Source organism: Natrix helvetica (assembly GCF_964273705.1).
Source record: "Natrix helvetica genome assembly, chromosome: 5".
Taxonomy (NCBI): Eukaryota; Metazoa; Chordata; class Lepidosauria; order Squamata; family Natricidae; genus Natrix; species Natrix helvetica.
This window is the reverse complement of record NC_138551.1, coordinates 84516364-84588452: the sequence shown is the minus strand read 5'-3', so window position 1 is coordinate 84588452 and position 72089 is coordinate 84516364. Positions and strand designations below refer to the sequence as shown.

Below are 72089 nucleotides of genomic sequence, written 5' to 3'. Positions count from 1 at the left end.
ACCATAAAGAAATTAAATCTGCTGATATTTATGGTGATTGGTTTGTGTCTGGAAATGAAAAGAGTGGAATACTGAAAGAGGAATAAATGGAGGGGAAATCTACCCCAGATGGCAGGACACAGAAGAAGAAAAAAAACAAAAGAATTTATGGATTTAAAGAGAGAATTTTTATTAGCAACATCATTGATAACATTACTGACAATTAAAGATAAGCTGATTAAGGAAACAGAAGAAGGGCATCGAAATTACATGAGATATTTTATAACAATGAGTTGCTAAGCGGAGTCCATACAAATTTGATTAAGGAGATGAGTAGAGGACTGCTACCCCTTTTGGACCGGGATGCCCTGCGCACAGTCACTCACGCGCTGGTGATGTCCCGCCTGGACTACTGCAATGCTCTCTACATGGGGCTCCCCTTGAGGTGCGCCCGGAGATTGCAGTTGGTCCAGAATGCAGCAGCGCGGGCAATTATGGGGAGAACGAGGTTCTCCCATATAACACCTCTCCTGTGCGAGCTGCACTGGCTTCCTGTGGCCTACCAGGTGCGCTTCAAGGTGTTAGTTACCATCTTTAAAGCGCTCCATGGCACAGGGCCTAGTTACCTGCGGGATCGCGTTCTGCCCCACACATCCCTGTGACCTATTCGCTCGCACAGAGAGGGACTTCTCCGGGTGCCGTCCTCCAGAGTGTGTCAGAGGGCGGCGCCCAGGAGTAGGGCCTTCTCTGTGATGGGCCCTACCCTTTGGAATGACCTCCCCCCAGATATTAGGACAACAACTGACCTCCGCTCCTTCCGCACGAAACTTAAGACCCACCTGTTCCGACTAGCCGGCCTGGCTTAATTTAGAGCTTCTCCACCTCTTGGGCATTTTTAATCTTAATTTTTAACTTTAATTATCATTGGGGTTTTTAATTGTTTTAAATTATTGTAATTTATTTATTTATTGTTCCACCTCCTCCATATTGTATTGTATTGTTGTGACCGCTGCTGATGTACGTCGCCCCGAGTCTCTTGGGGGAGAGGGGGCGACTAAGAAGTCAAAATAATAAATAAATAAATAAAATAAATAAAAATGGCAGAAGACATGAGACTGTTTTGCTACTGGAAAGATACAGGTTGATAGATGGAAGTGTAGAATTTAAAACTGGTTAAACTTAGTGAAATGTAGTGACAATAGATATAGTCAAATAAATAATTGATAATGATAATAATGTATACATGTGTAGTGTTAGGATAAGTAATAATGGGATATGAATATTGAATGGTACCCATGAAAGGAAGATTAGAAATCTTTTTGATTATATATAAAGGTTAATAAAAAAGAACTAAGTTAGATTCAGTTAAGTCTTGATTATTAGGGGGGAAAATGTTATGATACAGGATATAGTCAAATAAAGGAGGATAATGCTAACAACGTATATATATATATTCCTTTCATAAGGAAACTGGATGTAAATTGTAAACAGTGATTTGGAAAGGAGGATTAGAAAATTTTGTTACTAAATATTATATAATTATAAAATTATATATATATTATATAATATAATAATATATAAATGTTTACCTAGAATAGGACATAAGGATTCAGTGTTATTGGAGGATTTTAGAAATAGTAAATGAAATGCCAGTATGTGGTTATGTATTAAATCTTGGTATATTTTATGATGAAGGACGTTTAAACGATTATAGTCAAATAAAAATGGAGGTATGATGATGGTAACATGTATAAATATCTGAGTTAAAATACTTGAGTTAATATGAATTATGGTTGATGACTGTGGAAGAGAGGCACGAAAGCCTTTTGTAACCAACTGATACACTTTCTACAGTATGTAAAGAAGGAAGATTCTTTGTGTTGTTTGTTTTGAAAATTAAAAATAAAAACAATTATTTAAAAAAAAGAAAAGGCAGGATATTATATTTCCCTGGATAAGAAATGGAGAAACATGTTTTTAGGCAGGAAACAGACTCACTCTTAATAGCCCCCACCTTTGTCAATGGGCCATTCAAAGGCCTGAGTCTGTCTATTCTACATAACAAAGTTTTTCCCCTTCAGCTCCAGGGTAATGGGATTAAGGCATGATAGTATTAGCCCTTTACCCATCTCACCACAGGGCACCTGGGAAGAAGCAAGAGAGTTGTCTCTGCATGGTCCCATGGGAGTCTGACAACCAGTCAGAATACAAGATCAAGATCAAAGGCCAGAGAGGGCATAAAACCAGGGATGTTCAGCATCTCTGTCTCTTTTTCTTCTTCACCCAACATCTGAAAGCATGTGATCCCCCTTTTCTGTTCAGGACCTCAAGCCATGTGATCCTGTTCATCATTAAGCCATCTTTCAAGCAGCCTCCATGTTTCCAGTGTCTTTTTCCCCACTTGGAACTGAACCCAGAAGGACATTTCTTCCAACACCGGTGTATTTTTTTTCTTTGTCCAGCTAGCATCTGCATACAGTATTGAATTTCCTTTAGCTAGGCTCTGGCCTGAGAGAGCTCTGGAAAATCTTGCCACATCCCAGTCCAGCTGTGTTACAGTGTAGAAATTTTATAGACATAACATTTCTGTGACTATACTCTCATGAATGGACAATACCAAATAATCTTGATTAATTGGCATATTCAGAACACCCACCTGAAAACAGATGTGCTTAATCAGTGAAGAAATGTACACAATACAAATTCAAAAGGAGGAGGGGGGAGAAAGTGAAGTGAGTATGAGTAGTAAATAGAAATGAAAGAAAAAAGGCAAAAGAAAAAGAAAGATATAAGGAAGTGGCCTCCAATCTTTACAGCAATTTATAAGTGCACTTATAAGTGCACTTATATTTTGTCCTCTCTCTAAGGTTACTCTTGAAGGTTCACTTCTTTTCATATTAAAAGTAATGGAATAGCAAGATATGGAAGGGACCTTGGAGGTCTTCTAGTCCAACCCCTTGCTGGGATAGGAGACTCTATATAGGGATGTCTTACCTTGGGGAACTTTTAAGATGTGTGGACTTCAACTCATAGAATTCTCCAGCCAACCCTCACCCCAAGCAGAGTGGTAAGATTACCCAGGTTATGGCAAGGGACACTTTCTTTCCTCTGACCCAGCTGGCTGCAATATGCAGTTGGATCGGGCTGCCCTTGGAGACTGGTGCTCTGCTTTATCAAAGGATGGAAGGAGCCCAGCAGTGGTGGGTTCCGGGCAGTACGCCCCGGTACGGGCGTAACGGTGTCTGCTGGGAGCAGCAGGCACCATTCGGGTATGGTGCTTCGGAGGTCCCACCCGCCCGCGTTCATTAGCTGTATTTGACCCAACCGGGCCATTTGTACATGTGCATGCAACGTACGCCACCTGCACAACACTCTGCCGAGTAGCTGGAGCATCGCAGGCGGTGGGAGCGAGCATGCATGTGGTGGATGCCCAACCCCGTTGCAGCGTACCGGTTGCGATGGGATCCAGAACCCACCACTGGAGCCCAGATAGCCCAGAGACATTCCAGCCAGGCTCCAGACATCAGTCAAGTGGCCAGCTGACTCCCACTCCCCCACCAATGGATCCCTTTAGGGAGGAGCTAGGTCAAAGAGGACAGGGGAGACATAAGTGACTCCGAACTCAGCAGTCACCAGGAGGCTGGGAGTTCTGGTCTCACCTTAGTCATGAAAGCTGGCTGGGTGACTCTGGGCCAATTCTACTCCTTGCAATCATCAAATGGTAAATCACAAGTTCGACAGGTTTTTTTTTTTCTGTTTTCAGCAAAGATCCCATAAAATTTTTCCAGTCACTAACAAATAATGTCTTTTCCATAACTAAACAAGTCACACAGTTTTTCCAAGAGAAGACGAAGAGGGTTTCCTGGATTGGAATTCACGTGACTTAAGAATGGGTCCCTCAAAAATCCCCTTCAGGAAATGGGTTCTCCATTAAACAAGACAAATGTTGGATTTAGACACACTGGACACACTTCCAAAAATCAATACTCCATTTCCGACACTGCTAGAGCCACCAACTCGCATCTCTTTATTATGATGGTGCCTGAAATTCACTAGGTGCTACTTGAATGACAGCTCATCTGTCTGAGAACCAGTGAACTGGTCTACTGACTTTTCAACTCTTTTCTCCCTTCCCTGTATTTCTCCCACCTTGTTGTATTTGTGTTATTTTTATATTGTGAGCTGCCCAGAGTCATCCTGGAACTGGGTAACACTGAAGTAATAACCTTTAAAAAAATCACGTACAGAATTTATTTCTTCACCTCTTAAATCTATGTTTTTCCTCCCCTAGCGTTTTTCCTACAAGGGTGCTTTTTTAAAATCAAGTGTGGATTCATTGATTGCAACAGAAATTGATCAACCAACTTGTCATCTAAGCTTGATTTCGTAGACTGGAGAGTGATTGGTCAGCCTCCCAGCTGGCTTTCCCGCCTAAGGCAGGATTAGAACTCACAAATATCCTGGTTTCTATTTTTATTATTTTTACAAATAACTCCAGGCGGCAAACTTATCCAATGTTTCTTCCTCCCTTACTACAATTGCGCTGAATCAAGTATTTGAAAGATTTGAAAGAGTGAAGAGAATTGGAAATATTCCAGTGTTTTGAGACTTGGTGGTGCGGTGGGATTTTTGGGGTGTCTATGAATTTTAAATTAATATATTCTAAAACTACTTTGTTAGGAAATTTCAGGTATAATTTATACATTCATTCATTCATTCATTCATTCATTCATACACACACACACACACACACACACACACTGTTTAAGTTTAATGTTGCACAAAATGGACCAGAATTCTCAGCTTCGTCACCCTGTAATGATTTCTGTTTTATGCTGTAAAATTGTTGGGGCAGGTCAATTTTGAAATATAAGTTGCAGGGCAATAAAGTACTAGCATAATGATGGCTAACCTTTTCCGGACCGAGTGCCCAAAGCACGTGCGAACCCACAAAATGCAATGTGCACTCTTCCCCCACGCATGTATCCTGCCCCCCATGCATGCCTCCTCACAGGCCCCTTGCCCCCCATGCACACGCAAGGGGGGCCCCACCTGTGCCTTGCCCCCACCTGCATACGTGACAGAGACCCAACAATCAGCTGGCCGGTGGGAGGTGCACGCGTATTCGTAGTGGAACTGAACTGGGACAACGGCTCGCATGCCCACACAGAGGGCGCTGCGTGCCACTCATGTGTGCCATAGGTTTGCCATCATGGTACTAGCACATCTATTCATTCAAATTCCACGAAATCCTATTTATTCCAATGCTGGTGTTTCCTACTAGTTAGGATTCTCTTTTGCAAATAGATCAAGAAAACTGAGTTGTGAATCAAGTTGTGATCCTGTTGGCAACCTTTCTCTGAAAAGTCTTGTCCATGAAACAGAATCTCCTTTCTTGTGTGCCAAGAACCAAAAGGAAAATGTGGTAAGCAGCTAAAGGCAATACTCCTATTTTTCTTGCATACTTCTCCCTCCCTTGGTTAGGGTTAAGATTAGGTTTACGGTTATACCACTTCCTGCAGTCAGTGAAACCATGCAAGGCTAACTATCTTTGGAAGCCGGAAGGAGGCATTATTATATAAACCTGCACAACTTATGTTTAAAGACATCAAATGCCAGTTGGATCCTATAAATGAAATATGAATGAAAAAGGTCATGGCACAATACATCAAGCAAGGTTCTTCCCAGTATGTTTCTTTATTTATAACCTCTTTTTAAAAGATTAAAATATGATGAAAAAAGAATGCAGTAAGAAAAAGGAACATCATGTGTAAGCCCACATGACTGCCATTCATGTTTTATCATTCACAGCAAGTCATGCTTTGCCTCTTAAAGCAATGGAGAAGGACTAGTCTTAACTGAATAATCAGTTCTTGAGAATAATCTCCTTAAGTTGAGAAGGAGGACAATCACCATAAAGGTAATCCTTGACCACAACTGAGCCTAAAAACTTCCATTGCTAAGCAAGACGGTTGTTAATTTTGCCCCATTTTACCACCTTTCTTGCCAACGTTGTTAAGTGAATCACTGCAGTTGTTAATAACATGGTCGTTAAATGAACCGGGCTTCCCCATTGACTTTGCTTGTCAGGTCGCAAAAGGAATCACATGACCACGGGGCACGGCAACCATACGGCAACTGCCAGTTGCCAAAGGTCCAAAATTTGGATTACATGAGCATGGGGATGCTACAACGGTACTGAGAAGCACTCATAATCAGGGGTGAAATCCAGCAGGTTCTGACAGGTTCTGGAGAACCAGTAGCAGAAATTTTAAGTAGTTCGGAGAACCGGTAAATGCCACCTGTGGCCCCAGAGTGGGGTAGGAATGGAGATTTTGCAGTATCCTTCCCCTGCCATGTCCACCAAGCCACGCCCACAGAACTGGTAGTAAGAAAAAATTGAATTTCACCACTGGCCCCTTTTTTCAGTGCTGCTGTAACTTCAAAGGGTCGCTAAATGAACAGCTAAACGAACCACAACCCTTTGAGGACTACCTGTATAGGATATAAAGCTTAGAAATTGGATTTTCACAATAGGCTTAAAACTCCCCCCCCCCCCAGCCCCAATAATTGGGAACAATCTAAAAAACAGTCAGCTGTTGTTCCTCAATAAAAGGCTTTCTTTTTTAAAAAAAGAAAAAAGAAAAATCAGTCTTAAGCTTCACTGACTTAGATATTTAACATGAATTAAGTGGCTATTTTCTGGATTTTTAAACAGTTTTTATGGGTTTTTTTATTTTCTGTTTTTTTTTATAGGGACACGGGGGCTCAATGGCTAAGACGCTGAACTTGTCAATCAGAAAAATTGGCAGTTCACCGGTTCGAATCTCTAGCACTGCGTAATGGAGTGAGCTCCCATTACTTGTCCCAGCTTCTGCCAACCTAGCAATTTGAAAAATAGGAATCACCTTTGGTGGGAAGGTAACAGCATTCTATATGCCTTCAGCGTTTAATCATGCCGGCCACATGACCACGGAGACGTCTTTGGACAGCGCTGGCTCTTTGGCTTTGAAACAGAGATGAGCACTGGCCCCTAGAGTTGGGAACGACTAGCACATATGTGCGAGGGGATCCTTTACCTTTATCTTTCTGTTTTTTAGATGTTCCGATGCTCAGAAGTTTCCATGGCATTATCACGTAGTTAGTATTTTAAGTTCAGACAGATGATATTTTTTCTTACTTGAGCTAGCTTCAAGAAAGTTTGTGAAATCTTACCTAGTGTTTTAAAAATGGTATTTTTTCCTATTTGTATTTTTTACAGGGAGGAGAAAGTACATGGTAGATTTTAAACTGGAATTTAGTGTTTCTTTAATACTTTAAAAAAACCAAGCCACAGTTGAACACTGAAACAGTCCATCACTTACCTGTTTTGAACAGATACTTGAAATAAAACATTAAATTTCTTCCAGGGGAGAATGGTTCGACTAATATTTATCAAGCTTCACCTCACCATTTAAGAGTGATGGGTCCTGCCATCAGCTGTTAAATGAAGACTGACCTCTCCTCACCCCCCCATTTCTGTAATCTTAAATTCTGCAGAAGAATTGAAGTCTTAAATTAAAGTTCTGCAGAAGAAAGACTTGCTATTTTCAATTCACAGAATGGAAAACGTGAAAGTAAATCAAAGAGCATTCCAACTCTTTCACTGCCTTCCTGAGCTGCTGGTTAAAATTGAGTTTAGGAATGGAGTTCTCAGTGATTGACAGCAGAGGATTATTTCCACTCTGATTTGAAAGGAGTGAGTAGAAAAAAAAACTACTCCTTTTGAACTGTATCTTGCAAGCGAAAGTGCACTGATGCACTTTAATCAAGATGAAAATTGCCATTTTGCAGTCCTTTTCAGAACTTTAAGTTATAGAAAGAAAACTGCTTAATGTTCCCCAAAGCTTAAACTTAACGCAAAGTATCAAGAGTCACCTCTAATGGACTTGGCCCTCTTTCTATCCAGATTTTCCCCAAATATGAGGTTAGTACCCAGATCAAAGTAAATTAACATCTGCAGCATTTTCTAAGGGAACAGTACCACTACCATTACTCTTACAACACTTTTAAAAATACACTTTTGGCAATAAATCCATAAAATGACATGCTTTAAATCTGGAATAGTCTCAAAAAGCAAAGTTACTACAACAAGCTTAAGTGCTTCAGTGGCAATTCAAACTGCTGTAGCTTTTAAGATATGCCTAAACCAGTGACGTGCGGTGAGGTTTATGGCTGGTGAGGCTGCTGACATCATCAGGAAGATGGGGAATGGGACCACGTGTGCAGGAGGCTGAGGCAGCCTCAGCCTCCTGCACATGTGGTCCCATTCCCCACCTTCCTGAGTCAACATGAAGGGGACCGCGTATCGCAAGCCGCGGGACCGCAGAGCGCGAGCCACGGTCCCCTTCATGTTGACTCAGGAAGGCGGGGAATGGGACCACATGTGCAGGAGGCTGAGACAGCCTCAGCCTCCTGCACACGTGGTCCCATTCCCCGCCTTCCTGAGTCAACATGAAGGGGACCGCAGAGCACGAGCCGGCGGAGCGCGCTCCGCGGTCCCCTTCATGTTGACTCAGGAAGGCAGGGAATCGGACCATGTGTGCCTTTTCCCTTTTCCCTTTTTTTTTCTTTTAATGATGAGAGCGGTGAGGCTTTAAAGCGCTCCATGGCTTAGGACCTAGTTACTTGCGGGATCGTATTCTGCAACATACATCCCTGCGACCAATCCGCTCGCACAGAGAGGGCCTCCTCCAGGTGCCGTCCACCAGACAGTGTCGAGGGGCGGCGCCTAGGAGTAGAGCCTTCTCTGTGGCGGGCCCAGCCCTGTGGAATGACCTCCCCCCGGATATTAGGAATACCTCTGACCTCCGCTCCTTTCGTGTAAAGCTCAAGACCCACCTTTTTCAAGTTGCTGGCCTGGCTCAACTTTGATCCAACTATATCGCTCCTGACGGGTTTTTTATTTGGGGTATTTTAATTGCATTCAATTTATTTAGGGGTTTTTAAACATTGTGTTTTTACTTGTTTTTATCTATCAGTTCACCTCCTCCTTGTATATGTCGTATATATGTCTTGGTTTTGTTTTGTTATATGTATGTCGATATATTTATTTCCTATGTTTTGTTGTACGCCGCCCCGAGTCCTTCGGGAGAGGGTGCGGCTAAGAAATAAATATATTATTATTATTATTATTATTATTATTATTATTATTATTATTATTATTATTATTATTATTATTATTATTATTATTATTATTATTATTATTATTATTCTGCCTCTCCTGCCTCCCCTGACCGCACGTCCCTGGCCTAAACTGAATCCACTTTCTTTTATTTAAGAATGAATTACCCTATACTCAGTGATGTCGGATTGTTATGAGTAAAACTGATCTGTTTATGCGGTTCCTGTTGCTGACCAGAAATACTTGCTTTAGCATTCAATTGTTCTTTGTATTCTTTTTTCAAATATACAGTAGAACCTCTGGTCACAACCATAATTCGTTCCATAACTTTGGTTGCAAACCGATTTGGTTGTGACCCGAACCTAATTTTGGAAAATTGGTGCTTACAAAAAAAAAAAAAATGGCATGGAAGGGAAAATTGGCTGCGGGGGAGGAAACAAAATTGTGAATTCTTTTTGAATTATTTGAACCCGATTTGTTCCTGGTCAGAAGTGTTCATGACCTACTGTTCATGTTCTACTGTATTGTGGTAAGTTGTATTGAAGTGTTTTCAAAATAAGCAGTCTAAATATAAAGAGCATTGGGTCCTATCCAACTAGATGCAGTTCGGTGAGCCACAAAGATGATTAGGGGAGGATAAAACATACGAAGAACGGTTGCAGGAACTGAGCATGGCTAGTCTAGTGAATAGAAGGACAAGGGGAGACATAATAGGTGAGTTCCAATATTTGAAGGGCTGTCATAGAGGAGGGGGTCAAGCTATTTTTCAAGGTCAGAAAAGGAATAATGGATAGAAACTGATCAAGGGGAGATTCAACCTAGAAATAAGGAGAAACTTTCTGACAGTGAGAACAATCACCTAATGGAACAGAAGTTGCCTTCGGAAGTTGTGGCAGCTTCATCACTGGAGGCTTTCAAGAAGAAACTGGACTGCCATCCGTTAGAAATGGTGTAGGGTCTCCTGCTTGGGTGGGCGGGGTTGGACTAGATGACTTTAAAGGTCCCTTCCAACTCTGTTATTCTGCATAGGTATAGAATAGGGGAGGGCCCAACCTCTTGGCTCAACAGTAGTAACTGTGAGAGGGATTTAGGTCCAGGGGTGGGATTCAGCCGGTTTGGATTGGTTCGGGCGAAGGATGCGCTCAGTGAACCGGTTGTTACACTGGTTGAATCCCACCACTGTTTAGGTGTCCTAGTGCAGTGGTTCTCAACCTTTCCAATGCCGTGACCCTTTAATACAGTTCCTGATGTTGTGGTGACCCTCAACCATAAAATTGGTGTCTCGGTTCCTAAGACCATCGAAAATATGTGTTTTCCGATGGTCTTAGGCGATCCCTGTGAAAGGATCGTTCGACCCCCCCAAGGGGTCCCGACCCACAGGTTGAGAACCACTGTCCTAGTGGATCACTGCTTAAGTGTGAGTCAGCAGTGTGCCAAAAAAGCTCTAGGCTACATCAACAGAGAGATAGCATCAAGATCACGGGAACTGATACTACTACTTTATATTGCACTGATGAGACTACACTCGGAATACTGTGTCTAATTCTGGTCACGACACAAAAAGATGTTGAGGCCCTAGAAAGAGAAGAGCAACAAAGGCAATAAGGGGCCAGGAGGCTAAATCATACAATGAACAACTAAGGGAACAAGGTATGACATGACAGCAGACATATGACTGGTCCTTGCACTTATGACCACTGTAGCATTACCATGGTCATGTGATCAAATTCAGGCACTGTATTCATGATGGTTAGTGTCCCAGGATCATGTGCTTGCTATATGAGATCCTCTCAGCCAGCTTCCTAAAAGCAAAATCAATTAGGAAAGCCAGATTTGTTTTATAACCATGTGATTCACTTAGTAACTGCAGTAATTTGCTTAACAACTGCGGCAAAAAAGATCATGGAATCGGGCGTGAATCACTTAACAAACACCTTGCCGAGCAATAGAAATCCTGAACCACATTGTGGTTATAAATTGAGGACTATCCATAGACTATTTTGGAAATGTCTTGACAACATTGAATCTAGAGCATGCTTATTTGTATCTAGGGTTGTAGCGGAAGACCAAAAAATGTTCTGCAAATATGTAGAAAACTCCAGAAAATAAGATAAGGGGTGTCTGCAATGTCATGAATTAAGTTAAGTTTTCTAATTCAGTGTCATGAATTTAAGTTTTATTATAATATAATAAAGTTTTATAAAGTTACCATCTGGCATACTGCATTTTTGATCACCACATTACAAAAAAGATGTTGAGAAAAAGTGCAAAGAAGAGCAACTAAGATGATCAAAGGCCTGGAGGCTAAAACATATGAAGAATGGTTGCAGGATTTGGATTTAATTAGTCTAGAGCAGTGGTGGGCAACCTTTTTTTTCAACTGAGCCAAATCTCGCCAAAACCACGACTGAAATTTACTTTGAGAGCCACATTTTTAAAACCGAAAATACATAGGATGGTACACTGTTTTTAGTTTCAATAAACTCTGGCATTTGAAGCACGCAAGTCTTAAAGCTGTCAAGTTACAAGATCCTTGCATCCCTAACCCTTTAGGAAAAAAACCCCAAGGGGTCTTCAAACCTGACAGCTTGAAGACTTGTGGACTTCAATTCCCAGAATTCTGAGAATTGAAGTCCACCAAGGGCATCAATCATATTAGCCCAGGCAGGGATCTGCAAAATTGGCTCTTAAGACTGGTGGACTTCAACTCCCAGAATTCTGAGAGTTGAAGTCCACCAAGGGCATCAATCATATTAGCCCAGGGATCTGCAAAATTGGCTCTTAAGACTGGTGGACTTCAACTCCCAGAATTCTGAGAATTGAAGTCCACCAGTCTTAAAAACAGCCAACTTTGCAGACCTCTGTGTTAGCCCAAAGCCTGGCGCTGGGCGGGCCTTGCTCCCCCATTGGTGGAGCCCCAAGAAGCGAGGAGGGAGAAAAAGAAATGGAGGCTAAGGAGCTTCCCCCCCCGCCCCCTCCCAGCAAAAATCTAACCGGGGAGCCGGGCGGGCAGTAGCAAATTAGCCGATCACGCCCCGTGATCGGTTAATTTGCTACTGCCCACGCGGCGTGATCGGCTAATTTGCTACTGCCCGCCCGGCTCCCCGGTTAGATTTTTGCTGGGAGGGGGCGGGGGGAAGCTCCTTAGCCTCCGTTTCTTTTTCTGCCTCCTCGCTTCTCGTCCCTGCCCGACTTCAGGATCCTCCCTAATCATTGTGGGTCGAAAAGAAAAAAGGGAAAGGGGTGCTTGTTTTGAAGTGCCCGAGAGGAGGGAGGGGAGCGGGCGCCCGGCACACAGAAGAGCCGCATTAAAATGTGTAAAGAGCCACATGTGGCTCGCGAGCCGCGGCTTGCCGACCACTGGTCTAGAGAAAAGAAGGACTAGAGTGGACATGATAGCAAAATTCCAGTATTTGAGAGACTGCCACAAAGGGGAGGAGTCAATTTATTTTCTAAAGCACCAGAGGGCAGGACAAGAAACAATGGATGGAAACTAATCAAGGAGAGAAGCAACCTGGAATTGAGCAGGAACTTCGGACATTCCTAACCAATGGAACAGCTTGCCCTCAGATCTTCTGGGTGCTTCATCACTGAAGGTTTTTAAGATGAGACTGGACAGTCACTTGTCTGAAATGGTATAGGAACTCCTTCTTGAGCAGGGGGCTGGACTAGAAGACCTCCAAGGCCCTTCCAGCTCTATTCTGATTCTAAATGATTCTAAAGTTCCCTTTTCCCAATCCCTAAAGCAGCTGTGCACTAAAAAAAGGACACAAATAGCTTGGGGTGGGGTAGGGTGACCTAGGTAAATACCGTTTATTGTAGAAACAGGAACAAAAATGAGCACTTGCTTGAAACACATGGAGATAGAACTACCAGGAGGAATCATGAAAACATTTGATTCAGTGACATCTTTGTGCATTATTTGAATTGCAAAGGTGGGAGAACTCACTTTCATGGCTAAAATTCATATTATGTGTTGCCTTCAGAGACATCTGCAGGAGGTGATAAAAAAATGTCAATGTAGCTGTTCTGACCTAGGCTTCACAGAATCACAAAGCAGACTCCTTGTCCCGACAAAACCCCTTTTTATTAAGCTAAGGTGAATTCCTCTCATTCACATCCAGCAAAGTCCCAGCAAACAGTCTTTCAAGGGTGAATTTATAATTACAGACCTTATCAGGTTTGGAGAGCTGCCAGGCAGATATCAAATGCAATGCTGTACAAGAAAATACTTACCAAGGAGCCTCTGAGAGTCACGGACAAATATTCACACTAATTAAGCAAACTAATTTGTCTCCTGCAAACTCCATTCCTCTTTCACTCCTCTTTATTCCCTATGGGAGGGGCCATTCACCATCCACCTGTGCCTTTACTCCTGAGTCAGCCTTTGTTCAGTGGTGGGATTCAATTTTTTTTACTACCACTTCTGTGGACATGGCTTGATGGGCATGGCATGGCTTGATGGGCATGGCAGGGGAAGGATACTGCAAAATCTCCATTCCCTCTCGATCAGTTGGAACTCGGAGGCAGAGAATAGATGAGGGCAGGGCCAATCAGAGCTGGTATTTATCGGTTCTCTGAACTACTCAAAAGTTCTGGTACCGGTTCTCCAGAACTGGTCAGAACCTGCTGAATATCACCTCTGCCCTTGTTACAATAATACAATACAATAGTAGAGTTGGAAGGGACCTTGGAGGTCTTCTAGTCCAACCCCCTGCCTAGGCAGGAAATCCTATACCGTTTCAGACAAATAGCTATCCAACATCTTCTTTGTTCCTTAACTGTTCCCTTCTCCTGGAAGCTCTGTGCATGTGCTCCAGCTGTTCTTCTGCCCCACTGATCTCCGACTCCAAAGGCAGCTGACAACTGTCAGACAGCCCTGGCCCCCTCTCTGCCTCTGACGCAGAGCCCTCACCAGAGCCTTCCCCAGACTCCAGGACTGGCCCATGTTCCTCCCCAACCTCCTCACTGTCTGAGTCTGCTACCAGCTCCGCTGGCTGCTAGTGGGCCACAATAATAGCAGCCATGACTGCACAAGTGCCATCTTGACTTTTTTTTTAACAGCCTCCTTTCAATTCCTCTGTTGCTCTTTTACTTGATCTGGCTGTTTTTCAAGTACGAAAATGCAGCAGCATTAATGCATACAAGAGTTCGTTTTTCCTTCAAACTTAGCTCAACACTGAATGATTTTGCTAAAAAATGCAGCCTGTAGTGATTTGGAAACAGGACTGTCCTGTTACAGAGCCAAGACGATGATTTACTGCTCTCAGGGGAATCTTGGATTAAGCTGGGAAGCTTCATAACTAAATAGGCTCATGTGAAGCAAGAGGTCCTTTTCAGTGATTCTAGTGCAACAGCTCCTTCTGCTTGGAAATACTGAATTTAGCAACTAATGAATATCAATGTACCTGAAGTTATTAATCATCCCTCTTTACTGAAATGTAACTCTTAGGAAAGATTAAGGGAGATAAAAACTCCTTATGGAGGCCTTTACAAAAATATTAAACAAAGCCTGAAATATAAAACTAGAGAAGCTTGTTGTATAGGTATGAATCAGGGGTGGGCTGCTGAGAGTTCGCAGGGGTTTGGGTGAACCTCTAGCTAAGATTTTGTGCAGTTCGAAGAACCCTCAAATCCCACTGCTGGCTGGCCACACCCTCCCCTCTCCGGAGTCCCCATACGGCCCATTTTGGATGCAGGTAAGTGCAGGGCGTGCGCAAAGGCTTGGGGAGGGTGAAAAATGGGCCTACCAGAAGTTTGGGAAGACCAGAAAAGGCCCCATTTCCAGCCTCCAGAGCATGGGAGGCTGTTTTCGCCCTCCTGGAAGCTCGAGGAAAGCTTCTGGAGTCTGAGAAGGGCAAAAACAACCCCCTCCCCGCCATGGCGCAGGAGGCTGACCAGGCCACGCCCACCCAGCAACTGGGAAGAGAGCTCCTTGCTAAACTTTTTGAAGCCTACCCCTGTATATAAGCCATTGGTGGCACAGTAGTTAGAATGCACGATTGCAGGCTAACTCTGCCCATTGCCAGAAGTTCGATCCTGACCAGCTCAGCCTTCCATCCTTCCCAGGTCAGTAAAATGGGACCCATGATTGTTGGGGGCAATATGTTGACTGTAAACTGCTTAAGAGGGGGCTGTAAAGCACTATCGAGTGGTATATAAGTACTATTGCTATATGTAAGTTTTTCAGAATTATTTGTATTTAGCATTTCTGACACCATCCTGTATGAACAGAAACTTCGTTTAAAGATTTCTGTCAGAGACAACGCACCCCTGAGGCTCACAACAGAAATCATTCTCCACACCACAAAGAACTTTCAAAAAGATTTTGTATTATAAATATATTGTCTTTTTCACAAAGCCCCTCCATTGGAAAATAAGTTTGGTATTGTTGGTAAGGGAAGTATGCATTTTCTTATACATATGGTTTCATACAAATTCAGACTCGGTAGATAAGGCACAGTGCTCTATGTTTAAGTAAGAACTGATCTTGTCTCCATGCCTTCATGGGGTAAAATTGTTCTTCCTTACAGAATAAAAGCAGCAGTACATTTAAAATTACAATCTTGGATCACAGTGAAATTTAAAAAGAAGAGCCATACTTAGACACACACACAAAAGTCATTTTCTACAACCTGCCTTCAAACAGCGTCCTCCGGCATACGCAGACAAAGCACAACTGCAGTACTGTTCAAGCCTTTTATATGTGGACAGTTACTGGCTCATTTCTTGGAATTAGCTCAATTTATTTGTGAGGCATAAGGAAAAAAAGCTATACTGGGAAGGAGAATTTGTTTCTGAAGTTTTTTGGCACTTGATAAAACCAGGCAATTGGGAGTGAAGGCCCAGAAAGTACAACTGGCTAGTAGTAGAAATTTTGAAGCCAATCAAATCTGGTTTATGACCCTTAGCCCCAGTTCTACCGAAGTGTTCAGGCATTTGAAGCCAAAGAAACAAGTAGAAGTGATATATAACACCTTAGCATCCAAGCAAAGCACTTGCCAGTTGATGAAAAGTTCATATATCCATTCTGCTTCCTTCACAAGCTTGGTGTCTCTACAGAACATTTTTAGCCATGGCATCTTACAGTTATTAAAAATGAAATATATCGTTCAATAAAAAAATATTTAAATTGGTATATCTGCAAAATATATAGATGTATATATATATATTTTGTCTGTAGGTAAAATATTTGTCCATAGATGAAAGAGTGATTGGCACTGGAGACAAAAGTTGGAGTGGGATATTAGTGTAAACTATCACTGTTAATCAAGGCAATGAGAAAGGGGAAAATAATTTGGACTAAAAAAAATAAAAAGGGGACTGGTATCATTCAAACTCTGATAAGGCACACCGTCTTCGAAACTCTTGCCCACGTTCGTGGATCCATTTATTGGACACTATAAAAGAAGAAGAAAGGAAGTATTCGTTAACTCATAAAGTTTTCGTCCGGCCTTCCCTTCAGAAGCTCAAGACAATGTACACAGCATTTTTTTCCTCCAATTTGCCCCTACAGCAGGACTGTCAATCTCCTGGCCCATGGGCCAGACGTGTCACGCACTGACTACGCCCACGCCCGGTTTAGTGAAGGGGGGAAAAAAAGTCCCGATATGTCACATGACGCCACCGTGACGACATGAGTTTGACACCCCTGCTCTTCATCAACCATCATAAGGGTAGGTTGGGCTGAAAGACAATGACAGAGCCTGAATTAGCTAGTGAGATTTCATGGACGAGGGTGAAGATGAACCTATTTCTCCCCAGTTCTCAACCAAAACCATAACTGGTGATTCACACCTGGTTATATTTAATGATCAATCCACCTACAGAAGTGTTATATAAACTGTAGCATATAGGTAGTCCTCGATTTATGACCACAATTGAGCCCAAAATTACTATTCCCAAGCGAGAGAGTTTTTAAGTGAGTTTTGCCCCACTTTACGACCTTTTTTGCCACAGCTATTAAGCGAAGCACTGCATTTGTTAATTCATAATATGATTTAAAGGGAATCTGGCTTCCCCCGTTGACTTTGCTCGTCAGAAGGTTGCAAAAGGTGGTGCACATGACCCTGGGACACCACGACCGTCATAAATGTGAATCAGTTGCCATGTATGACTACAGGGATGCTGCAACAGGTGTAACTGTGGAAAACGGTCATGTCATAAGTCGCTTTTTTTCAGTGCCACTGTAACTTCAAAAAGTCACTTAATGAATGGTTGTAAGTTGAGGACTACCTGTATTTATTATTGGGGTGAGGAAAATTAGAGCGCTATGCTTGAACCATGTCTGTCAGCCCCGAGCCCAGAGACAACACAACAAGATTCACACACGTCCAATCTTTTATTTGCTTACAGCTAAAAGACAATCTTGCCAAGCAAAAGCGCTATCCTTTTTCTAGGGCAAGGGTGTCAAACTCAATTTCATTGAGGGCTGCATCAGGTTTGTGCTTGACCTCAAGGGGGCCAGGGTGGGTGTGGCTAGCTCAATGTCACTCATGTCAGGGACACCTGTGGTGGCCCGAGTGCTTTGCCAGGGAAACTGGGCTCCCAAGCTCTGTTTTCGACTGCCACGGCCTCCTGCAACCTCTGCCAGTGAAAATGGAGCTTGGGGAAGGGGGCCTGCACGCGGCCTTTGCGAGCTCCATTTTCACAGAGGGTTTCAGGAAGCTGTGGCAGCCGAAAACTGAGCCCGTTTTTGCTGGCAGAAGCACCGCGGGCTGATCCTTTGCTGTTTCCAAGGTGGCTCCAGGGGTCAGATCTAAGTACCCTGCGGGCCGGATCCGGGTCCCAGGTCTTGAGTTTGACACCCCTGTTCTAGGATATGGCTATTCTAAACCTTTTCCTCCTTCTCCCACCAGCTCAGGTCTGCACTGTCTCTTAATCCAGGCCTTTCTCTGGGAAAGCTCTGTGGTGCTAAAATTCTCCTCACTGCACATTCCATCACAATACTGAAGTGTCAAACCATTTTTCAAGTTACAAACGGGTTCTGGATTTGGACAGGGGATTCCCAAGCTTCACATAGATCCATTTCTACATAGCCCGTGTCGTAAGGTATGGGTTAAACAACTTCTCTTGCAATGGAAGAAAGAAAAAAATAAAAACAAAAAACCTGCAAGTGTGTTTCCATTCTGATTCCACATTCTTCCTACAAAAAGTTTAATTAATAAGTCCTCCCACTTGAGACATTTCAAGAATGTTCCCATACAGGATTTAAAAGCATTTAAATACTATTAAAATCTCATCTTTCAAATTTCATACATACCCCATTTGTTACCAACTAATACTGGACACGCGGCGTGCCGGGTACTGTAGTCGCCTTCACCGCTTGGGAAAAGATTGTACCAAAATACCGCCGTACCCTAGTAAAACATAATGTAACAGCAAGTTATTTGGGGAATTAACTTTTGAAAAATGCAATACTAAGAGGAAATATTGTAAATGTAAATATTCTCCAAGTGCCGGAGAGGATGTGGCAAAGCACTCTCCATCACCCCTGCGTTGGTTTCTAATATTTCTCAAATGCTACCTTTCAGAGGATGAGCAAGATATAGGTAGTTCTCAGTTAACAACAATAATTGGAACTGGAATTTCCTTCGCTAAGTGATGAGATGCAACATCATGCGACAGAATTGCTTAGCAATGGCAATCCTGACACTTCCTAGTTTGTTAAAAGAATCCCACCCAGACATTAATTGAGGATCCACCAAGACCACTTCCACTCACCCTGCCAGGACAAACTACCAGAGTATAAAAAGAGAGCAAACCCCATTCCCAACCAGCACTGATGAGGTTACCTAGTTTGGTAGTGAAATGTCTGCAAGAAAGCAACCAAGTTCAGAGGACCAAGGACCTCTCATTTCAACCCTGAGCTACAAATATTCTCATCTATGAGGATCAACGACAATACAAGCCATTCCTGGCTTGGTCCATCCCAGCTGTGAGCCTCAATAAGGTAAGAATCTGCCACCATTTAAACTCCTCCGACCCACTTTATCTTCCACCCCCCCCCCATCTCTCCCCTTTTGGCCATTCTGAACTCCCCTGCTTCTGACGCCACCACTGCTCCAGGTGAGCTTCACTGTCTTTTTCCTCCTGTTCTGACCGAGGCTTCCCTAAAGTATGAAGCAAACTCCTGGTCCCAACAAAAACCCCTTTTATTAATTGACTGTGAATTCTGCTCATTCACATCCAGCAAAGTCTTTCAAGGGAAGATTTACAGTCACAGACCTTATCTGGCTTGGAGAGCTGCCAGGCTGATATCTGTAAAACTTGGCAAGGAGTCTCAGAGAGTCATGAACCAATTAAGTGAACTCATTTTCTCCTGCAAACTCCACTCCCCTTTTGCTCCTCTTTTATTTCCTCTGGGAGGGCCCATTCATCACCCACCTGTGGCTTTACTCCCAAGTCAACCCCTGTTCTTTAGCTGTTCCCTTCATCTGGCAACTCTGCGCATGCGCACACTGGGAACAGGCTCCAGCTGTTCATCTGCCTCACTGATGTCTGTCTCTGAAGGCAGCTGATAACTGGCATACAGTTCTGGCCCGCTCTCTGCCTCCAACACAGAGCCCCCATTAGAGTCTTCCTCAGACTCCAGGACTGGCCCATGTTCCTCCCCAACCTCCCCACTGTCCGAATCTGCTGCCAACTCCGCTGGCGGGCCACAACACCTCCTACTGCTGAAGAGGCACACCTGGCCCAGACCTGTGCAAGGCAGTTGCAGGCTGTGCCAGGTCTTCTTCCCAAGGACATTTGTGACCTTGTTTAAATAATGTGTAGCTTACTCTTGAGGCTTTGGAAGTGGAGCATAGGGCCATGATGGCAAACTTATGGCACATGTGCCAGAGCTGGCACGCAACACCCTCTCTGATGGCACATGAGTCGTTGCCCCAATTCAGCTCCGCAAACAGTTGATACCACCTCAGATGGCCTCATAAGAAGATATAAAGAATTCCTTGAGCCAATATATGATAAGAAAACAAAATGGAATGAATGGATGGATGGCCTGGTCTTCTTCTATCTTTCGTCTAAAAATGTTACTTCCAAAACCCAACTCTTATTTTTCTGCTAGCAAAAATGAAAAGATACCAGAACTTTTATGAGATACATGGAGAGAATGGTCAGAGATGGTCACTTTACATGCACACCTTCTGCTTACCTTCTTTGGCCAAACACTGGCTCCGACCTCAGGGAATACAGTTGCTCCTCCTGCTGCCACGTCACTCATCTGAAAAGGATAAAAAGTGACTATTCAACTCTCTTTGAACCCTAACTGAAAAGCAATCCCACAGATTCCATCAATGAACCGATAAAGCAAGGTAAAATTTTGACAGCACCAAAATTATTTATGCTAATTAAAAGAAAGCAATAATCGAAGGTGGCAAAAGGCTGCAAGAATTCTTTATTTGGGAAAATAGTAAATATAGCTCAGTAACACAGAGGTACATATATGCTGATCATATGAATGCTGATGGAACTATATTGTTAGGTTATGGACAAGGGAAATTGCAAGAAAAAAAATTGTGCTGTGAATATTTGCTCTGAAAAAAGACAAATTCCATGTTGGGAAAATCAGGAAGAAAAAAAAATGAGAAAATAAAACCAGCAATATCACCATGTCTTCGTAAAGCTTACATTATAACCTTATTTGGTTCATTTTGTGCTTTTTTGTGATTGCCATAAAAATATTGAAAGCTTGAAAAGGGCCAGAAAAGAATTTTAAAAAGTAATTAATCATCCCAAGCAACACCATAACAAGGAAAAACTCCATTCAGAGTTACACTGGGATAAGACAGGTGGCCAATAAATGTAATAAAAAAATAAAATAAAAAGTGAACACAGGTGAACATAAGGGATATGACAGTTATAAAGAAAGCCAATTAAGAGATATTTTGTCCCATTTTCTCAAAACTAGAACGGAGATCTTCCAGTGAAGGTGAACAATGGGAAATTTAGGGTAAGATAAAAGAAATATGTATGACCACTTCTTATGAATACCTCCAATATTAGGGCTTTGGAACATCTTGCCCCACAAGTCAAGATCCGCTCCCACCCTTCTGACCTTCCATAAGGACCTGAAGATCTGGCTCTGCCAATTGGCTTGGGACCACAATGGGAGTACCGTATTTTTCCGTGTATAGGACACTACTTTTTGTTTAAAATATTTACTTGGAAATGGAAGGGTGTCTTATACACTGGAGGCCGAGAGGAAAAGGGGTGGCCCATCCCATTCCTCCAGCTCTGCCAGACGAGCCTCTACCTTATATGCAGTTCTATCATTCATCTCTATTGTGGTTGTTTCCTGTATCACGTTGCCCTCTAGGCTTCACCTCTATTTTTCCTGTGATGCATTTCCTGTTCTTGTATTACTCACTCTCTAATAAGATGGCTTCTGCACAGTGATGGCTTGTAGTGTGCTCACTTACTCTATATAAAACATGGGGGTGTCCTACACATGGTGGCATCTTATAGATGGAAAAATACAATATAACATGCTGGAAGTGGTTGGATTAAGAGAAAACCCTCCACACCCCCCCCCCCCATGCATCTTGTTCCCTTCCTTCCCATCCTTTTAATTTAATCTTTACTGTTATGAAAAATATTTATTCTTCTTGGTTTTACTGGCTTTCATTGTTGTAAGTTGCCCAGAGTCGCCTTGAGCTGAAATGGGCGGCAAACAAATCTTATGATTTTCAATATTTATTGAATATTTATATTATATTCTTACTGGATATTTATGATAAGGGATATCTAGCTAAGGACACTGTTTTATAAAAAATGGTTTATTCCATTCACCTTTAAAAACATAACTCATGATGTACAATACAGAATGTTTCTCCCAAATTGCTGTGTGTAATACAAAACATTTGACCTTCTAGGATGCCATAACATAAATCAGAACACCACCAACTAACCCCCCCCACACACACACAATCCCTCTGTTGTGTTCTTCAGCAACTGACATTTTCTTTCCCACTGAGACAGATTCCTTGACTGCATTGTAAGTGTGGACATCCTAACATCTTATCTTACTTACATAGAATAGCCACGTAGCAATTCTATTGCCTGTACCCAGTTCTTTAAAGGCATCGGGTTCATCTTTCTGTGTTCAAAGACATAGATGGTATTAGAAGTAAAACAACAATGGCATGCAGAGGAAACATTTTAATATAATTTTTCTTAGAATGTCTGAAAAGCAAGAAAAACTGTGCCAGGGTTTTCCTCCTTGATGTTAACATTGTTTTATTCAGGTTTTATCTGAATAGCTGGGTTACATAGCTAGCCCACAAAATCCTTAAGATGCAAAGCACGGTTGTTATTCCTCTACCTTATATACAAGGGGAAATCTGCAACACTTACTTGTTGAAAACTCTCTTCTTTTTGGAATGGATAAGAGAGCCTGTGCTCATGAAATTAATCAGCAACATTTTTTGAAACCTACCCAGGGGTGGCCTTCAAACAATTTAGCAAGGGGTTCTCTGACTGGTTACTGGGTGGGCGTGGTCTAGTCGGCCTCCTGTACCACAGGGAGGGGAGGAGTTTTTGCCCTCCCTGGGCTCCAGAGGCTTTTCTCACGCCTCCGGGTGGGCAAAAACGGCCTCCCCAGGTTCCGGAAGCCCTCTGAACTTCCGGTAGGCCTGTTTTTCGCCACCCCCAAGCCTCCCCGTGCACCCTGCACTTACCTGCATCCAAAATGGGCCATGTGGGGACTCCTAGGAGGGGAAGGGCAGGCAGGGCCAGCCAGGAGCGGGATTTGGGGGCTTTCCGAACTGCACAGAAACTTAGCTACAGGTTCTCACAAACTCCTAAGAACCCCCAGCAGCCCACCCCTGAACCTACCCCAACAATGGCAAGATACGTAGTAACGTGCTATCCATTTATGTTGTCTTTGTAACAGGCCACTGCAATGCAAAGGTTGACTTTTTGGCAATCTCCTAAAATTGCAGCTATTTTGAGCCAACACTTTATGAATGCCTGCAACACATCAGGGATAATCTTCTACCAGATCCTATTTTTCCTATTTTACAAGATCTGATGTGTTTTGGGGGATTCATTATGCAATTGCCTTTAATCTTCTGTTGACATTTTTAAAGCCAGTTCCATTGCTTTTGTGCAACTTGCCCAACTTATCTGGATGTACAGTGGAACGTGAAAGATTAATGGTGATATAAAGTCTATTGTAAGGTACTACAATTCCAATACCACAGGCATTACGGAACAAATTCTTCTCTAAAGCACGTGGGTTTTCCAAATAGTCCATAAACAAACAATTATCAGTAAACAGAACAGACTTATGTAAATCTCTTTATGCCCAGCTTCCAGAGTGCTACAGTTCCTACAAAACAAACTCTCGCACATCTAAAAATATTTTTTTAAAAAATCCAGACAAGAAGGGATTGTATGCTGTCCACTAGCTGCAATTCAAATCAACCAAACAGCTAAATTATACTTGTCAGCTTAACCATGTTCTGCCAAAGCAAACAGAATGTCTTTCATCCTAGAATTACAAGATAAACCTTTTCTTGCTGGCAAACTTAATTACTTTCATATGCAGATGTTTAAAATAGTTGAAGCATTGCAGTGCTTCTTTCATACTATTAAGTACTGCAATAGTTTCTTCCCTATGCGCAATTTAAATTGGAGATTTTATCTTTAAATGTCTAGGAACAGTCTCACCAGCAGGAAACGCTTTTCTATGAATAGAAAAGATCTGTCTTTTCCAGGAAAGATCTTCTTTAGAAGCCCTCCTTCTAGGTGTAGAGAAGCATTTGAGTGGTGGCTTATTAGAGGCAGTCCTTGACTTACAAGCATTCATTCAGTGACCATTTAAATTTACAATGGCACTGAAAAAGTGACATAAGATTATTTTTCTCCCTTGCAACTGTTACGGCATTCCCACAGTCACATGATCAAAATTCAGACGCTTAGCAACTGGCATGCATTTATGACGGTTGCAGTGTCCCGGGGTCATCTTTTGTGACCTTCTGACTAGCAAAGTCAATGGGGAAGCCGGATGCACTTAGCAATCGTATTACTAACTTAACAACTGCAGTGATTTGCTTCACTGTGTGGGGCAAGAAAGCTCATAAAATAGCAATAGAGACTTTTATAGTACTTTACAGTCCTCTCTAAGTGGTTTACAGAGTCAGCATATTTCCCCCAACAATCTGCGTCCTCATTTTACCGACCTCGGAATGATGGAAGGCTGAGACAATCTTGAGCCTGGTCAAATTAGATCTGCCAAACTGCCAGCAGCCGGTGATCAGCAGAATTAGCCTGCAGTACCACACTCTAACCACTGAGCCACCGGGGCTCAAAATGGGGCAAATTCACTTAATAACTGTTTTAACAGAAAATTTGGGCTTCAATTATAGTCAAGGACTACCTGTATTATCCAGTCATCTCGGGGAGATTTGTTTGATACCTGCGCTCTAATATTTTTCAAGCCATGTATGTACAGTATGTATTAGCTATTTTTTTAATCTTGTTTCAGAAGCTGGGATATTATTTGATCAATGCTGCTGCTGCTGCTGCTGCTGTTATTGCATTTATCTTCTAATTATTTTGCACTGATTTTACATTTCATGGTTTTCTTTCTTATAAATCACTATTTTATTCTAAGTAGCCCTGATAAGGCCTGTTAGTGAGTGGCTGGAATAAAAACTTCATTAAATAAATAAAATATTAAAGTGAAATACATTGGGCATTTTATGTAGCATAGTAGAATTTATAACACAACACTATAGAAGTTCACAGGTGCACTGCAAAAATATTAGGACAGAAATTAAAGTTATGCATGAACACAGGTTAATACACTGTTGATTTTGAGAAACACATCAGTGGATTTTAAGCAAAAGGGTGAATCAGAGTTTGATCTTGTGTTAAGGCAAGAATTTTTAAATTACTGTCGGACAGGTTGGTTCAAGAAAAATGTTAATTGAAAATGTTACTTTACACCAATGCTCCATAAATCACCATCTGAATTTATCCATGTTTGATTAAAAGATAGTTCACTAAGAAAAAATATAAACAGGCATTAAAATGCAGATATACTGAATTTCAAAATAATTTCTTAATTATTTTTTTGATCAGCGCAACACTTTAAACCAGCGGCACAAACTGTGAGCTTTTTAATGAGCTACATTTGATAAAGTTAATATAATTAAAAACAAAAGCTGACCATTGCTTTGTCTCTATGCCACTGATATAATATAAAGCTTTATCACTATTCCCAACGATTCAGCAACCTTTTTCTGTAAAGCACTTTCTATTAAGTGACACTTTTAACTCTTTCCTTAAGGGTTCACTGCAACTATCTTTTTATCGTTCAAATGGTGGTTTAGAAAGCTTTATCCATTCAGATGGATTAGACCACTCCAAAGCCCAAATTTAATACATATATAAGACACTTTGGACAGCGTCCCCAAAGCCTAAAATCCGCAAACTTTTCCTTCACCCATCATTTTACTTGCCCGAGCAAAGTCATAGTGAGGCTCATATTGTCCTCCCACTCCATAATTTGCTACCTGGAAAAAAAGAAAAGAAACACAGCACATATGAAGAAGCCCAACGGTGAGGAAAGACTTACCCTTCCAAAATCAAAATGAGGCTCGTACTGGCCTCCTACTCCGTAATTGGCTACCTACAGTAGAAAAAGCACAAACACCCTGTGAAAGATCTAAGACGGGAATCTCGTACGCTTGCTTCATTTCTAAGAGGAAATCTGGCTAAAAGACAGTAGAACAACTTAAGTCTTCAGAGTCAGCCAGTCTCCCTAAAGCAGGGGTGTGAAACTCAAGACCCGTGGGTCGCATCCGGGCTGCGACGTGGTTGGATCTGGCCCGTGGGGCTGTCCTCGAAAATGTATCTGGCCCACATGGCTTCGGCCCAGTCTACCCAATGCGAAGAGGAAACATCAGGCCAGGGTGGCTTCGGCCCAGTCTACCCAATGCGAAGAGGATACATCAGGCCAGCGTGGCTTCAGCCCAGTCTACCCAATGCGAAAAGGAAACATGGCAGCAGTTTGGGGACTGGCATCAAGCTGGCCCCACCCACCCAGTTGGCCCCACCCAATCGGCCATGCCCCCCCGCCCCCCCAGAGGTCAACCATAGCCCCGATGCAGCCTTCAATGAAATTGAGTTTGACACCCTTGCCCTAAAGGCATATCCAGGTAGTCCGCGACTTATGACCACAATTTAGCCCAATTTCCATTGCTAAGCCAGACAGCTGTTAAGTGAGTTTTGTCTCATTTTGCAACCATTCTTGCTTTAGTTGTTAAATGTAACATGGTTGTTCAATGAATCTGTCTTTCCCATTGACTTTGCTTGTCAGAAAATCACAAAAGGGGATCAATGACAGTGCAATAGTCATAAATACAGGCCAAGCATATGAATTTTGATCATGTGACCGTGAGGATGGTGCAACTGTTGAAAGTGTGAAAAGGGGACATAGGTCACTTTTTTCAGTGCTGTTGCAACTTTGGTCACTAAACGAATGGTTGTAAGTCGAGGACTACCTGTGTGGGCAATTGCAAAAACTGAAGCAGGAACTATTGCAGACTTGCAAATAACACTTAATGCATTAAGTGTTACTGAAACATATCTGAACATATTTCAGCGGCCCTCACAGGTGCCAAGTTAAAAGTATTGGAATGCTTGATATGGAAGATTTTTTTATGCTTTCAATTTCATTCAACGTAAAGTGAAAGTTTATCTACTTTGTTCATTTTATACCTGATAATTTTATATCCGATGATTTTAATGTTTTTAAAGTTGGGTGCTGAAAGCCACCCAAAGTCATTTGACGCAACATGAGTGATAAATAAATAAATAAAATAAAATAAAACAAATAAATTCTGAACTGGTTTTGATTATATATTTAAGAGTTGGCCATCAACTACATTCTCTATTTTAAAAAATGGAAAAAAAAACATCAGAAGGGAAGTTTGGGAACTGCATAGAATGAACTTGTGCTACTTTGCCTTCTTTTTCCTCTAAGAAAAAAACAAAACAACAAAACAAAACTGATGAGTAACCATAGGATTATCTAATAGGATTAGAATTTAGCAGTTTACCTGTGATGAATATCATATATTTAGACAATGCCGATAAAATACAAGACTAGAGCTGTATCACAATGAAGACAAGATCCTCAATTTACAAAAAAGTGTGAAGATTTGGCAGGTGGCTCTTTGTTTTTCAATCCTTCTTGGGGGCCATCATGCTAACCTGGTCAGTCACATACTTCCCCATCCACCCCAAACTCACCTGGAGTTCCTCAGCTGTTGAAACATCCAACCCTGTTAGATCTTGTATCCTTTTATTTATACGTGCCACTACAGGGTTTTCATATCCAGATAGCCAGGCACTAAAAATGAAATTAAGAGTATTGTTCATGAACAGTAAGATCTGACTATTAATTTTCATGACCAATCACAAACTAATTTTAATTGTGCAAAGTTGTCTATAAAACTTAACCTAAATGTAATTTACAAGAAATATTTTTTAAGTCCACACACTATTTCTGCATGTAATGTAATTCAGACTTGTTTAGCTAGAGCACATCCATGATCAATTTTAAAAAAGAATCTGCTTCGTCAAACTTCAGATAGTAACATGTCTACTACAGGGCAACAGGATTTTATAGTCCTTTAGGAACATTATATTCTGTGAGGAACGTATTATTTTCGGCATAGGATTTCTGGGATACTGTAAGTGAAGTAAATTAGTGAATTCAGGATCTCTTATGTTGTATGTGTCAGAAAAAATACTGGATCACTGCTTTAAAGCAGCATAATTTCTTCATCGTTAACTATAATGGAAAGTGGAAAAGATATTACTTAAATATGTATTTATCCAATTCTCGCAACTGTCAGAATTCTATGAATCAAACTTCTCTTCCCCTTCTTTGGTGCATCATATAGGTAGTCCTCAACATAGGACCAGAATTGAGCCCATAATTTCTGTTGTTAAGTGAATTTTGCCCCATTTTACGACCTTTCTTGCCCCAGTTGTTAAGTGAATCACTGCAGTTGTTACGTTAGTGACATGGTTGTTAAGTGAATCTGGCTTCCCCATTGACTTTCGCTTGTGAGAAGGTCGCAAAAAGGGACCACAGGACTACGGGACACTGTAAGCGTCATAAATGTGAGTCACAATCCGAATGTAAATCATGTGACCATGGGAATGTTGCAATGGTCATAAGAGTGAAAAATGGTTACATTTTTTTGGTGTCGTTGTAACTTCAAATGGTCACTAAATAAACTGTTGTAAGTCAAGGACTATCTGTATTCTGGGGTGCACATTTCAAAAAAGACTGAATGACCCAAAGCTGCAAGAGAACCCAGGATTGCTGTCAGAGTATGCAGTGTGACTACTATTTTGGGACAACCCAGGAGCAAAACACAGTACACAGAGGTTTTGCCTTTCTAACAGAGGTTTATATACAAGATGTATGTATGTATGTATGTATGTATGTATGTATGTATGTATGTATGTATGTATGTATTTATGTATGCATTTATGTATGTGTTAGGCAAATATGAGGCAATCAATCAATCTTCAACTGTACACAGGGAACCACAATGGAGACAGAACACAAGGAAAGAGGGATGCCCTCACATGGCCTCCCTTATATATACAGCTTCTTAAAGTGGCAGTAACCCTGCTGACAAATCCTCATGTCATCATCTTGGTTTACAGCTTTACAGCAGCTGGTCAGCTATTAAATTGTCATTACCCTGATAATTACTTTTAAAAATCATCAATGACCACTGAAGGATTTGAGAAATCCTGTGCATTCTGCTGGATTGGAAGGACTGAAGTTATGCCTTTACTCCAGCAGATTTGCTATCTTCCTTTTTACAGGAACACAACAAATCCCTAATCAAGAGCAGCAGATCACGAACCAACAGAGATTACAGAATCTTCAAGAGTATGGAGGAAATACAGCTGAACATTTGCCAGATATAGAATTATTTTTTTTAAAAAAAAATACTTGGTTAATGCACTTGTTAGTATATTGCTGGCATACTGTTAGTGTTGCGTATCGTTAGTATATGAAACAAAGCGGATAAAAAAAGAATGTCTCAAAATAAGATGAAATTACATCAAGCGTTATCAGGAAGAGTTATCTCCCAAAGAGGAAAATTAAGTTTACAGCAACGAAGGTGTTAAAAAGTAATGAATATGTACCGTGTTTCCCCGAAAATAAGACAGGGTCTTATTTTCTTTTGATCCCCCAAATATGGCCTTGGCCTTATTTTTGGGACATGTCATATTTTTGGGGAAACATGGTAGTACTTCTCATATTTAACTAATGAACAACTACAGTGTTCCCCCCAAAATAAGACCCTGTCTTATTTATTTATTTATTGCCACCAAAAATGGCACCAGGTCTTATTTTCAGGGTGAGATGTCATCCACTAACTCACCTCACTTATCTGCATCACCCCCCCCCCCCGGCCTCTTTGTCACTATCAGAGGCCTTCAAGAACTTCTTTGTCTGGCAAAACCAGCAAGGCTTTCCTGAAGGCCTTTGCAGCCAATAAAAAAGCTCCAGATTGATCGGGAGTTCTGTTATTGGCTACAGAAGCCTTCAAGAAATCCTTGCCAGCTGCAGCAAAACAAATGGGACAAGGTGTGCAAGGCTTGTCTGTAACTGTCCAAAGGTAAGTAGTAGGGAAGCTCCACCACCACCCCATCCCCACCCTAGCTTAACCTGCCTACCCTGGAGTGCGTGGGGTCTTAATAAGGGCTTATTTTGGAAGGGGTAAGGCTTATATTGGGCGTAAATGCAAAAATCAAGCTAGGACTTACTTTCCAAGTAGGTCATATTTTGGGGAAAACATGGTACATGTAGCTGGGACTCCTGGTTGATATTTCATATATTCTGATATTCGACAGTTTAATATCTCCTAGCAACTAAACTAAAAAAAATAATGTTTTCTCACTCTTCTTACAGAGAACAAAATAACATAGTAGCTCCGTCGAAAGAGCAATTCTACACTGTTGGGCTTCAGCAACCTACAATTTGTCTATCCGCAGTGTACTCTCAGAAGTCAATCTGATTGGTTTAGTTAAGATCTGCTCTCAGTACATCTTTACAAGAGTGCAATTCAATGTATGGCCCTGACACAACGGAACGCCGCATTAAGTCAAGCAGAGTCAAATAAGTCAAAGCTTTCTAAATCACTCTGGGATCGCGTTGGCTACTAACTAGCTTTTAGACCAGTATTTCTCATTCTTGGCAGTTTTAAGATGAGTAGACTTCCAATTCTCAGAATTCCTCCGTGAGTCTTACCGACTGGAGAATTCTGGGAGTTGAAGTCCACCCATCTTAAAGCTGCCAAGATAGATTAAAAAAATCGTTTTAGACTCATTTTAAAGTGCCAGCTATTATATTGACAAAGTGCTAAATAACTTGATCATATCTTAAAGCAGGAGTATGGCCCGGGGGGGAAAGTTGTGGTATGTCACGTGACGACAATGTGACACCACGAATTTGACATCCATCTTAAAGTGTTGGGTTTTTTGCCACTCAACTCACCACGAGGTGATTTATCCCATATGAATCCTTTACATGCTCCCTATGTGTGCTTGTTTTTTAAATAGTGTTTTTTTATTTTATTTTAATACAAACATACCATCTTTCATTAAACAGTGTGTCATCTGGGTACAAATATTTTGTGCAATAACAATTAAATTTACAGCCATATTCATTATTTTTATCTATTCTTAAGTTAATACTAATAAGTTAATACTAATATATAACATACTATTATAACAATCCCCTTAACTTATTTAACTTTATTAATACAATTTCCCTATTTCACTTCTCTGCTTTCATTTCTAAGGTTCGTATTTATTCTCTAACCATTGATAAAATAACTCCCATATACTATAATAATCAGAGTCTATCTTTTATTTAATTGCAAGTGTTAATCTATTCATTAGCTACCCTTATGTGCATTTGGAAGCAGTTCTGATTTCAATCCTGTTTCCATCAGTGAATATCTGGATGTGTTTCAACACATTCTTGATTACGCTTCTTAAAAAGGAACCACCACCCCTCCTACTAGATTATTGGCTCCAATTACTCAGTACTGCTTTGACCTACATTACCCCTGAAGTTATGAGGTTCTCTTGCAAGAAATATCTTTTTACTAAAAAGCAAGCAAAGAATTAGTGAATACATCCATTTATTGCATTGCTTCTCTGTGGTAGTAAATGTCACCTTCCTTCCCATCTTACTGTTATTGTAAAATGTACTCTTCATTTTACAGTACTGAATCTTACAGTTTAGTCTTAAATGCCTCTCTTATTTTGATTTTATTTCATCAATTTTATATCCATTCCTTCTTCAGGGAACTTGAAATTCAACACATTTCATTTTAGTCCAAAGTATTCCAAGGTAAAATTATTTGTATTGGTTGCATCTCTTCAAAAAGTAATGCTAGCTAAAGACTATTGTGGTGTTATGAATATGAATAGTACAACTGAAAAGTTTTAAATTCAAAGGCCAATGTAAATTGTTACAACAGTGGAAGTCATTGATTAACAACAGGTCCCACCTTCCCCCACTCTGTCCCCATATGTAATTAGATTTTCATGGTTGGTTTTAATTTATTTATGTTTATTTATTTATTTATGTTAAGATAGATAGATAGATAGATAGATAGATAGATAGATAGATAGATAGATAGATAGATAGATAGATAGATAGATAGATTGATTTTATGATTGTAAGATGCCCAGAGTTACCCTGTGATAAGATATGTGGGCAATAGATTTTATAAATAAATAAACAAATATGTTTCCGAAGTTATTACTATTTCAAATGAACTAACATTCATCAGACATGTACACCTTTCTCTCTCACTGCACTAATCAATGTTAATTTTTAATTTTTTCAAGATTCCACAATTCTTTCTTGGGACAAAAAAAATGTTTTATTTAGAGAATTAAGAATTTCAACAGAGAAGTGGATTCTTAGAGGTATATACCCTTAACGGCATCTCACAGAGGGCTGGGCTAGACTGACCAAATTATTTTAGTACAGCACTTGGCTTGGCTCAAAATCCTGGGCCAGTTTATGCAATCTGCCTGCCAGATATTTCAGAATGAACAGTAGTCCTGTCATTGAAAAGGGCATACCGTAATATGGAAAGTGTTAACTAGGAAAAAGTTACTGGAATGCCTGGGCAGAGAAAATGGTCTTTCTCTTTAAAATACAAGGCGGAATTATTTTGGTTCCTAGTACCAGGCCTTGAAACCGGACCACGGAAGAGATGGATAAGCGCGCGTGCACGAAGCTCCACTTGCGCGATCAGAGGGAGTGTGCACTCGCAGCTTCATTTGCATGAATAGAGCTTCGTGTACAAGCACCCTCTGCTCGCACATGAAGCTTCATTGCTACTCACACACCCATTGCCACTCACACGCCCTTCTCCCAACCCTCAAGCTGGAAAGATTGGGTACCACTGTCCTTGTAGAGGCTTTTAAAAAAAAAAATCAAGGAATTGTTCTGACATCCTTGTTAGTTTTGCCAATGCACTGTCTGCTTTGGAAAATTTTAGCTTTCAGAATAGAATAGAATAGAATAGAATAGAATAGAATAGAATAGAATAGAATAGTTGGAAGGGACCTTGGAGGTCTTCCAGTCCAACCCCATGCTTAGCCAGGAAACCCTATAGCATTTTCAGGCAAATGGTTATCCAATCTCATCTTAAATCTTCCAGTATTGGCGCATTCACAACTTTTGGAGGCAAGTTGTTCCACTGATTAATTGTTCTGTCAGGAAATTTATCCTTATTTCTAGGTTGCTTCTGTCCTTAATTAGTTTCCACCCATTACTTCTTGTCCTGCCCTCAGGTGCTTTGGAGAATAGTTTGACTCCCTCTTCTTTGTGGTAGCCCCTGAGATATTGGAACACTGCTATCATGTCATCCCTAGTCCTTCTTTTCATCAAACTAGACATACCCAATTTCAGCAACTGTTCTTTATATGTTTTAGCTTCTGGTCCCCTAAACATCTTTGTTGCTCTTCTCTGCATTCTTTCAAGAGTCTCAACATCTTTTTTACATCGTGGCAATATAGGTGTAAGTTTCCTCAATGTATGTAGTATTTCACAAAAGGACAAAAAAATCCACAGTGAAACTTAACAGTAAAAAAATCATGCTCCACACTCAGAGGCTTATTAAAAATACTTTCTTGCAATATTCTGCGACTGTATTTTTTAAAAGGGCAGCTGAGGAGTACATCCAAATATTATGTGCATTCTCTATTTAAAAATAGGTGCTGAACTAGGAATTTCAAGACATCATTATCACACACAGCTTCCTGCTTGTTATGCGCGTCTTAAGGAGTATTAAAATTAAGATAGATATTGAGACACCATGGAAAAAAGCAAACAAATGGTAGAGCGTACTGCAGCCTCTCTAGTACAGGCACCAGGTTAGAAAATTCACACAGATTGCTATTAAGATGAAATAATGCAACGTGCTAGTTTTATTAGGATCATGCAGAATAGTAGCACACAGAATGCACCAACTGCATTAAAAAGCACTAAAGCCTCCCTGATTTCAATGAAAGAGAGTGAAGGACATGCTTCGACAACTTAATTTGGGTTAGCACGCACATCTAAAAGTATCCTTTTTTTAAAACATTCCAAACTTTCAATGCCGTGTTAGCAATGTATTCTAAGGCTGCGTCTACTAATCAGGCAAAGGAACCCCAGTCCCATCCTTTGACACCAACCGCCAATCGACATACCCTGTAGTAGTTCAGACGTACCCATCTCCTCTTACCTCTTAGAGACTCTGTAATGTGCTGTGGTCAGTTTCCCGGTCTGAGGGTCATGCACAGTAGCTCGGGTCAGCTACAAAAAAATAAAAAAAGAGAAAGGACAAGGGCTTACTTTAGAAGCAAGCGTCTGGGCCAAGCCACAGGCAATTGGGAGGGTTCCGATTGGTCAAAAGAGAATGCAATGCTCAGATCAGCAGGAACGCTTAAAGGATTGCAGTATCCGCTGTATTTCTTGGTCTCAATTTCATTCAATTGGTTTAATCAAATTTGGTTAGGTTGTCCTTTCACTTTTTCTTCCCCAAATGGAAAGCTTATGCAAGCCACTTGTATCTGCCAAGTTTCACAGAGAAATTCTCAGGAACCCAGAAGTTAAAAGGCTCTTCATCCTTTCTACTGCTTCCAGTTATTCTTTCTTTGAAAAAAAATGTGTATTGATAGGTTACGTACTTCAACTTTTATCAAAGTTAGGGCGTTCCAACAATTGACAGACTGCTGTATTTATAGGACGCACTATAAATATTTGTAAATGTTCCATTGCCACGAAGAAAAAAGTGGGGGGTTTAAAAAAGCAGGGGATGCATTAAAGTGAAATAAATAAAAGGAATACATTAACAAAATCAAAAAAGTTTCTGAACACAACACAACACGTTTCGCCTCTACAACAATGTCTGATAGGAACCACTACGAGAGCTGGATTTTAGCCAGAGAAATTGGAAATTCCCAGTAAAAGAGACATGTTGGAGTTCAACACAGGAGTGAGAGCCAATTATTTTAAAATTTTAAAATTATTCAAACTGTGTATAAACATGTGGGGACTCCTCATTTTCAGCAGTCAGATAAAGGTTCCCCTCGCACATATATGCTAGTTGACTCTAGGAGGAGGTGGTGCTCACCTCCATTTCAAAGCCAAAGAGCCAGCGCTCTCCGAAGACGTCTCCGTGGTCATGTGGCCGGCATGACTAAACGCCGAAGGCGCACGGAACACCAAAGGTGGTTCCTATTTTTCTACTTGCATTTTTACGTGCTTTCGAACTGCTAGGTTGGCAAAAGCTGGGACAAGTAACGGGAGCTCACTTCATTACATAGCACTAGGGATTCGAACCGCCGGCCTTTCCGATCAACAAGCTCAGCATCTTAGCCACTGAGCCACCGCGTCCATTTACAGTCAGATAAGGAACAATTAATGAAGCAGAATTAAGAGGAAGTCATGAAAGCAAATAGGGTACTTTGAGACTCAAACATAACTATTTTAAACTCCACTTAATAGCATATGTGGCTCCAATAAAACCAAGCAGAAATGAACAATAGGGTGTATTAGTGTTACATATAGAAACAGTGCATATTTCAATATAAAGAATCAATTTGTAACCTTATCAAGACAAGCTTGGTTTTGTATATAGGCAGCAAAAAATTGCATATTGCTAAATAAATAATCGTGCATACCCACATCATCATGAAAAATGTAATTCCAAAACAAGAAGAAGCTAGACTTTGAGGAGGAAACTTTCAAACCACAAGGCAGAAAGCAACATGAAATCTCTTTGTCAATTTACACTAAGCATCCAATATCAAAATATACTTTAAATAAGCGAACAGGGACAAAACTTCTGGCTACAAGAAGCATCTGAGAAACTCAGCAGTAACAAAGTGTTAAAAGTCTCTGTGAATAGCACAAATGACCAGAAAAGTTTTAAACCAAGTTTTTTTTTCTTTTTCTGGTCACTCTTCTACACAAATGAGTACCACAGAAGTTCTCGTCGCAAAGACGGAAGGTATGGCAAGTAAAGTCTTACCTTTTGCTAATTCTGTAATGTGCAGTCTCCAAGACTCCCGTTATGGGGTTTGAAATGGTGGCTCGCCTCAGCTGTGAAGCGAACCAATCAGAACAGTCGCATTACAATGTACACATTGCATCACATTTATCTGACCAATCAGAATCCGGGGGAGGAACCCCAATTTCAGTAGGGTTCTTTTCAATTAAGGAGCAAACACCACCACCACCACCACCATCGTACAATGTCAAAAATAATATTTAAGCATAATAGTGAATTTTTTTTTTGTCAAACCAATGCTATATTTTTGAATATAGGGTTAGAAATCAATCTAGGCTTCTTTTGAAGCTGCAAGCATTATACTATCATTCTGAACTGGGAAAGTGTTAAAAGTGCATGTAAGCACCCTACACATTACTTACCTTCCTGATGACCCAAAAATAAAAGTAGGGATTATTGGGAAAAGTCAACTAGATTATGTTGTGGCCCACCAGCAGCCAGCAGAGCTGGCAGCAGATTCGGACAGCGAGGAGGTTGGGGAGGAACATGGGCCAGTTCTGGTGTCTGGGAAAAACTCAGACGAGGGCTCTGGGTCGGAGGCAGAGATGGGGCCAAGGCTGTTTGGCAGTTCTCAGCTGCCTTCGGAGCTAGACAGCAGTGAGGCAGAAGAACAGTTGGAGCCTGTTCCCAGTGTGTGCATGCGCAGAGCTGCCAGAAGAAAAGAACAGCTCAGAAATCAGTGTCGACTTGGGAGTAAAGCCACAGGTGGAGGGTTTCAGGTGTAAAGATCTGTCCGTGAATCTTAGAGACTCTGTGCCAAGTCTTTCCTTGCACAACACTGCGTCTGGAAAATATTTACATGGCCGCTTTTCAAGCTAGATAAGGTCTGTGGTCATAAATTCACCATCGAAAGACCATTTACCAGGCCTTTGCTGAATGTGAATGGGTGGAATTCACATTCATTTAATAAAAGAGGTTTTGTCGGGACCAGGAATCTGCTTTGTGCTTTTTGGGTAAGCCTAGGTCAGAACAGATTAAAGCACTTTGAACCCTCAGAGTGGCATTGCCCAAGCCAGCACAGGCACAAAACTGGTATTCCTTGACTTACAACCACAATTGAGGCAAAAATTTCTGTTGCCAAGCAAGATATTTGTTAAGTGAATTTTGACCCATTTTACAACCTTTCCTACCACTGTTGTTACCTAATACAGTTATTAAGTGAATCTGATTTCCCCATTGACTTTGCTTGTCAGGAGGTTCACATCACCTCAGGACACTGCTATTGTCCTAAATATGAGCCAATTACCAAGTGTCCAAATTTTGATTGTGCAACTATGGGGATGCCACAACGGTCTTAAGTGTGAAAGTCACTTTATCGGTACCGTTATAGCTTTGAACAGTCACCAAACAAATGGTTGTAAGTTGAGGACTACATGTAGTGGCCTGAACAAAGAAAGAGAAACACCAGAAGCTGATTGCTGAAGAAAGACAATTTTTGGATTTAGTTATAAAAGAATTCCTATTTGATAAAGGTGATAAGCAGAAAAACTTTAATCTCAACTATTCAATTAAGAACTATAAATCCAAGCTTCCTTAAACTTTTACTAAACCAGAATCTCTCTCTTTTTTTAAAAAAAAGGCCTTGATACAGAATGGAGTGGACATAACATTCTAGTAACTTGCTGCATGATTTAATCCTACATAAATAAATAATACTACTGTACTGTACAGAAAGAATCAAGTAGATAGCATATTTTTCGGACTATAAAACACACGTTTTTGTCTCCCAAAAGGGGGTGAAAATGGCTGTGCATCTTATAGACCAAATATTGCTGAAGCCCCGCACCCCTGCCGGCCATTTTTTGGCCTCCGCACAACCCTTTTTCAGGCCTTTATTTTGGCCTGTTTTGGAGGCTTTTTTGCCCATTTTTGAAGCTTTTTGGTCCGTTTTTGAAGCTTTTCTTGGCTTGTTTTGGGGGCTTTTTCGGCCTGTTTTTGAGGCGTTTTCAGCCTGTTTTTGAGGCTTTTCTTGGCCCATTTTTGAGGCTTTTTTCGGGCTGTTTTTCCAAAAGAAATAGACTGAAAAAATGGGCTGAAAAAAGCCTCAAAAATGGGTCAAGTAAAGCTTCAAAAACGGGCCGAAAAAAGTCTCGAAAATGGGCCAAGAAAAGCCTCGAAAATGGGCCAAAAAAGCCTCAAAACATACCAAAAAGCCCCCAAAACGGGCCAAAAAGCCCCTAAAATGGGTCAAAGAAATCTCAAAAATGGATAGAAAAAAGGCTGGAAAGGGCTGAAAAAAGGCCTAAAAAGGGGGGAAAATGAGGCGCGCAAAGGGCAAAACCCTTTTTAAAATTGTTTTCCTTTTCTAAATTTAGGTTCGCCTTATAGTTAGATGTGTCTTATAATCTGAAAAATATGGTAATTATCTGTCATTAGAATTATAGCTGAATCTACTATTAGAATTTGTCTTGACAAAGACAAAGTGTAACAAAACTTAAAAAATAATATGAATGGTACTAATATTTGTCAGTTCGCCTGCCTTAAAGAATTCTTAAGCTTTTCATTGTTTTTACAACAAGCTCCCAAAACAGGGCAAAACAGGCCTACATTTTATTCGACATAATCGTTGGATAAGCAACAATGGTTCAAAGATCAGAACTATTTGTCAATCTATTCTGCTTGGGCCTAACCAGATAAGCAAACGCTCCTTTGCTACTTCAGAAATAAAATGCAGATGCCATTAAGTAATAGACTGCAAGAGGATATTTAGCAAGGCCCAAGCAAGCTGCAATCAAGAAGCAAGTGTCAGGGTGAGACTCATTGGTGGCCTTGTTCAAAAGATTGTGGACAATTTAGATTCTTTACCCTTGGTTTTGAAAGCTCTTTGACTTTTGCTATTTCTTCGTCAGAGATAATGTCAAGAAAGCGGACAATCCGAGGGCGATCCCACTCATCTTCTTGTTTGACAGGTCCCAGGATGTAATATGGGCTTCTGTGCCCATCGGAATAACGGCAAAACAGCTTCTTTTCCTTCCTTGGAGTCTAAATGGTTGAAATAAAGGGCAAGCATTAGTAGCTCAATGCATTATTTTACATCCACAAATATTCTGTAATGTTGGTATTGCATACAAGGGAGAAGCCAAAAGTGCATTTTTTAAAAGGCAACTGGACAGACTTTCTTTGTTTTTTCTTTCAAGATGTTTTGCTTCTCATCCCAGAAGCTTCTTCAGTTCTGATTGAATGATGGGGAATGGAAAGATTTATTTTCACTGCAATCATCTGGTCCTTAGCACTCTATCCAAGAATCGTTGAGGCAACTTGGAGGCTTATCTATGCCCTCAGGGTCACCTGAATAGTGCAAACGGGTGTGGCACTTTCTTGGAACTGCTGAAAGATCCTTTTCAAAAGGCACCTTTAGGACAACTAAGGACCTGCGTGATTGAGAATCTCAATAGACATACCCACGTTTTCCAAAAAATAAGACCTGGTCTTTTTTGGGGGGGAGGGGTTCCAAAATAAGCATTATGGCTTATTTTGGGGGAAATACAACATCAGAGTGATCGTCCCAGGAGACGGTGGGATGGAGTGGGTGGGCAGCTGCGGGAAGATCATCTTCATATCTCTCAGCTTGCCTGTGGCCCGCGCAGCGCACGTCTAGATCACATTTCTCCCTCCCCCCTGCCTCTGCCTGCTGCTTGGACAGGTAATCAACTCACCTGTGCTGCACAGAATGTGGCTGAACACCATCTGCCCCCATGCCCTCACTGCCTCCAGTGCTGGCCACGGCCCACTGATGACAACCGTAACTAGACCTTATTTTTGAAATAGGCTTATGGGTGTCAAACTTACGGCATCACATTGCCATCATGTGATGTATCACAATGTTTTTTCCCTTTGTGGACCGGGGTGGGCATGGCCTGCGCATGATGCATCCAGCCCGCCAGTTTGATACTCGTTACATCAGGAGCATACTAAAAAAATCAGGCTAGGGTTTATTTTTGGGGTAGGTCTTATTTTCATTTTAAGGGACGTGGTGGCTCAGTGGCTGAGCTTGTCGATCAAAAAGGTTGGCAGTTTGGGGGTTCAAATCCCTAGCTCCACATATGGGGTGAGCTCCCGTTACTTGTCCCAGCTTCTGCCAACCTAGCAGTTCGAAAGTATGTAAAAAAATGCAAGTAGAAAAATAGGAACCCCCTTTGGTGGGAAGGTAACAGCATTCTGTGCACCTTTGGCATTTAGTCATCCCGGCCAGATGACCACGGAGATGTCTTTGGACAGCGCTGGCCCTTCGGCTTTGAAACGGAGATGAGCACCTCCCCCTAGAGTTAGGAATGACTAGCACATATGTGTGAGGGGAACCTTTACCTTAAGTCAGTGTTATTGCCCAAGGAACCTCTTCCATCAGTCATGCTAAAATGAATGGGACTGAATAGCAACCCCACTGCTGGAAAATTGAGTGAAGGAATATGAAAGCTCCTGTATTTGTCAGCTGTTTATTCTTGCAGAGTATCTGCGAGGGGAACCCTTACCTTATTTTCAGGGAAACACGGGAAAAGGGAGAACGTACCATTTTAAGACCTTCACCACGGCATAGTTTTTCATACTTCTGCCTCTCGGGCAGATAATCTTTGAGAGGCCCTCTTTTCTGAGTCTTCACTTTTTCCCCAGTCTGCTTGTCTGTGTTGGCCACAGACCCATTGGCTTCTTTTTCTTTTTCTTTAATCATGATGTATTCAAAGTATTTCAAATTTCCATTTGCTCTCTGATGCTCGGGATCTGTTGGAAAAGCAGGTAGAGGACTGGTTAACTCCACGGGGAAAAAAAGCTATTTTTAAGAGATGTTGTCCTTTCGTTTGAGTTCAGTTGTCATTAAGATCCGATGAAATCTGTATATGTCAGCATCTAATCCACTTGTGTCAGCTGGAATGTATCTCTATCTTCATATATAAATATCCAAATCACAGAAGCAAATGGCATGTAAAGTGATTGGTGGGGGGGAGATTAATGCTTCCTAAAAACATTTGTAGTTACTGGGATTCCCAGCAGCATTCTGTCCTTCACTCCACTGCATTAATTAGTTTGAAAAGCCTGTGCATCCAAGTGGAAAATGTCTGAGGGGGGAAAAATAATTAAAGCAGTGCAAACATGCCGAATACAAGAAAGATTAACCTACCCAATTCAAGTAACCGTTTGGTGAGCATCATTGCTTGGTCCAGGTCCCCCTGCTGGTATATAGCATAACTCAAATAATCTAGAACAGAGACTTTGTTGATCACAGAAGAAACTTCTCCCTCATCCAACTGTTTCAGAGCTTGCTCCATCCACAATTCAGTGTGGTAGTAGTCTGCTTCAGTATAGGCAATCTTTCCCAACTCAAAGCAATCTTCGGCAGTTAGAAATACCTTATGTTTCACTCCTAGTGGGGGAAAAGAACCAGCAACAGCTGTTAAAAAACCCTTGAAATTGTGGGATTTTTGTATTTACGGTTTTTTCCCTGTAGAGCATTGTTTAATTCTTACATCCTTGCTGATAAAACTGGGTAGACTACTAGAGTTATTTAAGTGTATTCTCAAATGAAACACACAAAATGTTAAAAAGTATGATATTTATGTAGTTACTTACGAAGCACATCTAAATTATATTAAGGTAACCAAAATATTTGTGGGATAAGGTGGTTCAGTGGCTAAGAGGCTGAGCTTCTCAATCAGAAAGGTTGGCAGTTTGGTGGTTCGAATCCCTAGCGCCGCGTAATGCAGTGAGCTCCCGTTATTTGTCCCAGCTTCTGCCAACCTAGCAGTTCAAAAGCATGTAAAAATGCAAGTAGAAAAATAGGGACCACCTTTGGTGGGAAGGTAACAGAATTTCATGTGCCTTCGGCGTTTACTGTAGTTATGCTGGCCACATGACCAGGTAGATGTCTTTGGACAGCGCTGGCTCTTCGGCTTTGAAACGGAAATAAGCACCACCCCCTAGAGTCAGGAACCACTAGCACATATGTGCAAGGGAAACCTTTACCTTTAACATGTTTGGAAACTGAAAGTTGAAAAAATTGACACAATTTCTCTATTGATTTTTTTCCCCATTTTTAAGACCTCCAAGGTCCCTTCCAACTCTGCTATTGTATTGATCCTGAATGTCATTGATCTGGTGGGAGAATAATCCTGACCAACACAACTCAATGTGTGTGTTTTCCTCTGTTAGTTTCAATCACCTCCCTCACTCCCAATATAATGATCCTAAGCCCGTGATGGCGAACCTGTGGTATGCAGAGCCCTCTATGTGGGATGCACACTGTTGTCAGCTGCTCTTCCGGGTTCTGTCACATGCATGTGCGCCGGCCAGCTGGTCTGGTATGCATGTACATGGTGGGCAGCTGCTCTTCTGGGTTCCGGTGCGCGCATGCATGCCAGCCAGCTGGTTTTCATGTGAACCGCTGAACCCAGAAGAGAGCAGCTGGCCGGTGCACATGCACATCGGATGTACTGTCCAGCGCGAATGCACATGACAGAACCCGGAATAGCAGCTGGCAGCTGTCCAGCTACTCTCTTCCAGTACTGATGCTCCAGCGCGCGCACGTTTTGGAACTCAGTACCAAAGAGGTTAGCCATCACTGTCCTAAGCCTTTTCCAAAAATGGTATTTTTTTAAAAAGCAAAAAGTATGCCAAGAAATAAGAAATCTTGAAAAAAAAATCTTTAAGAGATTCAATCTTTTAAAATGACAAATACACAGAGATGTATTACATTATATACACTGTTCTGAAAAAGAGTAATATACAATGCAATTCCCATCTCAGCTTCAGTTATTAATAGCAACAAGACTAAAGTTAAAAAAAGAACCAAAGATGCACAGAACAAAAACTTTTGTATCACAAGAGACCAACCAGAAATAACTAATACTAAAAAAAAAAATCAATAATAGCTATGACATTAACCCAAATGTATTTTAGTTTTTATACATTCTGATGCCCAGAGTTTTACTTAGTTATAGAATAAATTCACACGGGAGATCCTTTGGTCCCACACATAAAAACTGCCTGTAGGGTACCTGTCATTATTGTTTCTAAGTAAAATTGATTTTTTAAAATGGAGATGGCATAATTGTATATTTTCTTTTTTATTACCATTATTCCTTTCTTCTCTTCTTCTTTCTACTTTTACTGCAGTGATCAGTTTGTAGAACACACACAGAGAGAAGAGTGTATTTAAAATCAGAACATCTTAGAAGAAGAGAAGGAGAATAAACTATGAACCTTGTTTTGATCTTCCCTATAGTTTTTAATCTATATATACATATAAAAGCCAAGTACCACTCACTCATCACGAAATCTCCAGAACTGTAAATCCTATAAACTTGAAATTTGGCATGTATGTTTCTCTTGGCTTCTAGGTGCACGCTAAGAAAGGATTTTTCAAAATGACCGTCAGATCATTAGTATTTCTCATACAGTAATTAACACACTCTGATGCTAAGTAGAACTCCCCCTCCCCACCTAAAAAGAACTCTGTTCCAACTGTCAGTTGCTTTATATTAACAAGCTCTGATGCTAAGGAGTTAGACATTCTACTCCCCCTCCCCACCTGAAAAGAACTCTGTTCCAACTGCCAGTTGTCTCACAGTCTGTTACCTAGAAGCCAAGAGGAACATACATGTCAAATTTCAAGTTTATAGAATTTACATTTCGTGATGAGTGAGTGGTACTTGGCTTTTAAACGTTTCAGTTCAAACTGGCAGACGTTCCACTCCTTCACTCAGGAGCAGTCTGGGGGTCCTTATAGTACTAAACGTCGGTAACTCACCAAAATGTCTATGCCTTTCACCTATGGAACTGCTTCCGGATTCAAGGCAGAGGGAGAGATATTCCCTTATGTGTTTTAATCATCGACCACCACTGAATCAACGAATTGTGAATCAAATTTCTCCTGCATTGCCTGATCACATAGTTTTGTTGCTAAGCACGGGTATCCAGCCAGTCACATATAAATGTGCTCTGTCCCTCTGAAACAAAACATTAGGGAAGCATTTTGCTTCTTTAACATGCTGGTATCTTACATACCTGGAAGATTTCCCCTTGAGATCGTGTCAGTATCCAACTTATATGTATCCTGCAGTCGCAAGAGAGCTTTGCCTGCACCAGTCTGATCTTCATCATCGGGGAAAAACAGCCGTTGAACTGTCATGTTGGAAATAAACCCTAAAAATAATTTTAAAAGGGTTTCTCATACTAGATAAATGGTTTTTATTGCAGTCACAGACCAGCATTAAATAAAAGCATTTAAAATAATGATAAAAAAAAAAAACCAGACAAATTATATGATTAGTGGTGGATTATCAATGGGCAGTTAAGAGTCTGCCTAATCTTGCATACAGTATAACTGTGATGATTAGGGGAGTGGAGGCTAAAACATACGAAGAAAGGTTGCAGAAACTGGGCATGGCTAATCTAGTGAAGAGAAGAACCAGGGGAGACATGATAGCAGTCTTCCAATATTTGAGGAGCTGCCACAGAGAGGGGGGGGGGGTCAAGCTATTTTCCAAAGCACCTGAAGGCCAGACAAGGAATAATGGATGGAAACTGACCAAGGAGAGATTCAACCTAAAATAAGGAGAAATTTTCTGACAGCGAGAACAATCAACCAATGGAACAGAAGTTGCCTTCAGAAGTTGTGGGAGCTTCATCACTGGATGCTTTCAAGAAGAAACTGGACTGCCATTCTTCAGAAATGGTGTAGGGTCTCCTGCTTGGGTGGCAGGTCGTACTAGATGACCTACTAGGTCTCTTCCAACTCTATTAATCTAATCTTAAAAACTACATCAGACTCACCTGACCACAGTATTGTAAATAGAAGGGATCCATTTTTTCCTGGGTATTTTATCAGATGAGATGTTACAAAGTGGGTGTGTGAATCCTTACAGAAGATAGAGTATAGTAGGACTTGAGCTGTAGTTTCGATAGCCCCTTCTCTACAGGGGCACAACATCAGGTCATGTGGCATTTTTTTCCTATCAGCCCTTCAAAACTGCTGCAAGAATTGCATTATAGTACTCTCAGTTCCTATGCATGGATCACAATCCCAAACCGATCTCTCACCCGCCTGCCTTTTCTCCCCATCTTTGCTCATAATTTATCCTCCTCTTCCTCCTCTCAGCTGCTTCCAGACTGATGACTGGATCACGGATGCCTTAGGGATGACTAAATCTGGATCCAGTCCCAAATTTTTTTTGAGGGGTGGGTGGGATAATGTGAACGTCTGCAGCCTTCCTTGTTAACATCGCCTTCTTTTTGATAATGGAAATGATATTTAGTTTGTAAGCAAAATGGGTTACGGGTGAAATGCGTACTTTGCATAACTGCGATAAGGCTTAAAAGTATTGTTACGGTTCGGTAACCATTTCTTTGACTATTACTGGAATACACAAGAGTATTATCAATTTATATGAATGTGTAAAATCGATTGTTTCAAGGACAGAACAGAATGACAGAGTTGGAAGGGACAGTGGAGATCTTCTAGTCTAACCTCTATAGCCATGATGGCGAATCTATGGCACGCATGTCACAGGTGGCATGCAGAGCCCTCTCTCCGGGCACACCAGCTGTCGCCCCAGCCCAGCTCCACCGTGCATGCGTGCATGCTTCCCACCAGTCAGCTGGTCTTTGGGTCTCTACTGTGTATGCAGGGGGGGCAGGGTGCGTGTGTGTGTGTGGGGGTTGCATTGCATTTTGGGGCTTCGCGCAGCGCCCTCATACCCTGTTTTGGCTTCTAGGTTGGTGCAGGAGGCCTTCAAAGCACAAAACAGGGTGCAGGGGGGGCGCACACAGGCCCCCCGTGGCCTGTTTTGACTTCCAGTTTGGTGCAGGCAGCCTTACAGGCCCAAAGCCTCCTGCACCAAACTGGAAGCCAAAAATGGGCGGGGGTGGCAGGGGAGCGCAATGGTGGGGTTACATGCGCACCCACAGGGGGCGGGCCACATATGGGGATGTGCGCACGTGTGGGGGTCATGCACACATTGCATTATGGGTGCAGGTGCGCTTGGCGCTATCGTGCACTCTTTCAGCATGCAACAACAAAAAGGGTAGCCATCACTGCCCGATGGCTGTCCAGTCTTTTCTTGAAAAGCTCCATTGATGAAACCCCCACAACTATCAGAGGCAAGCTGTTCCACTGATTAATTGTTCATTGTTCTCACTGATATGAAATTTCTGCTTAATTTTAGGTTGAATCTCTTTTTCATAAGCTCCCAAAAACAAAAAAAACAAAAGCTTCTCCCCATATCAATGTGATCCTCTTGTGGGGTCGTTTCCACAGTTTTTAGGAAGCAATTCTTGAAGAATTAGAAGCCCACGTCAAGAAAAAAAGAACAGACTATTTCATGATTCTCAGAAAACAGTATGGTTTAGATATCCTTGTATATTGTAGGTAACCTTATGAGCCACATTTGCTTTCACTGGAATTTCTGGCTTCTATCTTTAATAAATACGTATAAAGAAACACAATTTCCCTTAATTTGGAGAAGAAAACAAAATTTTATGAGTTCTTTTTCCTCCCTGGGGAAGGGGAGGTTTTTACAAGAATTTAGAACGATTTCTTTTAAACAAATCTAAAGCCATTCTGCTCCCCCCCCCCCCCAAAGATTATATAAGCCATTATCTATACTTTGGGCTGTTCATAACATTGTTGTTTACATTTGCTGTATTAAATTTAAATATTTATTTAGTTAGGGCACTTTGCCTAAAGCATTAGATTACTAAACATGTAATTGTAATCAAGTATATACAAAGCATGTGTTCCAAAGCAAACTGGAATATCCCGTTTATTTTCCAAAAGTGACCAATTAATCCAAGATAGTTTTTGTATTTCCAAAAATGTAATGTTCAGAACTATGTCTTGAGCCCCACAAACTACATTTGGCTCAAACAAGTCACTTCTGAAAATATACAAAGTACATACAGTGTCTACTGTACATACAGTACTGGCCAAAAATTGTGGAAACCTTTTGGGAAAAGTGTATTGTTGAGGTTGGATGGCTAATAACACCATTTGTTTTGGAGTAGTACCATAAAATTATATATCGATGAAAAGATAATTTAATCAAGAATGTAATGCACCAAAGTTTGTTCAATTATCTGTATTCTATGAAAGGTTGTAGCCAAATGTAGCCAGCAATAAAATCCAGTTAATAGAATTCATGCTAAAGGTTACCCAACTAAGTATTAACTGACGTGGTGATAATTTTTCTTCTTTATAACTGATATTCTAATAGCAAATCCTTCATAAAGGTTATTGCATTACATTCTTGATTAAATTATCTTTCCATTGATATATAATTTTATGGTACTACTCCCCCCAAAAAAGGGGTGTTATTAGCCATCAAACCTCCAAGATACTATACTTTTCCCAAAAGGTTTCCACAATTTTGGCCACTACTGTACAGTACAGTACATCAGTTCTTACATATATAAATCAACCTTTTTCCAGGCGAAATAATGGGATAGTCCCAGAACCAGATTTCTCAAAAAGAAAACAGTTTTATACTTTTCCCACCAGCACTGACCGCCTGAGCAAGCCACTAGTATATAAAATTCCCTTCTAGCACTGATGGTGTTATCTAGTTTGGTAAAGAAACGTCTGCAAGGAAACAACCAAGCTCGGAGAGCATCAAAAACCGCACAGTTCAACCCTGAGCTACAAATAGACTCTTCCATTAGTTTTACACTTCCTTTATTAGGATTTAATTACCATATTTTTCAGAGTATAAGACGCACTGGAGTATAAAACCAAGGTTTTGAAGTGGCAAATTAAAAAAAAAGTTTTTGCACTCTGCAGACGTCCCCAAAATGACCTGTTTTTCGCAAAAATGGGCCCGTTTTTTTTTCCAATAAAAAGGCATGAATAGCCTTTAGGAGGCTTGTAGAGTGCTCCTGGTGGCTGGGGAGGGCAAAATTGAGCAAAAACGGCCTGTTTTTCACTCATTTCTGCCCTCCCCAGCCCCAAGGAACACTCTGCAAGGCTCCTAAAGGCTATGCGCAGCCATTTTGGTGAAGGGGCGGGGTTTCAGTAGGCAAAAAATGCTGTATTCAGTGTATAAGACGCACCCAGATTTTCAGTCTCTTTTTTGAGGGAAAAAGGTGCGTCTTATACTCCGAAAAATACGGTACTTATAAAAGTATCATTCAATACTTAAATTCAATGCACTTATTGAAGAACACTTTTTTTGTCAACAAAGAGGAATGTGTTCTTTCCTGGCCAGTAAGTCAGGTTCAGAGGGATGGAAGTAGTCATTCCAATTAAAAGAAAGTTTCGATTTGTTGATGAGCTCAAAAGCAAAGAAAGCACAGGTAGTCTTCAACTTACAACCATTTGTTTAGTGACCATTTAAAATTACAATGGCACTGAAAAAAGCGACTTACAACTGCTTGCGACACTTGTAGCAACAGTCAAGTAATAAACATTCAAGCGTTTGGCAACCAGTGTGACTCATTTAACAACTGTGGCAAAAAGATGCAACTCATGTAACAACTTGCTTACTTAGCATGGGAATTCTGGTCCTAATTGGGTTGTAAGTTGAGGACTACCTGAACTTAACTGTTCCTTTTCTTTTGAATGTGTGAATGCTAAGAAGCCAATGCTATTAATTGCAAAGGAATAAAACAGATTGATGATGACATTTGTCAGTAATTTCCAGTATTATCCTTGATGTAACACCAATCTCATCACTAAAAAATCCAACCATTGTTGTTACCGGGTTTTTGGACTGTAAGACACACTGGAGTATAAGACGCACCATGATTTTGAAGAGGTACATTTAAAAAAAAAAGGGGGTTGTACTCTGCAGGCCTCCCAAACCCTCTGCAGGACTCGGTTTTTTGCACAAAAAGGGGAGGGGGGCATGCAGAGCTTTGGGAAGCTTTAGAGTGCTCCTGGGGGCTGGAGGGGGCAAAAAACAAGGAAAAATGGCCCATTTTTTGCTCAATTTTGCCTTCCCCGAACCTCAGGAGCACCTTGCAAGTCTCCCAAATCCTCTGCACATCCATTTTTGCAAAGGTGGCGGGGTTTCGGTAGGCCAAAAATGCTGTATTCAGTGTATAAGACACACCCAGATTTTCACCCTCTTTTTGGGGGGGGAAAAGGTGCGTGTTATACTCTGAAAAATACACTATTTTATGTTATCATTATTATGTTATTATGAAGAATAACAACTAAACTCAGGAAGAGAGAGGCTTCCACTCAGATCCAATTAGTAAACACTGCCTTGGTGTGTTCTAAATTTATTTATAGTTACATCCTCTAGTCACTTCCAGTCAGAAGTATCCATTACTCTGGCATTTAAGCAGTATATAAAGAAATAGTTGCGCTGCTTAGACTGGATGATCTAATACCAAATTAGTTTTTATAGTTAAGCATACTTGAGACTCCTCCCAGTGAATTCACCCGTAAGGCATGAATTGAAATCCAGACTTCCTTGGCTACTCAGTGTAGTTAATGACTGATTGCTTCTAAGGGTTTCAAGATCCCTACCAGCAGACATGTCCTTCAAGACCAAATTCTCAAGCTCATTCCACTCAGTGTTCAGTCGTTTCATCAACTTGAACGCATTCACCGGGTGTCCCAAAAATCCCTCTGGGTCTTTGGTCGCAGTATCTGTCAGCTTATCCAACCTCTCAGCCCACCTAAGCATAGGAAATAAAAAACTTTAGTAAGATTGTTAAGCCAACGCTATGAATAACATGGACACTTACACACAAACACGCACACATACATGCATAATCATGAGGTATGCATTTTTGAGTTGGCTCTTAATAAAATTAATATTCTTTACTTTGTATCGATTATCCAACCTTTAAAATGTGTACAAAGAACTCAAGACAGCGAACATATGTAATACAGCTTCCTCTTCCTATTTTTAACCACAACAACCCTGAGAGGTGATTTGGGCTGAGTGTGTGTGTGTGTGACTGCCCCAAGGTCATTTATTTCAGCGGTTCCCCAACCTCTCTGGTTTTAGGGCCCAGCTTTGGAACAAAAATTGTCTTCCATGGACCAGCAATGGGGGAATGGTTTCACATGCTCAACCTAGATCGTGCATGCACAGATGAAGCTTCGCTCGCTTGTCTGCCACTCATGCGGCCTAGTTCCCAACAGGCTGTAGACCGGTACTGATCTGTGGCCCAGGGGTTGGGGATCCCTGATTTAGTTAGTTTTCATAGCTAACGGGGGACTTGAACTCATGATCTTCCACTTTCTAGTCTGAAGTCTTAACCACCAGACCAAACTGGCTCTGGTACATATCAAATATTATACTATATACTGTATATCCTGTGTTTTCTCCAGGTGTTCTGACCTAGGCCTCCTGATACAGTAAAAAGCAGACGCTTAGTCCCAAAAATCCTCTTTTTATTTCAAAGGCTATGAATTATGCTCATTCACAGCCAATAATGAGTCCCAAATAGTTTGTAAAGAGTCCGACAGTAGGCTGCCAAAGTCTTTCGGGATAAGGCTGAGAAGCACCCACCTTTATCTTCCTTGAAAAGCTGCCAAAGACTTAATTGGCAATTAGCTTGGCAAGGCCACACATAGCAAAGAGTCAAAACGGAGCTTCAGAATGTAAACCGACCAGCACGAACAAAGTTGCTTCCTGCAAAGGCTCATGGGCCTTTGCTCCTCCTTTATGTCGTATGGGAGGGGCCGATCACCTCCAAGCCTTACTCCCAGAGTCATCCCTGCTGTCTTAACTGTTCTTGGCTTCTGGCAGCTGTGCGCATGCACGCACTGGGAACAGGCTCTCCCTGTTCCTCTGCCTTGCTGATGTCCAACTCTGGGAGGCTGCAGAGGCAGCACATAACTCCCAGATAGCCCTGGTCCGAGCCTTCCCCAGACTCCAGGACTGGCCCATTCTCTTCCCCAACCTCCTCACTGTCTGACTCTGCTGCCAGCTCCGCAGGCCACTGGAGGACCACAACACCAGGAGTTCAAGGAGGCTTACATGAAAATCTCTTTTTTGCACTGTGAGGTAGATGTCTTCTCAACCATCCATGTCATGATTATCCCAAAGGTGCTTTTTCCAAAAGGCAACTGAACTTTCTTTGCTTTTTCTCTGAAAACGTTTCACTTCTCATCCAAGAACCCATGAACTGAAGACGTTTCTTGGATGAGAAGCGAAACATTTTCAAAGAGAAAACAAAGAAAATTCAGTTGCCTTTTGGAGAAAGCCGCACTGGGACACTGGGAGGTAGTTTGAGCTGGGTGAGACTAAAATTATCCAACTGATTTTAACAATACTCTGGTTTTTTTTAAAGATATGAAACAAATAAGGGAATGAACCTCAGGAGCACTTACTGAAATGCCATTACTCACTATAGATTCACTATTTATTTCTGAAGATTTTCAATAAACATTTACAAAAATTGTAGAGAGAATCTCACCCTTAAAAAATGGTATAGTTTTACTCACAAAACAGCCATGAATTAATTAGCATAAGGTGTTATTTTTTTCATTTGGTTGTCTTTTAACAACCCCATAATCCCTTGCAGGGTGGTGTCTGGGCAACTGAATGGAGCTAGCAGAGTGTTTTAATGGCCGGATGTTCTGCCTGTCGCCAATGCGGAGTTTTGTTCAGCAGATATATTCTCAGTGTGCCCAGAGGATCGAACTCACAACCTCCTGATTGTGAAGCGAGAGCGTCACCTCTAGGCCACTGCACCACTTATCACCATTAGGTAGAACACTGCTAAATATTAGCATTCAAAGAATTACATACTGCCTTAATTGTTCCAACTTGCTTTCTTCTGCCTTGATATAGTCCTTCAGTGATATCACCAGGTCCTTTTCTGTATGAATCAAGTCTGTCATATGACCTAAAAGACAGATCAATACAATCAGTATGGTCATGAACATTGCGATGAAATTCTAACAGCTTTAGAACAAACATTACAAAACTTTTAACAGTTTTAAGAGCCAACAAGTCCAAATATGTAAATTTGCAGTTACTTTCTGGCAGATTTTCGGGGGGGGGGGATATCGTGAGCATTTTTCTCTTCGCTATGAAAGCATTAAATTAATCTTTCCCATTTTGTTAGGCAAGAAGACTATTACCAGAATAAATTACAACTGAATGCAAGTTGCAAGGCAGTGATCTATTTTGCCACTCATGTCTGGCAAATACAGCAAAAATAATTTCATACTGACCTGTTGAAATTAAATTACCCCGGTATATTGTCCCAGATTTTGAATGCACAAACTAGTTTCTCAGTGGCAGCTTTATAGCAGATTAATCTCTACTCAATAGTTTTGCAGCTGTTATTATCTGTTTGCTTTTTGTAGTCCAAATTGTCATTTCATGGGCAAGTCAATGAAATATGATTTAGAATTTCATACACATGAGGAAGCACATAGCTAAAACCTTACTTTTTACTCTTTAAAGCCTCGTACTCATTCAAGTTAATTCTAGATATTAAGACTGCAATGCCTGCAGGTGTACCAAGAAAGCACAAAATACTATACTATAAAGCCACCAGCCACGTATCTAATTTGACATTTGCTATCCGAATTGAACGCAGATGAATTATGTTTAATGTTTTTATAAGTTTAAATGACAAGGCAACTGACATGTATATTTATTGAACTGCGATAAAGTACAGTCACATCAATCGTTCTCATGTAAATAATATATCTAAAGTAAATGTTGACATAATATTCTTTTTTTTCCCATAAGCAGAGTGGGTGCCAGAAATGCCATGAAGCAGAATGGGACATGTACAAACAGGAAGAAAAAAAAAATTAAGGTTATTTTTGTAATTTACTAATCGTGGATTGAAATAAAAGTACTCATAGACCAAATGCTTCCTGCATATATTTATAATAACCAGATTATATGCCCAGACTTTTTTCTGAACACTGCAAGGACACTACTATATATTCAACCAATTCATAAATGTCACCAACAGTTCTTAACACATATTCTTAGGTAGTTCTCCCTTTACCAATAAGAAGCAGTACCCTGTTTCCCCGAAAATAAGACCACCCCAGATAATAAGCCCAATCGGGCTTTTGAGCGCATGCACTAAAATAAGCCCTCCCTGAAAATATTGCAACACAGAAGCAGCCATGAGGTGACCCCACTCATTGCTTCCTGCACCTCAAAAATAAGAGCTCCCTGAAAATAAGGCCAAGTGCTTATTTCGGGGGTCAAAAGAAAATAAGACCCTGTCCTGTTTTGGGGGAAACACGGTACTAAAATATAACCAACACAATTCATGTAAACTGGTAATAGTATTTCCAATATATTTTTACTGCTTCTTGAGAGCTTAAACCTATGGCATGTTATTATTTGCTGGTATTTTTATATAACACTTAAATTTTGTGACTGATCATGTTCTAGCCTTCAGCAGATGGATAACTAATAATCCAAGCAATTAATTTACTACACTTTTGGTGCTGCTATTGCTTAATCAGAAATGCTTAAAAACATCACTTACCAATTGAAGTGAAGAAATCTGTATGAGCATGAGAAGGTGGTAGTAGAAGCCAAAGGACCAGAAGATACCACTCCCTTGCGGTCACCATAGTTTCACTATTGATTTACTTTCACACACCTACAAATATAATTTTAATACAATTATGAAGAAAGGTTCATTTCTCAATTATCCAAACTATTTTCCCTGTAGATTTTCATTCCGCAAAATGCATACAACCCAATATTTGTCCTGGCACGACTTCTACTTCCTCCTTCAATAATGAAAGAAGAGAACAGAGGCCCTTTTCATAAAACTTTGATGTTTAAGATTAGGACATGTAACGTATTTTTCGGCATATAAGACACATCTTTTTCTACCCAAAAAGAGGGTGAAAATCTGGGTGCGTCTTTTACACTGAATACAGCGTTTTTGGCCTCCCGACCCCCCCCCCCCTTTCACCAAAATGGTTGTGCATAGCCTTTAGGTGGTTTCCAGAGTGCTCCTGGGGGCTGGGGAGGGCAGAAATGAGCGAACAACGGGCTGTTTTTTGCTTGTTTTTGCCCCCCCCCCCCCCCCAGATCCCAGGAGCACTTTGCAGGCCTCTCAAACTTTCTACATGCCCCGTTTTTCACAAAAAAATGAGGCGTGCACAGGGTTTGGGCGATCTGCAGAATGCAAAAACTTTTTTTTTTTAATTTACTTCTTCAAAATCTTGGTGCATCTTATACTCCGAAAATACGGTAGTCCTCAACTTACGACCACCAATGAATCCAAATTTTTGTTGCTAAACAAGACAGTTAATGGTTTTTGCCCCATTTTACAACCGTTCTTTCCAAGGTTAAGTGAATCACTGAAGTTCTTAAGTTGGCTGCTATGTCAATCTGGCTTTAGCAACTGTTAGCAAACATTTGTTAGATGAATCCCCATTGATTCTGTTTGTCAGAAGGTCACAAAAGGTGATCACATGACCCCGGGGACACTGCAACCATTAAAATATATGCCAGTTGCCAAGTATCTGGATTTTGGTCATGTGGCCATGGAGATGCTACAATGATCCTAAGTGTGAAAAATGCTTGTAAGTCCCTTTTTTCAGTGCTGTTTTCACTTCAGCCAGTAAACAAATGATTGTTAGTCAAGCACTACCTGTAAACTACGTGGATGAAAATTAAACATTTTGAAATCTAATTTCAAGCTGTATTTCTATCATCCAGAGTACATTCAAAGATAACGATCGGTTCCTAGATATGCCATCCTATTACCTGTGTGTAACATTGCATCTGCCCTCAACATAGCAAATTATCTGATCCAGAATTATGCAGTAAACAAGCTGAATCAGATGAATCTATGAACACTGCAACTAAACATTTCTGGGGATACACGTTAACAACTCAATTTATTTCATTATTCCTCTGTAACAGAAGTGATGATATAATGCTGTTGTGGTACAATTTCATCAACCTTGTATTCAGATCTCTATCAAATACTGTAGACTTGGTTTAGGAGAAGTCAGTGTCAACAAGTCAGCTTATTTCCTCACATTGTGTACTTTCTACAAAAGCCATTTTTCTACTAATGGTTATTCCAGCTGCAGTCCTATCAAATCATACTATGGTCATTACACATGAGTAATGTTTTATCTCCAGAGTCATTTAAGGCTCATTTAATATATATTGCTCCCTCCCCTCCTCCCCGCTCTCTAGCTACCTCTCTGATAAGCCCATTATATCAGACATTTTTCATTCTTTCAACAAAGCCCTTACAAAAGCATTGCTGAATTTTGTCCCATCTATTCTGGCATTTAGAAATGATGCAGCTATTAATTGTGCAAAGTCTGGGAAAGTTGTCTTGTAAAATAAAAAAAAGAGGTTCTCATTCTGGAATACCTATATCCATATCCCTAAACATCTAAACCGTTTGAAATAGAAAATATAAATATCCAAGATTCCGTTTACTGAATTTTAGGTGTGAAAACATCAGGGATCAATCAAGAAAACAATATACAGCCCTTTAAACATATAATTTGTAACTTTTTGCATTAACTGAATGCTGAAGTTTGAAAAAAAATAAGAAAGAATTTTAATATATCAGGAAAGAATAGGGTGCTGAAAACAACAGTGCAAATCAAAAGCAAAATTGTTCCCAATTTGGGATTATGGACTGGAGGCTACAATTGCAAAGTAATATGCCACTACAGGCAGAGGTGGTATTCAGCCGGCTCGGACTGGTTTGCCTAAACTGGTAGTGGAAATCGTGGATGGGCCTGCCCACCCACCCTGGCCAGGGATGGGTTGCTGCTGGGCATTACTGCTGGTTCGGCACGTAAAAAAATGTGCGCACATGCGCTCGCTTTGCTCACACACACACCAAAGGCATGCTTTGCACGCCTGCACATTTGGACCTAAAAAAGTTATGTGCATGCTCACAGCCTTAGAAAAAGAAAAAACATTGAATTTCTGCAATGAAGATTGTTCTGCGCAATCAAGATGGCGGCGCCAGCAATAGAACTGGTTCAGGGGCATGGCAGACCAAGTTACTACCTACTCAGCCAAACCGGTCCGAACCAGTAGGAAGCCACCTCTGGCCCTGGCTCTATGCCAACCTATTTAGGCATGTTTTCAAGCCAAAGCGCATGCACGGAAGGCCGAGTGCATGCGTGGACCGCGTGCGTGCACTCACATTTGCGAACCAGTAGGGAAAGTAAGTGAATATCACTCCTGACTACAGGAGAAGAACTATACCTGATATCATTTTATTTAGCAGTAGTAATAGCACTTAAGACTTATATACCTCCCCATAGTGGTTTACAGCACTCTCTGGGTGATTTATAATATCACCCAACAATCAGAGTGCAAGATGCAAAGGAAATAATTGCTAAGATATATACATTTTATTGAAATTTGAAACAGAAGAATACATCAAAGAATGCATCATAAAGGGGATTAAATCTTTGGTTATAATATACAAATGGAACAACGGGAAAATATGTGAAATCATTGAAAATTTTCTTAAGGAGATTTTTATAAAATGACGTACCATTGGTATATAAATGGAAAAAAATATATCCAGAATGCATAAAAAGTACTTCGAATTTATGTTGGAAATGTGAGCATCAAGAACAAGGTAACTTTATCATGCTTACTAGACATGTAAAAAAGCCAGAAAATATCCGGTTCAAATGCGTACATTGATTCAGAGGATTTTAAAGATTAACATTCTATCGAAAGCAGAACTTTTACTCCAGGAAATGATAGATGAAGTTAGTAAAAAGCCATGAAATACTGTTTTTATATATGATAACTACAGCAAGATTATTGTATGCATAAAGGCAGAAAGATTTGGCAATACCTACAACAGAGGAGTGGTTGATGAAGACAACTGAACTTGCTGAAATGGCTAAATTGACTTGTTTGATTAGAGAAAAGACACTATCTACATTTATAGGTGACTGGACACCCCTTATAGTAGGGGTCGCTAACCTTTTGGACCTCAGGGACCACTAAATTCATAATTTTAAATCCCGTGGACTACTAATATGATCTGCCTAATGACCAGTTGGGTGGGCGTGGCTAGGTGGTCATGTGACTGAGTAGGCATGGCCAACTCAATGTCACTCACATCAAAGGGCGCCTCACCAGCCTCTACTCACCCCTCCCCTCCCACCCACTCCTCCCCTGCCCACCCAGGCTCCTTAGGGCCCTAACAGGAAGCAGTTGTTGGAGCTAAGCAGCCACCAAGAGAAAGAGTTGGCAAAACAACTGGCTCAGTTCAAATTGGATCTGATCGAGAAGGAGGCTCAGGAGAAGCACCTCGCTGAGGACTACGAGCATAGGCTTTCCAAGCAAAGGGAAGACCTGTGCGAGTGCAAGGCCAGGTGCCAACGCCTGGAGGCTCAGCGGGGTGAGGTGGTCAGCCAGTTCCAGACCATGATACAATCCCACTGGAACGAGGCCCTCCGGCTCTTCGCCATCAGCGGCACTTCCCTCCAGCCTTCGCCCAAAGCAGACCCCAAGTCAGAATTTCTGCCCCCTCCAACCCAGATAGAAAGACCCCGAAGGGGGAAAATTTCTGCAGCAACACAAGCGTTCATTGCATGTATCCAGCCCAGGGGCCATAGTTTGAGGACCCCTGCTTTAGTGCAATATAAAAAATACAAATAATTTTTCTGCAGACCACCAAAATTTTCTAGCCGACCACCAGTTGGTGACCACTGCCTTACAGAATCTTTGCTTAAAAACAAGAACAATAAACTTATGACTTGTGGTCTTCATGATTAGACAGGATAAATTGTTGGAAAAAATAGAATATAACTTGAGAGAGATAACTAAAATACAATTGCACTTATTAACTATTCTTAAGAAGTTCACACCTTTATCTTTCTTTATAGCGTTTTTATTCTATTTTTCTTGTACTTTTTTCTTTCAGCATTTTTAGTTTTTTTTTCTCCTTTTCTCTTTCTTCTTTCATTTCATATCCATCCATTCACCCACCCACAGTTTTAAATTCAATAAGAATGCTCTTTTGTTAGAATAGTATGAGTTTGGAAAAACAAAGCAAAACTGCCCTGTATTAACTTTATCCAAATCAAGTTTTCATTATGCTTCAGGGATTTTATGATCCCTGATTGAAACTGGCACTGTACTGGTACAATGCAATCATGTCTAATCTCCACTAGAAACTACCTATTCTCAAACAGAAACACCACTTGAAATTTTATACCATACTAACCGATAACCTGGTGTTGTTCAGGTATTTATTTATAGGAGGAAAATGTCCGGACCAAACGTAATTTCTAATGTTGGATTTTTCCCCCTTACCAGAGGGAGCCTCCTTGTGGAGTACTGTGAAGGCATTACCATGGCAACTTCACTGTGCTGTACAGTAGAAGCCATTTCACAGCAGTACAGTAGAAGCCATTTTAAGGCACAATAAGCTGTATCTTAACAGAGCACATACCCCAAGGGGTTTTAGGGGTGTCTTAACCCCGCAATATTTGTTTCCAGAGAATAAGTCATCTGCGTACCAAGTTTGGTTGAAATTGCTCGAGACATTCCAGAGTTATGCTGGAACGCGCGCACGCACGCACACACACACACACACACACACACACACGGAGATAGATAGATGATAGATAGATAGATAGATAGATAGATAGATAGATAGATAGATAGATAGATAGATAGATGATAGATAGATAGATAGAAGATTACACATTTTCCCTCCATACATTTACTACAGAATTCTGCACTGCAATCTTGATTTTTTCTAGGCATAACGATGTGTTTTCAACTAGGACTGCAAGTAATTTGCAGCATGTTCTGCAACATTGGGACAGCTCTATACAATATAAGTAGACCTTGAATTACAACCACAATTGAGTCCAAAACGTATGTTGCTAAACAATACATTTTTAGTGACTTTCCCCCCATTTTACAACTTTTCTTGCTACAGTGGTTAAATGAATCATTGCAGCTGTTACATTAGTAACCCGGTTGTTAAGTGAATCTGGTTTCCCAATTGACTTTGCTTGTCAGAAAGTCATGAAAATTGATCACATGACCCTGGGACATTGCAGTATGAATATGAACCAGTTACCAAGCATTTGAATTTGGATCTCATGATTATGGGGATGCTGCAACAGTCGTAAGTGTGAAAAACAGTCATAAGTCACTTTTTTCAGTGCCGTTGTAACTTTGAACGGTCACTAAATGAACTGTTGTTAAGTTGAGGACAAGCTGTAAAGTAATGACTGATGACCACCGAATGTCTTCACCTCTGCATTTCTCAAAGATTTCTGAGACCACAGTTTAGTACTTAAATTTCAGTAGTCATCAATCCGAGTCTTAAAATGACTTTAAGATCAGTGGGAATTACTGATAGAACTAGCTACTGATGAATGAACCAGCTACTGATAATGGGACCAGTCCTGCCTTTCTTTTCCTTCTGTTCCAAATTTTCCAAATACTTTTTCCAGGCATATGCTGTAAAATATTCCACAGTATACAAAAGATCATTGTTAGGAAAAAAATAGCTCTTCCAAACAATTTTAAAAGACACTGTTGGAATGACTTTTAATCAGAACATACGGTACATCAAATTCAAGAAAATCCTAAATTTGCCCACTTTTGTCATTTGGCCCACTACATCTTGGAAACCCACAAAATACATCTTGAAAACGCACAAAATAGTATGACTTGTTTGTGGACATCAAAAAGGTTTACTATCCCTCTATCATAACTCTCAGAATTCCTGATCAGTGGAGATAACATTGGCTAAGTATTCTAAGAATTTGGCCTCATGCATTTTGAGGGCACCAAGGTTGTGAAGATACTTTGAGAAATTCTTATTACTACACACTCTGCCCCTATCTTGCAGAGGCCACTAAAGCATGAGTGGAAAATTGCAAAACTCAAATTCCTGTGGAGTAAATAAATTCATACAGTGATGCCTTGGTATTCAACTGCTTTAAAGCTCACTGAATTTGTGAAAATGTCCTGGTATTCATTGTTTGTTTGCTACTTAACACAGAAGCTAGAACTGTTCTGTTCTGACTGCCTTCTGACTCACTACATTGTTCCTTATGGGGAAAAAATTGCTTAGTACTCACCTTTTTGGTACTCATCGTGCCTTCCAGAATCAATTAACGATGAGTACTGAACTACCAACTGTATCTTTTACTTATTTTGGCAAGTTTCTTCATTAATTAGGCAGACCACATACAATCTCCATTCCAATGTAATTATCATGCCAGCAAACTAGAAACTGTATTTTAGTTTTTAATTAAGAGATCAGCACTTTACTACAATCTTAAATATACTTGTTAATAGTATTTTCTATGTTGAAAAAAACCCTAAATCATGTGGAGGTTGGTGATTTAACAAACTATTCTCAGGGATAAGGTACGTAATTTCAAGGGGTAATTAAAGGGGCAGAATACTTCCTTTAATGGGATAGAAAATGCTCATTCACATCTATGGTTCCAGCCCATCAGCATCAAACTTTGTTCTAGCTTAACTTTCTATCTTAAATAGAATTTATCTGTGCATATAACATATATGTATTTGCAATACAAATAGTCCTCGACTTACATTCGCAATTGAGCCCAAAATTTCTGTTGCTAAGCAAGAAAGTTATTTAGTGTGTTTTGCCCCATATTAGGTCCTTTCTTGCCACAGTTGTTCATTGAATCACTGCAGTCGTTAAGTGATTCTGGCTTCCCCACTTGACTTAACTTATCAGAAGATGCAATGACAATAAAGTAAACTAACCAATTAACTAACTAACTAAGATCACAAAAAGTGGTGACATCACCTGGGACTCTGCAATTGTCATAAATATATGCCAGTTGCCAAGTGTCTGAATTTTGATCACATAACTATGGGCAGGGGTGAAATGATCTGAAGTCTGCTACTGGTTACCTTCGCGTGTGCAAGCGCACCACAGGCACTAAGAAGCCTTTTCTGAGTCTACAAAGGTAAGTAGAACAGCGGTGGTGGGGGTAACAGCTATGCCGCACAATTTAGATTCTACGGATAGTTAGAACCAGTAGTTTAAAAAGGCTAAAAAAAGTTTTTAAAAAGTTTTTTAAAAACAACTTTGCGATCATGCATTTTTAGATGGAGCAAGTGCCATTTGTAATAAGGCATTTGGGTTAGCACATTTTCTGCCTCCCTCTTCCAAATAAATCAAAACCAGTTTATAAATAAAGATCCTGATAATTTATTACACCGTATAAATATCCTGTCTGTGTGGATTGGAATTCATTAGAAAACATGAAAAAAGGACAATAGTAATGAAAGCAAAATGAAACCACATCAAAAGACGGCTGACCATCAAGAAGGCCCCCAAGACATTGTGAGGGCTGGGAAGCAGTCTAGCTGGAACAGACAGTGGTGTCTTCTTTACCTGCCTGCCTCTTTTTCTTATTTCTTCCAATACAACAGTGTGTGAGTGGGCAGTAAGTGTCTAACTAGAGTCTGCCTTTGTGGACTGGTGGCGGCAGGAGGGGTGGTGGTGGAAGGGGATGGTTCCTTGTAAGCAGTGAGCATGCGCAAGTGCCTAGCACCCACACAAGTGCGCTCACACACTGCTTGCATGGCCCAGTTCCAAATGGACCATGGATCGGTAGAGGGGCACAGCCCGGAAATTCGTCCCCTATTTTAATGTCTTTATTTGCTCTTCTTCTATAGTCCAAAATAGTCTCTATAATTTCAACATTTTCTTTCACAAAACACAAAGTGATCTAGAATGCAATCTAGAATGGATGGATGGATGGATGGACAGACAGACACATTGTTTCCCCAAAAATAAGACCTCCCCGGATAATAAGCCCAATCGGGCTTTTGAGTGCATGCGCTAAAATAATCCCTCCCCTGAAAATAAGCCCTCCCTGAAAATATTGCAACACAGCAGCAGCCATGAGGTGACTGCACTCGCCGCCTCCTGCACCTCAAAAATAATAAGCTCCTTGAAAATAATGCCAATTGCTTATTTTGGGGGTCAAAAGACCCTGTCTTATTTTCAGGGAAACATGGTAGATACAGATAGATAGCTAGATTTATATGAAGTACCTAAATAAATGTAAATCATAGCATTCTCAAAACTGTTGCCTTTTAGATGTGCTAAGGCTTCAGCCCTTTCCATTCAATCATGTCTAATTCTTAGACACTGCCTGGACAAATTCCTCTACTTTTCTTGGCAAGGTTTTTCAGAAGTGGTCTAGTATTGTCTCCTTCCTGTGAGAAAGTGATTGGCTTAAGGTCACACAGTGAGTTTTGTGCCCAAAACAGTAAAAAAAATCAGTTTCCAGCATAGCTTTAGGTCTTAACCACTACACCAAACTGTCTCTCTTGCCTTAAGCCTACAAGTTCTCAAAACTTCCACCAAACATGACCAATGCATATGACAATGAATTTGGGGTGCTGAAAATTCCAGCACATGGAAAAGCCATCTTTTGACCAAATTCTATGGACATCCCGGATAATATAATCAAGCAGGTTGATAAAGAGCACTAATATTACACTGAGTGTTGCATGACTTGGTTACATAACATCTTCAGATACTTTTATGCAAGAAAACTAAATCTGTTTCATGCCCATTTCAGGTTCAAACCAATGTGACAGTTAATGGAATTTGTGAAGAAGTCAACCAATGCTAATATATCCATACAAAGGTTTTATCATTTTTTTCTATCCTCTTGACAAACCATGCAGAACTCAACTTAATAACTCAAAAATGTTACTTAGTTACCTAGTTTGGTATCACTCAAGTATTAAGCAATTACAACTTCTTCAGAAAAGTATTGTGAAACAGTTGGAGGGAAATCAAATATTAGAGAGAACCTAGAAATGATTTTATCCATTTTAAAAATTTGGATTCCTACATCTTTCTAGCCAAATATACCCAAAGTGGCTAAGAAAAGAATGCAACATAATTACACATTTTTGAAAGTGTAGGTTTTTTTCATTGGCCTGAAAGTGCATATTATTCATATTTAGTAAGCAAATAGTAAGAAGGCAAAAAACTTTCTTGCCAGAAGTTTCTAATGTGAGCAAAAGGTTAATGGAAAAATGCTACTGCCACGTCTCCCAAGTCACGTCCTGCAATGGACACTTGGCTTCAGAATCCTTTCTTAGCCAAGTCTGAAAAAGTACAACGAACAAGAATAGGTTAAATTACTACGTAAACTGTTCTTTTTTTATGACCTCTTCCACCCAAACTCCCTTCTCCCTTCAGGCTTGACCCCCCCCCCCTCTTTTGTTCCTTCTTATTTGCAAGATCTATTTTCTTTTTTAAAAAAGTTTTATTTTTCTTTCTGAATTACACATTCACAATTATACATTATCATTAATATTAATATTAATATGTTATCGTTTGACATTTATCACAGTTCATTTATAAAATACTATCGGGGTTGCTTTCCTGCCACCCCTACATCCATCTTATTTTATAACAACCTACTTCTTCCCAACCTCCCTTCTCTACCTTCTTTCCTCCTCTCCTTTCTTTTTTCTTCTTCCCCTCCCTCTCTCCCACTCCTCCTCTCTTGCAAGATCTATTTTCAGTACCCCACAGAGAGAAAAGATTTCAGTATAAGAACTTCTGCAAATATCAGTCCAGCGTCTTTTCTGGAAGGTGTATTTCCTCTTTTTTTTTTAAAGGAATCAAATTACTACACTGATTTGACTTAAGCTCAAAAGCAAAGCTTTGAGATCTAGTTAAGCTAGAGGATTTTTTTTCAACGTGTTTTTTTCCCCCAGCCTCGCATCCATCCTGAAAGGAGGGCAATAATACGAAGCGTGAGATAATCCAGCTCTTTTCACCAGTCAATTTTAAAAGGGGCTTTGGGAGATTCTATCTAGGAAGGATCAGATTTCTTCCCGCAGGGCACTTAATCCGTTAAGTTTTTTTTCAACTCTCTAAAAGTACTGCCTTGAGGAGGGAAGGCTGAACCAAAGTTGGGACATATTATATATAAAGGATCCCCGTCCACGTCAGCCAGAGATGTCTCTGTCTTTTCGGAGCATAAAGGGAGAGAAAAAATCCCTTTCTTGCTCTCGACAAGAGTGGGCAAGTCGGGGACTTTATTCCCCTCGAGGGCTCGCACACTCCTCGGCTGCGGCGTTTGGCTCAACTCCCGGGTTCACGGAAGGGGGGGGGGGGAGGCAAAAAAAAAAAAAACCCAACTATCTGCGGAATCCGTTGGAAACGACGATCCCCCAATCGTCCCATCGATCGATCCACTCCGGGTGCACCAGATCTCCGCATTTAGGGAGCTCAGCGCGCCTTTGCAAAATAAGAAATAAAAAGGAGAAGCGAAAGAGCCCGAGGGCATCGGAGCAAAGGAAGGCTAAGCATGCACGTAACAAGAGAAAAAGAGAAAAGGAGAGACAGAGAAAGATAAGGGAGGCTTGACACGCATTCACGCCGAGGCAGGCATTCGGACGGGCGATCGCCCCGCATCTAAACTTGGGTGTCTTCCCCCGCAGGGGAAGCGAAAGGGAACAAAAGGCGAGGAGCTTTCGCCCTACAACGTGGAAGAAGCCTCGCTCACCCCAGGCAGGGATGGAGCCGAGCCCGCCAGCGCGGCCACCTACCTCGGAGAAGAGCCCGCCGTTCACCCTGTCCCAAGCAGGCCCCTTTCGGAATGCTTCTCTCCGCTTGGCCACGCCCACCAGCCTCCGGGGGGCGTTCCTTGGAACGCGGCGGCGGGGGCGCTACGTGAGGTGGGTCACACACAGGCGGGCGAGCGGGCCTGGGACTGCGCAGGCGCGAGCGACGCCTCGCTAGTCCCCGGCCTTCTCTGAGGGAACGTGCGAGACGAGGAGCGGACGAAGGAGGGGGGAGTGTTAAAAGGAGATTAGGATGGCCTGGGGTTTCCTGTAGGCGAGTTGGGAAGAGACTAGTGAGAGGGGGTTAGAATTAAGGGGATGGGAAGGGATTCCCCAGCATCATCCAGTCCAGCGTTTCTCAAGAGTTGGCAATCTTTGAGAGGAGGTGGACTTCAACACCCAGAATTCCCCAGCCATAAACGGCTGGGGGGAATTCTGGGAGTTGAAGTCTGTCTGCCCGTCTCGAAGTTGTCAAGTTTGGGAAAGACTGCTCAACCGTCCACGGGAGCAATACTTTTTAAAAAAATAAATAAATTCAAGTGTAGGAAATTAAAACCCATCTGGTTTAGATGGTTATTGCCAGAAGGAATGTTGATCTTCTGGGAGGGAAACAGGATTAGAATCAATACAGTACAGGAGGCTGAAGCCTTCATCAAAAAGAATTCTCCCCTCCTAGAGGACGAACATAGCGAAGGTGGGGGGGACAGAATGGTGCAGGATAAGGAGGGGGGTGGTGAAGGCTCCTCTGGGGACAGGGAGGAAGAAGCAATATCGAAAAGGCTCAGATCACAAAAATAAAAATATTTGAAATAAATAGCAATTGGTGATACTCTAGAAAGTGACAAAGGAAAATGACTGAACACATGGTTAACATTATAGAATAAGATCTTGTTTTCTGCTTATCTTTTGTATTTTGTTTTTAAGATTGTAAAAACTGAGTGCTGGATGGGTTACTAATTCCAGTGTGGGAGCTGCCAAAAATTTTTTGTATATCCACCTACCTTTCCCCATATATGTGTAAAAATCAATAAATTTATTTGGTTAAAAAAAAACCCACCCCTCTCCTAGAAAAATGAAATATCCTGGGAAATATTGAAAAGGCAGAATATTATATTTCCCTGGATAAGAAATGGAGAAACATGTTTTAGGCAGGAAACAGACTCACTCTTAATAGCCCCCACCTTTGTCAATGGTCCATTAAAAGGCCCGAGCCAGTCTATTCTGCATAACAAATATCTCCCCCTTCAGCTCCAGGGTGATGGGATTAAGGCATGATTCTATTAGCCCTTTACCCATCTCACCACAGGGCACCTGGGAAGAAGCAATGTTCAACCAAACCTGGACTCAAAGCCTAGAGAGTTGCCCCTGCATGATTCCAAGGGCATCTGACAACCAATCGGAATACAAGCTTAGATTCAAAGTCCAGAGAAGGCATAAAACCAGGGACTTTCAGCATCTCTGTCTGTTTTCTTCTTCACCCAACATCTGGAAGCATGTGATCCCCTTTTTCTGTTCAGGAGCTCAAGCCATGTGATCCTGTCCACCATTAAACCATCTTTCCAAGCAGCCTCCATGTTTCCAGTGTCTTTTTCCCCACTTGAAACTGAACCCAGAAGGACATTTCTTCCGATACCAGTTTAAAAATGCAAAGATTTAAAAAAGATTTTTAAAGGTTTAAAGAAGATTTTACAAAACGAATACAAACCAAGAAAAAGATGACAGTTTAAAAAAATTGAAAAGTGTCGAGGAAGAAGAAAGAGAAAAATGTTTTTAAAAAGAATATTTTTAAAAAATGACTTCTGCTTGTATCAAGAGGGGTACAAACAATTTCAGTAATTTTCACCTTTCTTAACATTTCAACTAAAGATCTTTTTTTCCCTATATCTCATATGTGATGTATAAACAAATCAAGAAAAGTCCATTAAGTTTTCTCAACCTTGGTGGCTTAAGGATGAGTAGAATTGGTGGCTGATGAATTCTAGGATACAGAATTGTAGAAGAACAGTTGTAGAAAAAGAGCGGGCAGTGTTGGAAAGTGGAGCAAAATATGTTAGTTGGTCGTTACATTGCCACAAGTGATTCATATCCACCCCACCCCACCCTGTGAATGTCATTGACCTTTATCTAGTACCAATTTAGCACTGATCATTAGATTTTTTTAGTCAGCAATAAACTCTTCTGTGCTTTGAACTGAGTGAATGCCTCTGGTTATTTGCTCCTGACAACATCCATCTTCAAGCCACCAAGGTTGTCACAGCATCTAATGGTCACTTGATTACTATTTGGGTTCTTCGCAACCAACACACATTTAATACCATCACAGTGTCCTGTAGTCATATGATCATAATCAGCTTCTAATAACCAATTTTTTGGGAAAGTGCTGAAGTGAAATTTCAAGTTGTAGTCATACGTCTCGCTCAATGACCATGGTGAATCACAACAGAAGGGGAAATGATGTTGTAAGGCTGGCATTGTCACATGATGTCTCACTTAGTGTTTCAGCACTTAGTGATGGAGTTACTTGTCCCAATTGTGGTTGATAAGTGAGAACTATCTGTACTGTATTGGGTATCCTCTTCCATGCGATGTGTAGATTAGTTCAAACATTCATCTGTTCCTAGGTTTATGATGCCTTTCCATGTGCAAGAACATCTGATTATTTTATTTTAATTGTGATTTGCAATGATTATTATTTGGAACCTTTGTTTTACCCTGTTGGTGAACTTATAACAACTAGTAATTTATTTTTTATTTTGACACTGATCTATTAAAAGAAATGCGTATTATGTTTGCCATCATTTATGTTTGATTCCATAGTCTTCCTTCCTCCCCAATATTATTAATAATCTAATAATAATACTTTACTCTCTCTCTCTTTTCTGGTAATTAAAAAACCCATGGGTTATTTTCCAATCTGAAAGGGTCCCTTGTAACATTTAGGCAGTTACATCATTTAGAATGAGTACATGTCACTTAGAATTTCTGATAGCTTCTTTGTTTTAGTGGGTCCATGCAAAATATTTTACCATTTTAATTTGTACAACAAATGCAGCCTGTTTTTCAGATGTTGTTTCTTGGCATTATACTTAATCATAAAAAAGACATCAGCCTTTAGAATGAAGAACAAACATTTGCAAGTTCATTGGCTCTATTTGGAGAAAGATCCATATTATCTTAAATTGTAGGAGACCTTAACACATACAAAGGACCAAAGGTGGGAGAATTCTACCCTTGTCCCAAATTCAAAGTGGCCTGATTTAGCAGTAGGGCCATTAATTTGAAGACACAATTGGAAGAAAAACACAAGAAATTTGCTGACTTGCAATCTAAAAGACAGAAGTGCCATTCTAGTCAACATATTTTTCGTAATTATAAAGATTTCTTATTTCAGATATGCATTTCTTATATACAGGTAGAAAGAACAGGATACCTTCCCAAGTAGACCAGACAGGAAACATGATGACAGGAAACAGGTGAGCTAATTCTACTCTGTTATAAGACTACATTAATAAAATCTTGCAAGCCTGAAAATATATTTCTCTTGCTGTTCCCTTTGTAGCCTGAGAACTTGAGGGGATTTGTGTCCCTTCTGAGCCACTTTCTCTGACCATTATGTAGCTATGGGCTATGTACTCTCTTATCTGACATTCCCTAGGCAGCATCTTTTCATCCCCACCATTCCATCTTCCAAGGTCATTCCCAAACACTATCACATCAACCGGCATCAGGAAGGAGAGGTAAGTCTCATAAATACAAGGCGTTGTACTCAGTATATAGATACAGCATAAGAAGGTAAATGTACCATTAAATACCTAATATTATACATACACTGGCCATAATTATAAACTGCCAACTGGAATATTGCAGGTGCTTTGTTTAAAGAACTACAACATGATTTGTTTAAGATCCAGAATAATATTTGATCTGGAGAAATTATGAAATTATGCTTGGTGCAATACGGATAGTTCTTGACCACAATTAAGCCCAAAATTTATGTTGCTAAGCAGGGTATCTCTTAAGTGAATTTGCCCCATTTAACAACTTTTCTTAACAGCAGTTATTAAGCAAATCCCTGCAGTTGTTAAGTTAGTAACACAGTTGTTAAGTGAATCTGACTTCCCCATTGACACTGCATGTCAAGAGAGTTGAAAAAGGTAATCATGTGAGCCCAGGACACTGCAACCGTCATAAATACATGCCTGTTGCCAAATATACAAATGTTGATCACATGCCCGTGGGGGTGTGGCAGTGGTCATAAGTGTGAAAAATGGTCCTAAGTCATTTTTCTCAGCACCCATTGTAACTTTGGCTAGTTAAATGAATGGTGGTAAATTGAGGACTTTCTGTATGCATGCATGAAGCATTGGCAGAGGTATGACTGGGTTGAAATAAATGGAATGTTTTCACATTTAGGATTAGTTATTTTATTTCCAGGTGATGTGATAGAGCAGATAAAACCATTAACATGCAACAACAATATATGTGAACTTTGGTGCAGCACAAAGAACTTCATCATTAGAGAAATATAGTTCTTTCATTGGTGCAAGTCTCTTAAACATTTAGAAACAAGATTCTAATTTTAAATTTTAATTTAGAAACAAGATTCTAATTTTAAATTTAAATTTTTGGGACTCTTCCATGAATAAAATTAAATAAACAATTATTAAATAAAATTATTTAGTTACAGTTAAGAGTTGGGCAAAATAAATAAATTTCCAACTTTAATTATTAAATGTTTATCTATATTTCATCTACTTCTCAGATTTTGCAAAACCACAACTGGGCTTGTGCAGACAAAACAAGGAAGAAGGGCAGAAAGAGATTTTTCCATTCTGCATTTTGCAAAGATGTCCATGTTTTTAAGCAATTTAATTGCTTATGATTCCACAGTTGAGAACCCCCCCTTTTAGAGATAATGCAAAATAAGAAAGATAATAAATGTTGGGATTATTTCCATGCTGATGGTGCTTTCTCTTGTGATAAATCAACTGATTTAGCCACTTAACTGCTTACATATTTAGGCACTCTCAAAGTAAAATATATTGCTGTATTCTATGAGCTCAGTAATTTACTTTTGTTTAGATTTTTCTCTTTGTACAAAGCTTTCCTTACTTTTTTTTAGTGTGCTGATTAATTAATTAATGACTCAATTCTGGTATTATGGCTTGTAAAATACATTTCTGTGGCAGCTTTCCAGAGAAAAGCAAGTTAGCTGTGCTAGAATATGCATGTGTTAATCAGTGGAAATACCTTTCTGCTAACCAAGCTGGAAATTTTTATAACAGTTATAATAGAAATTACTCTAGCTTCACCTCCCATTAACAAGAGAGAGATTCATGTGAGTGGTTTTCTCAGTTTCTCTTGTTAGCTCATAAGAAACCATTGCAGCATTCTACATTATTTTAATGTGTGTGTGTCATATATCTCCGCAGTCATGGCTTATTTTATTTTATTGCTATGAAGATACGGCTTCTAATGAAATGCTTGACAATCTTTATTAGTCTCCTGGAGGATAAGACCAATAAAGAGATGACATTGTCCCAATATATTTTGAAAACATCCAATTTATTCTTGTATAAAAGTCAAGAGGGGGCCACACTAATGTGCTACTGTAGCATATAAGTGGCAAATATTAAAAAAATGGTGGGATTTGATCATGTGGCTGTATCATTCGTTTCTTTTTTAACAACCTCCCCACTTTTCTCCGGCTGTGAGTAGATACTCCTAATCAGAGCACTTGAACATATGTTATTCTCAGCATGGGTTTCCAACAAAACCTATGTACAAGTACTTTATTTTTGTTGTTGTACTTGCTTATGATTATGTTTGTAAGATAAATTGACTATTCATTGGTTTTAAGATCAACTGGCTGCAGTTTAATAGGTATGTAACTCCTATGAACTGGATTATTAACCCACATTTCCAATACAAATAAAACAATGCCAACTAAAATTAACTCTGTGTTCTTACATTCATTGGTTGGAAGGTTATGGAGTAGCCTAATTTGTGTGGGAGCTAGGAAAGTTGTAAATGTGAAAAATCTTATCTTTAAAACATTCTGCTAAATAAACCCTGGTTTTCTGGAAGCCACATAATTTTATGAAGATGCTCCTGAGCAACATGGAATCTCTCTAAAACATAGCTTAGGGGATGCTTTTGAGCCCGATGGATGTGGAGGATATTGTCCCAAATTCTCTCTTTTATCTTTAACTCCTGATGTATTACTTTAACCTATCATTTCACTTACTTCTTTTTTTGCTCAGGATTCCTCCCTCCCACCCTCCCAAACAAACCCCCATTTTTAGGGCTGAAGCTAAAACATATGAAGAACTGTTGCAGGAACTGGGTATGTCTGGTCTAGTGAAAAGAAGAAGTAGGAGTGACATGATAGCAGTATTCCAATATTTGAGGGGCTGCCACAAAGAAGAGAAGTCAACCTATTTTCCAAAGCACCAGAAGGGCAAGTCAAGAAGCATAGATGGAAACCGAACAAAGAGAGAAGTAACCTATAATTAAGGAGAAATTTCCTGACAGTAAGACCAGTGGAACAATTTTGCTTTCAGAAGTTATGGGTGCTCCAGGGGTGGGTTCCTGCCAGTTCTAGCCTCTTCTATAGAAGAGGTTCCACAAGTCTACAGTGCCGTTTAGAACCGGTTCCAGCTCCCTCCCCCCGCCCATCCGCATATCATCAAGATGAAGAGCAAGAAGAGGAATTCTGGGAGTTGAAAGTCTTAAAGCTGTCAAGTTTGAACACTCCTGGGTTTTTTTTTCTAAAGGATTAGGTGCAAGGGTCTTGTAACTTGACAGCTTTAAGACTTGCACACTTCAATGCCAAAGTTCCCGAGCCAACATGACTGGAGGAGGAATTCTGGGAGTTGAAGTCCACAAGTCTTAAAGCTGTCAAGTTTGAACACCCCTGGGGTTTTTTTTTCTAAAGGGTTAGGGGTGCAAGGGTCTTGTAACTTGACAGCTTTAAGACTTGCGTGCTTTAAATGCCAGCTTCTGAGCCAACATTTTGGTTGCTAAGCAAGAGCATTGTTAAGTGAGTTTCACCACATTTTACAAGTTGGCCATGCCCACCCAGTCACATGGCTGGCAAACCACTCCCACCCAGTCACATGACCGGCAAGCCACTCCCACCAGGTCACATGGCCAGCAAGCCACTCCCACAAAGCAGGCAACACCTACAGAAGAGGTTCTAAAAAAATTTGAAACCCACCACTGGGGTGCTCCAACACTAGAGGCAGTGGTGGGATTCACATTTTTTTTTACTACTGGTTCTATGGGCATGTCTTGGTGGGCATGGCGTGTCTTGGTGGGCATGGCCTGGTGGGGGTGGCAGGGGAAGGATACTGTAAAATCTTCATCCCTAACCACTCCAGGGGAAGGTTACTTCAAAATCCCCATTTCCTCCAGATCAGCTGGGACTCAGGAGGCAGAGAACAGATGGGGGTGGAGCCAGTCAGAGGTGGTATTTACCGGTTCTCCAAACTACTCAAAGTGTCCGCTACCGGTTCTCCAGAACTGGTCAGAATCTGCTGAATACTGCCTCTGACTAGAGGCTTTTAAGAAGGGACTGGACAGCCATTTATCTAAAATGGTACGGGGTCTCCTGCTTGAGTAAGGAGTTAGACTAGAAGACCTCCAAGATTATTTCCAACTCTATTATTCCATTCTATTTATTTACCATCCCACTACTTTAGCTCTTCCCCTTCAGCTCTTCCCATTCCCAATTCCAGACTCCAACTTCTTCATCTCATGATGTGAAATCACCCTTCTCCTGCAGTCATTCTCAATCATCCTGGGTCTTCAACA

At 40.7% G+C, this 72089-nt stretch overlaps 1 protein-coding gene across 4 annotated transcripts; it reads right to left on the bottom strand.

Annotated features, from left to right (window-relative positions):
• Positions 1-15454: 15454 nt before the first annotated feature.
• Positions 15455-64376, bottom strand: P4HA1 (prolyl 4-hydroxylase subunit alpha 1). 4 transcript variants are annotated; one of them, XM_081954389.1, is made up of 15 exons: positions 64260-64376; positions 53188-53304; positions 51471-51567; positions 49232-49383; positions 43771-43908; positions 40889-41131; positions 40283-40491; positions 38581-38757; positions 35737-35807; positions 27407-27506; positions 25728-25781; positions 22176-22241; positions 20298-20366; positions 18405-18501; positions 15455-16542 (listed from the first exon to the last, which is right to left on the bottom strand). In XM_081954389.1, exons 2-15 carry the CDS (start codon positions 53273-53275, stop codon positions 16472-16474), a joined length of 1632 nt encoding a protein of 543 aa, XP_081810515.1. In that variant the 5' UTR covers positions 53276-53304; positions 64260-64376; the 3' UTR covers positions 15455-16471. The 4 variants fall into 4 exon arrangements, with proteins under 4 accessions (XP_081810515.1, XP_081810517.1, XP_081810516.1 ...); XM_081954391.1 differs by lacking the exon at positions 25728-25781 and adding an exon at positions 25608-25665 and having other exon boundaries at positions 22176-22237; XM_081954390.1 differs by lacking the exon at positions 35737-35807 and adding an exon at positions 33946-34016.
• Between the last annotated feature and the right edge of the window lie 7713 nt (positions 64377-72089).

What these genes read in the sequence shown, in the direction of transcription:
- P4HA1 (XM_081954389.1), bottom strand. Translation starts at nt 53,275, where the DNA reads ATGGTGACCGCAAGGGAGTGGTATCTTCTGGTCCTTTGGCTTCTACTA. An exon ending in AGATTTCTTCACTTCAATTG is followed by an intron (nt 51,568 to 53,187) that starts GTAAGTGATGTT and finishes TCTGTCTTTTAG; the next exon opens with GTCATATGACAGACTTGATT. An exon ending in CTTGAAGGACATGTCTGCTG is followed by an intron (nt 43,909 to 49,231) that starts GTAGGGATCTTG and finishes AATTATTTTTAG; the next exon opens with GGTTTATTTCCAACATGACA.